The sequence below is a fragment of the Gorilla gorilla genome, chromosome Y (genome assembly GCF_029281585.2).
Source record: "Gorilla gorilla gorilla isolate KB3781 chromosome Y, NHGRI_mGorGor1-v2.1_pri, whole genome shotgun sequence".
Taxonomy (NCBI): Eukaryota; Metazoa; Chordata; class Mammalia; order Primates; family Hominidae; genus Gorilla; species Gorilla gorilla.
This window is the reverse complement of record NC_073248.2, coordinates 43,007,389-43,079,477: the sequence shown is the minus strand read 5'-3', so window position 1 is coordinate 43,079,477 and position 72,089 is coordinate 43,007,389. Positions and strand designations below refer to the sequence as shown.

The following is a 72,089-nucleotide window of genomic DNA, read 5'->3' as shown; positions in this document are numbered from 1 at the left end:
GGTTCTCATCTTTTTGCTGTTTTTTTTTTTTTTCACTTTTGTTTTTTGTTTTTGTTTGTTTCCACATAATGGATTGTTTCATATTGCTGAGTCCAGAACTCAGTTAACATGACTCTAATTCCTATATGCTACCTAGAGAGGGCACTGTGGCATGTTGCTTGGCACAACACCTAAGTGATGTTACCCTCGGGCCTACTTGTTTTGCTCACAAATGGGACTATGACTTCAGTTCACAGGCATGATGGTCAAATGTATACTGAGATTCAGCCAATAGGAGATATTTTACCTTTCATTGCTAGGCTTTGGGCAATATATAAAGTCTGGGTTGCATATTTGTACCAAGCTCACAGAGCTTTACAACACTAACTCATAATGTATGAACTTCTTTGTTGGTATAGAGAGTTTGGTGATAGGGACCAGTGAAGAGTTCAGTTTGAGATTCTTGATTACACACCCAGGTAAAAGCAAGTGTTGTCATCATTCTACATGTCCAAAGGCCATTGTTAAGAACCTGAGTTTTACAAATGAATGCAGTGCAAAGTTGGAATTGTGACTTTCGTATGTGGATCTGGCCACAGGTGGGATTGTGACTTATTTCTAGATCCAGCTCACAGGCATAAAAGTGAGTCTCATTTCTAACCCAGCCTATAGAGGAGATGCTGACTATTATACCTGGGTTTAGGGGAATATGTAAGGTCATGAATTCATGTGAATATGTAGGCCTTAGAGTGGTTTGAAACTCTCATGCGTGATGTGTAAAGCTTTTGAAAATTGTTGAGAGTCATGCAATGGCCCAGGATACTAGCAAAATTGTTACTCTCATATACACACCCAGCTCAGAGTTTATAGTGTCACTCTCAAAGACAAGGGGATTTGGCCTATTAATAGGCATAGTGCTTAGGTGTTGAGACTATTTGGCTTAAATTCCTTTCCTTGGGTGGATTGTAACATATCACTGTGTTAAAATCATAATGTGACTCTTCTGTCTGGACCCTGCCAAAAGGGGATATTAACACATATCTATGGGTCTATAAGCTAGAGGATTTGTCTCTTCTGACAGTGTCCTGCACCCAGAAGACATTGTGAAATATTGTTTGGCTTAACATCTAGGTAATGTGACTCTCACCTCCTGCCTGAACCTTGCTCAGCAAACAAATTGTGACATACCGCTGATTGAAAAACCTACATGATGTGACTCTCCTTCATATTCTAGACTCTACCAAGAGAGACGGTTGTTACATATTGCAGAGTCCAGCACATAAGTGGACTGACTGTCCTCTCTTTTTTCTTCCCCGTCCATAGTGGGCTTGCTGACATATTATGTGAAACTGTACCCGGGTGAAGTGACTCTGCTGACTAGGCCCAGCATACAAATGAGATTATGCTGTATCACTGGTTCAGTGTCGAGGTGAGTTGACTCCCTTTCCTTGTCCCTGCTTACAGGTGAAATTTTGACACATACCTGGGTTAAGCACGCATGGACAAAAATAACTCTCATACCTGGACCCAGCCTGTAGGAATATTTTGACTCTCATAGCCAGTCTCATGGCCATGGGTAAAGCCCTGTGTTTTTCACTTGTATAAAAGTCACAAAGGATTATAATACTCAGGTATATCATATAAAGCGTTAATGGTGCAAAGAGTGTCATAACAGAGACCAGCAACCAGGTAAGAATATGACTCTTGTATGCACACTTCACTGAAATCATTGTCATTCTCGCATATTAACAGGGTGTAGGAATGAGGTACTAAATCTCACACATAAAAAGCAGTTGATGTTTGAAATAATTACTCACATACATGGACCTGATCCACAGGTGGTTTGTTAACATTTGAACCAGGATTCAGCACACCTGTGGTGCCGTGACTCCCCTCCTGGACCACAATGTTCAAGGGGGATTGCGGCTCTTATACATGGATCTTGCCCATTGTTGAGATTTTGACTCCTCCATTTTGATCCAACTTACAGAAAGAATTGACTCACATACACAAAACCAGGACTTGTGTGGGATGTGAAACTTATTTCCGAACATATATGAGAGTGTGATTGGGAAAGGTCACTTTGTCCGGCAAATGAATAATTTGACTCATTTTCTGGGCCCAGATCACAGAAGTAATTGTGCCATATGTGGAACAAGCAGCTAAGCAATAGATAACATCCATCGTGGCTCTGCCTTCAAAGGGAAATTTTACATATGTCACTGGGACCATCACCCAGATGATGTGAGTTATCTGCCTGAAACCTTTCTACAAAAGGAATTTTGTTATGTATCTAGGTCCATCATGTAAGTGATGTGACTCTCTTCTACTTCCTTGGCCATGCACTTACAGGGCGTTGTGACAAAGAACTGGGTACTGCATTCAAGTGATGTGATTCTTCTTTTTGGGTTCTTCCAACAGGAAGCATTGAACATATCACTTGGCTCAGTACCTAGGTGATGTTTCTTCACTCTTGCCTTGGCCCAGACCACAGGCAGATTGTGACATATTTCCTGGGACAAACACCTATGTGAGGCCACTCTACAGTTTGGTTACTGCACAGAATAGACATTGTGGCAAACATCTAGGCCAACTGCCTTTGTGAAGTGAGTCTCCTCTCTTGCCAAAGCCCTGCCCAGAGAGAGGGTTTTGATATGTCACTGAAATCCAGGTCCTGTGACTCTTCCACCAGGTTCCTACCCACAAGGTGAATAGTGATGTCTCAGTGGCCCAGACCCACATAGGTGATGGGACTTTCTTGTGTTCTCTCTGGCCACAGGTGATATTCTGCCATGTACCAGAGACCAAAACAAAAGCCTAGTAACAACTCATATGACTAGAGCCTACGACTTGTGCAGGATGGTGACTCTTAGACTTAAGCCTTTCCACAAGTCTAATTGTGACATATATCTTTGCTCAACTCCTGAGTGATTTAATAATTCTGCCTAGGTATAGCAAATGAGATTTTGACAGATACATTGGTCAAGCACCTTGGTGATCTGGCTGATGTATCTTGAAATGTCCTCAGGGGCTCTTGTAACATATTTCTGTGCCCTTCATCTAGGTTACATGACTCTTCTCTCCTGCCTGTACCCTGCTTCTTTTGGTGGATTGTAGTATTTATAATCCCTGCATCCAAATGATATGACACTCTTGCCTGGGATCTGTCAAAAGGAAGAATTGTGACAAAATTTTGGGCCCATCATTTAGGTGATATTACTCTCCTCTCCTGCCTAGACACTGTCCACAAAGGATATTGAGCCACAGAGCTGGACATAGCACATAAGTTATGTGATATTTCTGAGAGGGCCCTGACTACAAAAAGAATATTGGAATATTTCTGACCCAGCATTTATGTGATAGGGCTGTTAGGCCTCCTTCTTAACCACAGAGTGAATTGTAACATATACCTACGCATGGCTCACAGCCATGATAATGACTCTCATGTGTGGACTCAGCCAATAGAGGATATTTTGCATCTTATAACTCAGTTTAGGGACATGCATGATGTCCTGGATCTCCTTCTTGTACAAAGGTCACAAAATATTACAACACTCGTACATATTTTACAAAGTCTTTGGGTCATACACACAAAGTCAAAGCAGGGCTCAGCACACAGATGAAATCATGAGTCTTGTTTGCACACCCAGCTGAAAGTAAGAACTCATTATCTCACATGGATTAAGGTAACTGTCACACATGAAACAGGGCATGTGTGGTAAGATGGTAAATCTCATCTTTGGAATTTTCTGACAGTGTGAGTATGATATAAATTTTTGCTAAGCACTTGTGTAATTTGAGGCTCCGGACTTGTTCCAGCTCATAGGTGGGGTTATGAAATCTACCTAGGCCAACCTCGAGGTGACATGACTTTCCTGCCTTGTCCTATCTCTCAGTAAATATTGTGACATATCACTGGATCTAGCTCCCAGGTAATGTTACATCCTTACTTGCACCCTGCCCACCAAAATTATTGTGACATATTTCTGTGTTTACCTCATAGTTGATGTGAGTCTCCTCTCTGGAATGGGCACTGCACAACAGAAGGATAGTGACATAACGCAAGGACCGGTGCACAGGCAAGGATCCTCCTTATCGTGTGGATGCCTGGAGGAGGGCAATGTGACATATCTCTGGGTCTATCACCTACATTATGTGGCTCTCCTGCTAGGGTCCTTCCAACCTCGAAAGTGACACTCTTCTAGGCCAGGCACACAGGTGATGGTACCCTTTTCCAGGGCTATGCTTCACACAGTACATTGTGACATATCTCTGGGCCTATCACCTAAATGAAGTGACTCTCTCCCTGGGTCCTAACCAGATAAAGCATTGTGTCATAAGCAGAGAACCTTCACCTAGTATGATGTATCTCTCCTGGCTAGGTGCTGTGTTAAGAGCACTTTGTGACATATCACAGGACCCAGCACCCAAGTGATGTGGCTCTTCTGCATAGTTTCTGCCCCCATGTTAAATTGTGACATATTTTGATGGAAGCACATAGGTGATATGGCTGTCCTCATCTGCCTGAGCTCTGCCTCGTTGGAATATTAGGACATATCTCTGAGCCCATGACCTAAGTGATGTGACTCTCCTTTTCTTCCTGGGCCTTCATAAAAGGAGGATTTTGTCACATTGCTGAGCCCAGGACTCAGGATATGTGACTCTCGGCTGTCCTCACCTGCCTGAGCTCTGCCTAGTTGGAATATTAGGACATGTCTCTGAGCCCATGACCTAAGTGATGTGACTCTGTTTTTCTTCCTGGGCCTTCATAAAAGGAGGATTTTGTTGCATTGCTGAGACCAGGACTCAGGATCTGTTACTCTTCTCTTTCTCCTGAACCATGCCTACAAAAAAGAAATTTGACACATATTATTGCCCAGCATGCAGATCATGTTACTCTTCTGCATGGGATCTGCATAAAGAGATAATTATGGCATATTGTATATTGCTGGGCCCAGCACCCTTAAGATGTGATGCTCCTGCCTGTGCTGCTGATACCGAATGTATTTTGACATATATTATGCCCATTATGTAGGTGTTTTGGCTCTCATAACTGGGCTGGGTTTCTTACACATGTGAAATTGTGTCATATTTCTGGGTCCAGCACCCAGTTAATGTGACCCAATTTCCTACACCCTGCATACAGAAGGCATTGTGACATATTGCTGGGCACAGCATCTGAGTGATGTTACCCTTCTGCGTAGTGTTTTGCCCACATATGTCATTATAACATATACCCAGTTAAAGCTCACAGCCACGATGATCAAACTTATACTGGGATTCAGCCAATAGAAAATATTTGCCTTTCATTGTTAGGCTTGGGGCAATAGATAAGGTCCTGGGCTGCATATTTGTACCAAGCTCACAGAAACTTACACAACTAACTTACATTTTATAAACTCCTTTGTGGTAGAAATTTTTATGGCAGGGGCCAGCAAAAAGTTCAAATTGGGACTCTCGATTACACACCCAGGTGGAATTAAAAGTTGCCACCATCCCACATTTACAAAGCCCACAGTTGAGTCCTATACCTAAACCTTTCCACAAGTGTAATTGTGACATATATTGTATTTCAGTTCCTGAGTGATTTAATAATGCTGCCTAGATATAGCCTACAAAAGCGATTTAGACAAATATCTTCATCAAGCACCTTGGTGATTTGACTGTGCTATCTAAAAAGTGTCCTCAGGCAAAATAGTCACATATTTCTGGACCCATTATTTAGGGTATATCACTCTCCTCTTTGACCTTTACCCTGCTTCCTATAGTAATTGTACCTTTTCTAAACACTGCATTCAAATGACATGGCTCTCTTTTTTGGAGAAACTCTCCTGTTGAGAGGCATTTTGACACATGCTTGAGCCCAGCTTTCAGGTCATATGACTCTCCTCTCCTGCCTAGACACAGCCCAAAATGAACGTTGTGCAACAGAGTTGGATTTAGCACACAAGTTATGTGATATTTTGGACAGGACCCCTCCTGCATAAAGAATACTGGAATATTTCTGGCCCAGCATTTAGGTGATGTGGCTGTTAGGCCTGATTCATAACCACAGAGCAAATTGTAACAAATACCTAGGCAGGGATTGCAGGAATAATAATGACTCTTATATGTGGACTCATCCAACAGAGAATATTTTTACTCTTATAACTCACTTTAGGGACATGAGTGATGTCCTGAATCACTTTCTTGTACAAACATCACAAAAGATTACAACACACACACATATTTTACAGAGTCTTTGGTTTATACAGAAAGAGTCAAAGCAGGGTTCAACTCAGGTGAAATTGTGAGTCTTGTATGCACACCCACCTGACAGTAAGGACTGTCATCATCTCTCATGGATGAAGTCAACTGTCACACATGAAAACAGGACATGTGTGGTATTGTAAATCACATCTTTGGAATTTTCTGACAGTGTGATTGGTGATATAAATCTTTGCTAAGCACCAGTGTAATTTGACTCTCCAGACTTGTTCCAGCCCATATATGGGATTGTGATATCTACCTAGGCCAGCCTCAAGGAGATGTGACTCTCCTGCCTGGGCCCTTCTCTCAGTAAGGATTGTACATATCACTGGATCTAGCATCCAGTTGATGTTCACATTCTTGCCTGTGCCATGCCAACCAAAATTATTGTGAACATATTTGTGTGTGCACCTCATAGGTGATGAAACTCTGATCTCTGGAATGGGCCTTGCACAAAGGAAGGATGGTGACATATTGTGAAGCCAGGCATACAGCTGTGGGTACTTTTTGCCAGAGCCATGCCCAAAGTAGGGCATTGTGACATATCTCTGCACCTATTACCTAGGTTAAGCGGCTCTCCTGCTTGGGCCCTGACAACCTGGAGAATGACATATTTCTAGGCCAGGCACACAGCTGATGATACTCTTTTGCCAAGACTATGCTTCACAGAGGACTTTGTGACCTATCTCTTGGGCCAATAAACTAGTTGATGGGACTAAATGCTTTGGCCTCACACACATAGAGCATTGTGACGTGAAAGTGAAACCTGAACCAAGGTGATGTAATTCTTTCACCTTGGTTCTGAACTAATCGGGACTTGCAACATACCTTAGGACCCAGCACCCGGGTTATATGGCTCTTCTGTCTGGTTCTGCCCATGTGTTAGATTGAGACATACACCTAAAGAAGCACCAATGAGACACCACTCTCCTCTTCTGCCTGACTTCTGCCTACTGGGGACATTGGGACATGTTTCTAAGCCTATGACCTAAGTGATATGACTCTCTTCCCTTGCCTCAGCCTTTAAAATGCTGAAATTGTGATGTATTTCTGAGACCAGTATTTAGGTTATGTGACTATTTCCTTTTTTCTGAACCATGCCAACAAAGGGAAAATTTCACCTATTGCACTCAGATGATGTTACTCTTCTGCTGCAGTCCTGAATAATGAGGGAGTGATTGCATAATGGTAGGCCCAACACTCTAATGATGCTTCAGTCCTGCCAGTGCCAGAGCCACAGAGGGCATTTTGACGTATCTTCAGCCAAATCTGTAAGTGTTTTGGCTTTCATCCCTTGGTTGAGTTTCTTTTTTTTTTAACAAGTAAAATTGTGTCATATTGCGAGGTCCAGCATCCAGATAACGTGACCCTGCTTTCTGTATTCTGCCTAGAGACAGCACTGTGACATGCTGCGTGCCACAGCACCTAAGTGATGTTACTCTTTTTTGTAATTTTTTGCCCACAAATGGGGTTATAAAATATACCTTGCTTCAGTTTACAGGTATGATGGTCAAACTTACATTGTGATTCAGCAAATAGAAGATATTTTGCCTCTCATCGCAAGGCTTAGGGCAATAGGTAAAATCCTGGGTTGCGTATTTGAGGAAAGCTCACAGAACAATAATTAATATTGTATAAACTCCTTGGGTGGTACAGAGTTTCCTAACAAGGCCCAGCAAAACATTAAGATTGTGATTCTGAATTACACACACAATTGAAAGTAAAACTTGTCACCACCCCTCAATAAGAAAGCCCGTTGCTGAGATACTGAGTCTAACAAGTAAAACAGTACAAAGATGGAATTGTGACTCTCATTTGTGGATTTTGCCACAGGTACAACCATCACTCATTTTTAGACCCAGCTCACAGGCATAAAAATAAGTCTCATTCCTGAACTAAGCATAAATGAGAGATATTGACTCTCATATCTGGGTTTAAGGCAATATATAATATTCAGAGTCAAAATGAGCATGTGGACCTCAGAGTAGTTTGTGAATCTCATGCATGTTGTATAAAACTCTCAGATGTTCTAGAGGATGTCATACAATTGCCCAGCACACATGCGACAATGTGACTTACATACATATGAGTTAACAGTTAAAGGTGTCACCCTAAAAGATGAGGAGATATTGTCGTATCATTGGGCCTAGTACCCAGGTGTAAAAACTGCTTTAATTGTTTCCCATGTGTACATTGTGGCATATCGTTGGGTCAGAATCACAATAATGTGACTCTTTACTACTTGATCCTGCCAAGTAGGGATATTGTCACATATATCTGAGCCTATTGCTTGGGTGATTTGTCTATTTTGCTTCTGCTTTTTCACCAAAGAACATTGTGACATCACCGGGGATAACATCTAGGAAATGTGACTCTTCTCTCCTGCCTAGGTCCTGCCCACTAAAAGAATTGCGACATAACGCTGACTGCAAAAACTGGGTAATGCAACTCTCCTCTTTATTCTGGAGTCTGCCAAAACAAGGGATTATCACATATTGCTGAGTCCAGCACCTAGGTGATGTGAGTCTTCTCTGTTTCTCTAAGATTATAATGTATCCTGAGCTCACCATCCAGGTGATGAGACTCTCCTGCTCTGTTTCTGCCCACAGGTAAAATTTTGTCATATACCCAGCTTCAGATACCATGCAATAATATAACTATCATACCTGGACCCAAAAAGGAGAGATATTTTGATTCTCATTGCCATTCTTATGGCCATAAGCAAAGCAATGGTTCTCGTAGTGGTATAAAGTTCACACAGTGTTATGACACTCCAACGTATCATAGAAAATGTGAGTAGTACAATGAGTGTTATAACAGGGAACAGCAAACCAATGCTATTGTGATTATTGGATTCACACCCAGCTGACGCGACTACCATTCTCTCACAAGAGCAGAACCTGCAAATAAAGTACTAAATCTCACCAAAAGAGCAGTAAAAGATTGAAATTGTTCCTCTCATATGTGGATCTCACTCACAGGTGGTTTGGGGATGCATGGTTCAGCACATCTGTGAGGCTGGGACTCTCCCCCTGGAACACAGTTATCAAGTGGGATTGCCATCTTCTACATGGATTATGCCCATTGTTTAGATTGTGTCTCCTCTGTTTCGACCCAACTCACAGAAGGTGTTTACTTTCGTACATAAAGCCAGGACTTGTGTGGGGCTGTGAAACTTACTTCAGAATATTTCCTGGTGTATGATTAGGACTTAAAAGTTAGCCCAGGTCCTGAGTAATTTGACTCTCCTTTTTAGGCCATAACCCGAGATGAAATTGTGACATATGTGGACCAAAAACCTAAGCAAAGGTGCCTGGGCCTGCCTACAAATGGCACTTTTACATATCACTGGGATGAGCAGCCAGGAGATGTGTATTATTTGCTTGATTCCTGCCTATATAAAGCATTGTGGCTTTTATCTAGGTCCATCATGTAAGTGACGTGACTCACTTCCACTGCCTTTGCCCTGTAATTATGGTGCATTGTGACACATAACTGGATACTATACTCAGAAAATGCGACACTCCATTCTGGGTTCTACAAACAGAAAGCTTTGTAACATATCACTTGGCTTAGCACTTAGGTGATGTTTCTACTCTCCTACCTCACCCTGACCACAGGGGAGATTGTGACATATTGATAAACCCACCTCCAAGGTGAGGTCATTTTCATACTTTGGTTTTGCACCTAGTGGCCATTGTGACATATATCTAGGCCAATTGCCTAGATGTAGGTAAAGTGATTCTCCTCACCTTCTTAAGCCCTGCCTAACAGAAGAAATTTTGACATATCACTGAAACTAGCTTCCAGGTGATATGCCTCTTCTTCCAGGGTCCTGGCCACAAGAAAGATTGTGACATCTCACTGGACCAGCACCCTCACAAGTGATGTGACATTTCTGCTTGCTCTCTGTCCATAGATGATATCATGCCATATACTTGAGAGCAAACGAGAGGACTAATCATGACTGTTAGACCTGAAGCCAGGTCACATCAAAGATGGTGACTCCCATTGCTGAAACTTTCCACCAGTGTTATTGTGACATAGTCTATTTCCCATCTCTTGAGTGACTTAATCATCTTGCCTAAATGTTGCCCACAAATGAGATTTGGACATATTACCCAGCTGAGCACCTTGGCAATTTGACTCTCCTGTCTTAAGAATATCCTCAGGAAGGATTGTAACATGGCTTTGGACCCCTCGTCTAGTTGTCTTACTCTCCTCTGCTGTCTGAACCCTCCTTCCACTGGGGATTCCAGCATCTCTAATCATGCCATCCAAATGATATGACTCTATTTCCTGGTCCCTTCAACATGAGACATTGTGGCATATCTCTGGGCCTAGCATTTAGGTGATATGAGTCTCTTCTTCTGTCTGGAAACTGCCCACAGGAGCATTGTGCCATATATCTGGGTGTAACCCCCAGTTTATGCAACTTTACTGCCAGGACTATGCCTACAAGGAGAATATTGGAACATTTCTGGCTCAGCATTTAGTGTACTTGGCTGTCGTGCCTATTTCATAATCCACAATGTAAATTGTCACATATACGTAGGTACAACTTAGAGACATGATAATGACCCTCATATGTGGACCCCATAAATACGGTTAATTCTGAGTCTCATAACTTGCTTCAGAAACATGAGTGATTAAATCACTTTCTGGTTAAAAAAGAAGACAAGGAAGGTTATAACAGCCTCAGATGTTTTATAAACACCTTGGCCCATACAGAGAGTTTTATAACAGAACCCAAGAGAAAGGTGAAACTGTGAGTCTTATATGTGCACTCAGCTGACAGCAAGTACTGTCACCATCTCACATATATGATGCCAACTGTCAATCATGAAAACAGGACATGTGTGGTATTATAAATCTCATCCTCAGAATTTTCTGCCAGTGTGAGTGATATAAATCTTCGCCAAGCACCTGTGTGATTTTGTTCTCCAGACTTGTTCCAGTCCACATATGTTATTGTGATACCTACCTGGGCCAAACTTTAGGTGATGTGATGCTCCTGCCTCGGCCCTGCTGTCATTAAGAATCATGACATATCACTAGATCCGGCACCCAGGTCATGTTACATTTTTGCCTAAGCCATGCATAGAGAAACCACTGGGCCATACCACTGTGTCAACAACCTAGGCAACACAACTCTCCTTATTAGAATGGGCACAGCACTCAGTGGGTGATAGTGACATGTGGCTGGGCCAGGCACAGAGGTGACAGGACTTTTTTGCTAGTGCCATGTCCTAAAGAGGGCATTGTGACAAATCTCTTGGCCTATCCTAGGTGATACTGCGCTCCTGCTTGGGTACTGCTTACCTGGATAACAACATAATGCACAGAGGTGATGGTACTTTCTTGCTAGGGCCATGTCCTAAAGAAGACACTGTGACAAATCTCTGGGCCTATCAGCTAGATGATGTTGCTCTCCTGCTTGGGTCCTGCTTACCTGGATAGTGGACATATTGCTAGGCTACGCACATGGGTGATGGCACTCTTTCACCAGGGCCATGACTCAAGGAGGACATTGTGACATATCTCTGGGCCAGTCCCCTAGGTGATGTGACTCCCTGCTTCTGCCTTGCCCACATGGAGCATTGTGATATTTTTTGTACTTATTTTTTGTAACTCTCTTGTCTGTGTCCTGTCTTAAGGAAGTCTTGTGACATATCTTAGGACCCAGCATCAAGGTGATGTGACTCTTCTGCCTGGCTTCACCTCATATGTTAGATTGTGTCATATACCTAGGAAGCACCTAGGTGATATGACTCTTCTCTTCTGCATGAGTCCTGCCTACCTGGGACATTGGGCCATATATCTGAGCCTGTGTCTTAAGTGATGTGAATCTTTTTTTCTGCCAGAGCCTTTAGAATGGGGTGATGTGACATATTGCTAAGCCCAATACTTAGGTAAATTGACTCCTTTTATCCTGAACTATGGCATGAAAAGGAACTTTGATGTATCACTGATCCCAGCATGAAGATGACAATTCTCTTCTTACTAGGCCAAGCATAAAGAGAGAATTAGGGCATATTGCTGGGGCCCCCACCATGATGATGTAACTCTTTTGCCTGTGCTAGAATAACAAAGTATTTTTACATACCATGGGCCTATTCTGTAGGTAATCTTGTTGTCATCATTAGTATGCATTTCTTTTTCCTACATATTCTACATTTGGGTTTGTGTCTTATTGCTGAGTCCAGAACTCAGTTATCATAACCCCAATTTCTAGACCTGCATTGAGAGGGCCTTGTGATATATTGCTCGGCACAGCACCTAAGTACGCTACCTTTCTGCGAAGTTTTTTTTTTTCTACAAATGGTATGAAATTTACATTCCTTCAATTCAGACGCATTATAATCAAGCTGAAATTGAAATTTCACCAATAGTAGATGTTTTGCCTTTCATGGCTACACTTAGAACAATAGGCAAGGTTATGAGTTGCAAATTTGTACAAAGTTCACAGAAGGTTACAACAGTAACACATAATCTATAAACTCCTTGGCTGGTACACAGAGTTTTATAACAGGGCCCGGCAAAAGTTAAGGTTTTGACTCTTGGTTACACATGCAGGTGAGAGAAAAAGTTGTCAAAATCCCACATTTACAAAGCCCACTGTTGAAGTCCTGAGTCTAACAAGTAACAGTACAAAGATGGAATTGTGACTTTCATATATGGATCTTGCTACGGGTGAGATGGTAACTCACTTCTGGACCCACATCAGGGGCATAATAATGTGTCTTCTGTCTGAATCTAGCCTATAAGAGGAATGTTGCCTATCATAACTGAGTTGAAAGCAGTATGTAAGATTGTGAGTCAGTAGGAGCATGTAGGCCTCAGAATGGATTGCAACTCTCATGCATGTTGCTCAAAGCCTTTGTATGTTGTAGATTGTGTCATAGGATCACCCAGAATACACATGAGATTGTGACTCTTATATACTCACCAAACAAACAGTCAAAGTTGTCACCCTAATAGATGAAGAGATTGTGCCATATCACGAGGCCCAGTACCTCTAGGTGTTGAGAATTTTAGGCTAAAATTCTTTTCCATGGTTGCATTGTAAAACATCCCTTGCTTAGAATCATAATAGTTTAACCCTCTGCTTGGACCCTGACAACAGGGGATATGATCACATGTCTTTAGGCCTATCAGCTAAGTGGTGTGTCTCTCCTGCCAGTGCCCTGCCCACAAAGGACACTGTGACATATCACTAGATAAAGCATCTAGGTAATGTGAATCTCCTCTCCTGCTGAATCCTGCCCACTGAAGAAATTGTGACATACCACTGAATGAAAAACCTAGGTGACATGACTCTCCCCTTTGTCCTGGGCTCTGCCAAGAGAGTCCCAGAAGATGTGCTGAGCCCAGTCCTTAGAGAATTTGACTATCCACTTTTTTTAATCCCTGTATTCAGTAGGCATGATGACATATTATTTGAGAGTGTACCCAGGTGATATGATTCTTCTGACTGAGTCCTGCCTACAGTGCAGAATAAAATGTATCCCTGGATCAGAAGCCAGATGATGAGACTCTTCTGTCTTGTCTCTGTCCAAAGGTGAATTTGGGACATATACCTGGATTCAGCTCACATGCACAATAATAACTCTATGGCCATGGGTAGAGTTCTATATTACCCACCTGTAAGAATACACAGAAAAGTATCCCACTCAGGCATATCGTATAAAGCCTGAGTGGTACAAAGAGTGTCATAACAGGCACCCGAAACCAGGTGGTATTGTGACTCTTGAATGCACACCAAGCTGACACAATTGTTATTCTCACACATGAACAGAGCCTACCAATGCAGTGCTAAATCTCACACACATAAGACATTGAAGCTTGAAACTGTTACACTTGTACGTGAATCTGATCCACAGGTGTTTGATGGCATTGGAACCATGATTAAGTAGAACTGTGGTGCTGTGTCTCTCTTATTAGAACACAGTCTTCAGGTGGGATTGGGGCTCTTACACATGGATCTTCCCATTGCTGAGATTGTGACTCCTGTACTACGACCCAGCTCGTAGAATGTGTTGATTTGCATACTCAAAGCTCGGACTTGAGTGAACTGAAAATTATTTCTGAACCTTCCTGAAAATATGATTGGGTCATGTAACTCTTCCCAGCACATGAGTAATTTGATGCACATTTCTAGGCCCAGACCACAGATGAAATTTTGCCATATGCAGAACAAGCCCCTAATCAATATATAACATCATCCTTGTCTCTGCCTATAAGGGGCACTTTTATATATCACTGGGACCGTCACCCAGGTGATGTGATTTACCTGCCTGAAAACTGCCTAAAAAGAGAATTGTGTCTTACATTTAGGTCCATCACATAAGTGATGTCACTCTCTTCTACTGTCTTGGCCCTGCAGTTACAGAGCACTGTGACACATAACAGGCTACTGCACCCAGGAGATGTGATTTTTTGGGGGGTTCTGCCAACATAGTAACATACCACTTGGCTCAGCACCTGGGTGATGTTTCTTCACTTTTCATTGTGTCCTGACCACAGGGAGCTTGGGACATATTCCTGGGCACAGCACCAAGGTGAGGGCACTCTTTAGCCTTCTTACTGCAGTTAATGGTCATTGTGACATAATCTAGGCCAATTTCCTAGATGAAGTGAGTCTTCTCTCATGCCAAAGTCCTTCCCACAGAGGGCTTTTTTTAAATATATCACTGAAACCAGCATCCAAGTGATCTGACAATTCTGCAAGGGTTTTGCCCACCAGGTGGATTGCGACATCTCACTGGACCTGCACCCATGTAGGTGATGTGAGTTTCTTGCCTTCTTTCTGGCCACAGGTGATATTGTGTCATATACCTGAGACCAAAACAAAAGCCTAATAACAACTCATATGTTTGGAGCCAGGACATGTGCAGGATGGTGACTGTAATTCCTAAATCTTTCCAGAAGTGAAATTGTGACACATACCTTTGTCCAGCTCCAGAGAGATTTAATAATTCTTCCTAGGTATAGCCCACAAATCAGATTTTGACAAATACCTGGCCAACTAACTTGATGATTTTACTGTGCTATTTTAACAATGGCCTCAGGAGCGATTGTATCACATTTCTGAACACATCATCTAGGTTACATGATTCTCCTCTCCTGCCTGTACCCTGCTTGCTTTGGTAATTGTAGCATTTCTAAACACTGCATCTAAATGATACGACTCTCTTTCCTGGGCCCTGTCAACAGGAGGCATTTTGACATACTTTGGGGCCTATCATTTAGGTGATATTACTCTCCTCTTCTTCCTGGACACTGCCCACAAGGGACATTGTGCCACAGAGCTGGACCCAGCACACAAGTCACGTGGCATTTCTGACAGGACCCTGCCTACAAAGATAATATTGAAATATTTCAGGCCCAGAATTTAGGTGATGAGGCTGTTTTGCCTGCTTCATAACCACTCATGGAATTGTAACATATACCTAGGCAAGGCTCGCAGGAATGATAATGACTCTTAGATGTGAACTCAGCAAATAGAGAATATTTAGGCTCTTATAACTAGGTGTAGGGACATGTGTGATATCATGGATCACATTCTTGTACAAACATCACAAAAGATTACAACATTGACACATACTTTATAGAGTCTTTGGGTTATACAAGCAGAACCAATGTAGCACTCAGCACACAGGTGAAATTGTGAGTCCTGTATGCAAACCCAGCTGACAGAAATAACTGTCATCATGCCACATGGTTGCAGCCAACTGTCACATGTAAAAACAGGACATGTGTGGTATCATAAAACTCACCTTTGACATTTTCTGACAGTGTGATTGTGATATACATATTTGCCAAGCACCTGTGTAGTTTGACTTTCCAGAATGGTCCCAGTTTATATATGAAATTGTGATATCTAGCTGGGTCAACCTCAAGGGGATATGACTGTCGTGCCTGGGCTCTTCTCTCAGTAAGTGTTGTGACAGGTCACTGGATCTAGCAGCCAGGTGATGTTACATTCTTGCCTGTGCCATGTCCACAAAAATTACTGTGACATATTCCTGTGTCCACCTCATAGGTGATGTAACTCTCTTCTTCGGAATGGGCCCTGCCCAAAGGAAGGATAGTGACATATTGCAATGCCAATCACACAGGTGAGGGTATTCTTTTGCCAGAGCCATGCTGAAAGTAGGGCACTGTGACATATCTCTAGGCCTGTCACCTAAGTTATGTGGCTCTCCGGCTTGGGCCCTGCCAACCTGGAGAGTGACGTATTTCTAGGCCAGGCACACAGGTGAGGGTACTCTTTAGCCAGGGCTGTGCTTCATAGAGGACACTGTGACACGTCTCTTCAGCTATCACCTGGTTGAAGTGACTCCCTCTCTGGGATCTACTCACACGGAGCATTGTGGAATAAGCAGAGAATTTGTACCTCATTTATATAACTCCCTTTCCTGGATGATATCCTAAGACAGCCTTGTGACATATCTCAGAACCCAGCACCCAAGGGATGTGGCTCCTCTACCTTGTTTCTGCTTACATGTTACATTATGCATATTTGAAGGGAAGCACCCAGGTGATATGACTTTCCTTGTCTCAATGAGCCCTGCCTACTGGAAACATTTGGACATATTTCTGAGCCCATGATCTAAAAATGTGACTCTATTTTTCTGCCTGGGGCTTCACATTAAGAGGATTTTGGCACATTGCTGATCCCAGCACTCAGAATATGTGACTCTCCTCTTGTTCCCGAGCCATGCCCACAAAAAAAGAATTTGGACCTATTGCAGGGCCCAGCATCCTGATGATGTTACTCACCTGCCTGGGTTTTGCACAAAGAAGAAACTATGGCATATTGCATATTGATAAGCCCAGCATCCTTATGATGTGACTCTCCGGCCTGTGTTGGAGCCACTGAAGGTATTTTGACATATCTTCAGCCCATAATGCAGATGTTTTGGCTCTCCTAACTTGGCTGGGTATTTTCTACATGTGAGATGTTGTCATATTGCTGGCTCCAGCACCCGGTTATTGTGACCTAATATCCTATACTCTGCCGGAAGAAGGCAATTTGACATATTGCCTGGCACACCATATAAGTGATGTTTCCCTCCTGCATACTTATTTGGCCACATATGGGATTATGACATATATCTTGCTTTTAGTTCACAGGCATGATGATCAAACTTATTTTGGGATTCAGCCAATAGGAGATATTTTACCTCTCATCATTAGGCTTAGGGCAATAGGTAAGTTCCTGGGTTACATATTTCTACCAAGGTCATAGAAGCTTACAACACTGAGTTATATTTTTTCAAACCCTTTGGTGGTAGAATGTTTCATGACCGGGCCCAGCAAAAAGTTCAGATTGAGACTCCTTTTTACACACCCAGGTGAAATCAAAAGTTGTCATCATCCAACATTTACAATGTCCAAGGTTGAGGTCCTGAGTCTAACAAGGGAATACAGCACAAAGTTGGAGGTTTGACTTTTATATGTTAATCTGACAAAAGTTGGGATGGTGACTCATGTCTGGACCCAGCCCACTGGCATAATAATGGGTCTTGCTCCCTAACCCTGCCTATAGGGAGATGATGACTATCAAACCTGAGTTTACGGCCATATGTAAGATTGTGAGTCCATAGGAGCATGTAGTCCTCAGAGAGCTTTGCAATTCTTATGCAGGTGTATAAAACCCTCAGCTCCTGTAGACAGTGTTATATATTGGCCCAGCACACATGTGAAATTGTGACGCTAATATACACATTCAGGTAAAAGTTAAAACTGTCACTCTCAAAGATGAGGAGATTGTGTCATATGACTGGACGTAGTATGCAGGTATTGAGACTTTTTGGCTCATATTCCTTTCCATGGGTTTATTGTTGTTACATGTCAATGGGACAGAATCATAATAACTTGACTCTTCTGCCTGGGCCCTGTCAATAGGGGATATTATTACATATTTCTGGTCTTTTCGGCTAGGTGATGTGTCTCTCCAGCCTGTGTCCCGCACCCAGAGGACATTTTGAAATATCACTCTGCTCTCCTGCCTGGGTCTTGCTTATTGAAATGTAACTCCGCTCTCCTGCCTGGGTCTTGCTTATTGAAGGAATTGCAACATATGGCTGAATGCAAAACCTAGGTGATGTCTCTCCTGTCTATTCAAGAGTTTATATCTGTGCTGAATTTTGTTTCATGACTTTGGTGTTCTACCATTATACCGGCAGCACAATCCTTTGATTAATGTAGGTTTGCTTTGTGTTTGGAAATTGTTATGTGTAATGCTTCCTATATATATTTTTAAGATTGTCAGGCTTTTCACGGTTCATTGGAATCTTAAGTAATTTTGTGGAGTTTTGTCTATTTTTGGAAAAGTAAAATTAAAAATTGAAAAGGAGTGTGTTGCCGGTGTGGTTCACTTTAAGCAGTATGGACATCTTCATAATATTTTATCTTCCAACCCTTGAAAAACAGCATGCTTAAAAGTGCGTTGTTTTCTGGGCATGGTGGCTCATACCTCTAATCCCAGAACTTTTGGAGGCCAAGTAGGGCTTGAACCAAGGAGGTGGAGATTGCAGTGGAGCTGAGATTGTGCCACTGGACTCCAACCTAGCTCCAGAGTGCCAGAGTGAGAGTCCATCTCAAAAGAAAAAAAAAACAACTGTGTTGCTTAATTTTCATATTTTTGGAGTTTTTCTGCTTTTCTTTTGTTACTAAATTCTAGTTCCATTCCGTCTGGGCTATAAATAGTTTTCTGTAAAATTTCAACTGAAAAATAATTAAGACTCTTTTTGTGGTGTCGCATGTGGTCCATCTACGAAAATGTTTTATGCGCTATTGAAAAGAAAGTCTATTCTGTTGTCTCTATACATTTCTTAGGTGTAATTGTTGTACAGTACATTCAAGTTTTTGTTCCCTTATTGATATTCTGTCTTGCTTTATTTGTTACTGAAAGTGGGGTATTGATGTATACTTCCATTATCTCATTGCTGCCTGCCTATTTTTGATTCAATTCTGTCAATGTTTGATTTATGTGTTTGGAATAACTGTCCTGCCTTTATAGGTTCGCAGTGAATGAACCCTCTTACTGCATTTGAATGTCCTACTTTGTCCCTTGTGAATTTTAACATAAAATAAATTATATAAATATAACAGTTTTCAACTTAATAAATTGTTACCTCTTCTCCTCTCATTTGATTAACACTTGCATGGAATGCATTTTTATACTGCCAATTTCAGTCTAATTTTTATTAGATCTGAAATGAGTCTCTTAAAGGTATGACATAGTTACATCCTGATATAGACTACAATATAGCCACATTTTTTTTTTCATTTGGAAGGATAATTTTGCAGGCTATAGTATTCTTTATTAGGCTATTTATTTCAGTGTTTTAACTATGTCATCTTATTCCCTTCATGCCCAAAAGATTGACATTCATAAATTTACTGGTAATCTTGCGGAAGCATACATATGAATAACACATCCATTTTTTATTTCTGAATTCCAGATTCTCTTCTTTTCTCTGACTTTCAAAACATTGCTTATGTTTTGTCTTGTTAGAAATCTGTTTGTGTTAGCCTTAGTTGAAATTGTCTGAGCTTCTTGATTTTCTTAAAATTTTTTACTAATGTTGAACTGCATATTAGTCTTTTTTTGTGCTTCTACTGCACAATTTTCATTCCTTTTTGTGACTTTTATCTTTTGTTGGTTTCATTTATTTATTTTTATGTTTTTTTCCTTATTTCTATTTTACTGATTAAGCATCATTGAGACGGTGATTTTCATTTTTTAGCACTTTTTTTTTTTCTTTTTAAAAATAGATCTAAACTAACCCAAATGGCCTCTGGTAATTTTTATATCTCCATTTTTTATAACTGATTTCTGGATATTCATTTTTATCTTTGATTGAGCCATATTATCTTGATGTTTTGTATATGTTGTAATCTTAAGTTGCAATTTGTATAATAAAAAGCAACATTTCAAAATCTCTATTAAGTGACTTTGGGGGGAATATGATACCAATTTCTTAGTCTAGAGATTCTTGGAGTCTCTCAAGCCTGTTCTTTGGATGTTTTTTCTGATCTTGTGTGTTTTTTAGTTAAAAAAGATTCCCCATGTTTTTTTTTTCTTTTTCCTTTTTATTACTTATTTATTTATTTGAGTTGGAGATTCACTCTCATTGCCCAGGCTAGAGTGCAATGGCATGATCTTGACTGACTGCAACATCCACCTCCCAGGTTCAAACAATTCTCCTGCCTCTGCCTACTTAAGAGCATGGCTAACTTTTGTATTTTCAGTAGAGACAGGGTTTCACCATGTTGACCTGGCTGGTCTTGAACTTCTTACCTCAGGTGATCCACCCACCTCAGCCTCCCAAATAGCTAGAATTACAGGTGTGATCCAATACTCTCACCCGTTCCCCATATTTCTCATTGAGATCCTGCAGTCAGCTGGATACCCATGGTCTGCCTAGGATACTGAAGTCTTTCTTTTTTTGTAACAGTTATTTGTCTTTAGTCTCAGTCAAAGTATACCATCTTTCCTTTCAACACTGTCTTGGAATATAGGAATTTGTCTTTGGTAAAAACTCAGAAAGCCAGAAGCATGGACATGTCACTGTTTTATTTATTTTTGAAGGGGTAAGACAGGAGCTGTCAGTCTCTACACTTTTCATAGGATAAAATATGTCTGTAGTGGGTAAATATGAAATACTTTTATTACACTTCTATGTGGTTCTTGGCATTTTGCTCATTTGGTGCTACAAATGCTTAACTGAGTCTTGGACTTCTCACAAAGGCATTTTGGTAAGTATATTATGTTAATCTTATGTGTTTATGAAGGAATTAGGCCCTGTTGTATTTTATTGTCACCTTGTTAATGTGCTTTGTATAATTACACATTTGTCAAGTGTATTCACCTGAGTCTAATGAGGGAGAAATTTTGTCTTTTTTTGTTTGTTTGTTTCAGCTGGCTGTTTTCATTTTACTACAGAGATATTGATGGAGCACAAAATAAAAGATTCATTCCAAAAAGTGACTCTGATAAAATATGAAAGCTGTGACTTTAATAACTTACTTTTAAAGAAACACTACCAAAGTGTGGGTTATTGCAAGGGCAGAAAAGCAGTTTTAATGGCTTTCCTCAATGTCTGTCATCCACTCATAGCAAAACAAATGCGGCAAAGCTTTTGAGTTGTGCTCAAACTTCAGTGAACATAAAAAAAATTAGCGGGAGAAATGCTACAAATATGAAGAACGTGGCAAAGACTGTACATTGTTCTCAGATTTTACTATAAAAAAGGAAATTCCTATTGCAGAGAGATGATACAAATGTGAAGAATGTGGCAAAGCCTTTAAAAAGTTATCAAGCCTTACTGAACATAAGAAAGTTTATACTGGAGAGAAATCTTACAAATATAAAGAATGTGGCAAACCTTCACCTGCTCCTAAGACTTTATTAAACACAAGAGAAATCATGCTGGAGACACATCCTAAAAACGCATGGAACGTGGCAAAGTCTTTAAGTGCTTCTCAGACCTTACTAATCATAAGAGAATTCACACTGGAGAGAAACCCTACAAATGTGAAAAATGCGGCCAAACATTGAGCTCATTCTCACACCTCATTAGACATAAGAAAATTCATACTACAGAGAAAGTCCACAAGTGATAAAAATGTGGAAAAGCCTTTAACAAGTTCTCATATTGTGTTCAACATCAGAGATTTAATACTGAATGAATGCAATGTAAGGGTAACGACTGATGAAGTCCATTTACTTAACATCTTGGAGGGTCTCTAAGAACTTGGTTTATCATCTGTATGGTTCTGTATTGGGTGCATATATAGCACGTTACTCTTATGTAATGTTCTTTTTTGTCTTTTTAAAAAATCTATGTTGACTTAGAAGTCTGTTTTGCAAGAAACTATAATCTCAACCGCTGCTTTTTTTCTGTTTTCTATTTGCTTGGTAGATTTTTCTCTTTCAATTTATTGTTATCTTGTTTTAGATGGGTGTCTCAGTTACAGCATACCCTTAGATATGAACTCTGCATTCAATTTGCCACTCTGTTTTTTAATTGGGATATTTAGCCCATTTACATTTAAAGTTAGCATTTTTATGTGTGGATTTGACTCTGTCCCTGTGATCTTAGCTGGCTCATTTACACATTTATGTAGTTGCTTTATAGTGCCAGGTGTTTATGTACTTTAGTGGGTTTTTTTGTTTTTTTTTGTTTTGTTTTGTTTTTGTTTTGTTTTTATTTTGTTTGTAGTGACTTGTAATAGTCTCTTATTTAATGCTTTCTTCAGAAGCTCTTGTAAGGCCGGTCTTGTGGTAACAGAGTTCCTCAGCGTTGGCTTATCTGAATAGGATTATATTCATTTTTTACTTCTGTAGCTTACTTTGGTAAGATATAGAATTCTTGTTGTGAGAAGTCAGGGACTCTGAATGAAGGCACCTGCTGAAGCCATGGCAGAAGAACATAAATCGTGAAGATTTCATGGACATTTGTCAGTTCTCCAAATGAATACTTTTATAATTTCTTATGCCTGTCTTTACTGCAATCTCTGAACATAAATTGGGAAGATTTCATGGACATTTATCACTTCCTCAATCAATACTCTCGTAATTTCCAATGCCTGTCTTTACTTTAATCTCTTAATCCTTTCATCTTCATAAGCTGAGGATGTATGTCCCCTCAGGACCCTGTGATGATTGGGTTATCTGCACAAATTGTTTGTAAAGCATGTGTGTTTGAACAATATGACATCTGGGCACCCTGAAAAAGAACAGGATAACAGTGATGTTCAGGGAACAAGGGACACAGCCATGAGGTCTGACTGCCTACGGGGCCAGGCAGAACAGAATCATACTTCTCTTCTTGCAGGAAGTGAATAGGAGAAATATCCTTGAATTCTTTTCTCAGCAAGGAATAGCCCTGGGAAAAAAAGGCATTCCCAGGGGGAGGTCTCTAACATGGCTGCTCTGGGAGTGTCTGTCTTATGCAGTTGAAGATAAGGGATGAAATACTGCCTGGTCTCCTGCAGTGCCCTCAGGCTTGCTAGGATTAGGAAATTCCAGCCTGGCAAATTCTAGTCAGATCCGTTGTCTGCTCTCAAACCCTGTTTCCTGTTAAGATGTTTATCAATGACAGTGCATGCCCATTGGGACATGGACCTTCATCAGTAATTCTAATTTCACCTTTGCCTTGTGATCTTGCTCTGCCCCCTTGCCTTGTGATCTTTTATTGCCCTATGAAGCATGTGAACCCTGTGACCCACTCCCTATTCATACACCCCTCCCTTTTTGAGATACCTAAGAAAAACTTCCTGGTTTTGTGGCTCAGGTGGACATCACAGAACCTGCTGACATGTGATGTCACTCCGAGAGGCCCAGCTGTAAAATTTCCTTTTTTTTTTTTTTTTTTTTTACTCTTTCCCTTTATTTCTCAGACCAGCCGACACTTAGGGAAAATAGAAAAGGACCTATGTTGAAATATTCGGGGCTGGTTCCTCTGATAATTCTTGTTTGGAATTCTTTTTATTTAAAGAATGTAGAATATTGGCCCCTAGTCTCTTTTGAGCTGTAGGATTTCAGCTGAAAGGTTTGTTGTTTGTCTGATGGTCTTCTTTTACAGGTGGCCTGGCCTTTCACTCTAACTGCCTTTAACACATTTTTTTCTTTCATTTTGACCTTGGAGAATCTCACGATTTTGTGTCTTGAGGATGACCTTCTTGTAGGGTATCTTACTGGGATTCTCCACATTTCCTTCATTTGAATGTTGACCTCTCTGTCTAGGCTGGAAAAATTCTCATGGATGATATCTGGAAATAGGTATTTCAAGTTGTTTTCATTCTTCCCATCAATTTCAGATGTTCTTTTTGATCATAGATTTGGTTTCATTACATAATCCTGTATTTCTTAGAGACTTTGGTTCATTTCTCTTTATTCTTTTTTCACTATTCTTGTCTGTCTTATTTCAGCAAGCCAGTCTTGAAGTTCTGAGATTCTTTCCTCTGCTTGGCCTATTCTGTTGTTAATACTTTTGATTACATTATAAAGTTTTGTATTGTGTTTTTCAGCTCTATCAGGTTGACCACATTTTCCTCCTGATTGGCCGTTTTTTCCATTAATTCCTGCAATTTTTTCCCTTTATTGCATTGGGTTGCAACTTACATTTGTAGTTCAATGAAGTTTATTTCTATCCATATTCTGAATTCTACTTCTCTCATCTTAGGCCTTGCTGAAATGACCACATTACATAATTTGGTCATTTGGATGAAAGAAGTCACTGTGGTTTTTTGTGTTTTCAACATTTTTGCACAGATTTTATCAAATCTTTGTGGGCATATCTTTGAGGTTGCTGACATTTGAATGGAGCTTTTTTTTTTTAATCCTATTCAATGGCCTGTAATATCCAATTGTGGTATAAAGTGGATTCAGCCTACAGGCTTTGTTCCTGGGCATTTTTGTTTTGTTTTGTTTTGTTTTTGGTGGCAGGGAGACAATGCTCAGCTCACAACTCAGAGGCTGCATACTCTGGGGCAGTTGTATTTATTTCCAACTGTCTTCTCTGGCTCCTTGATATTTCAAGTCCATCACTCTGTAGGACTAGCATGCCACAGCTGCAGCAAAGCGGTAGTGGATGTGGGTTTTCTGCCTGCCTTTGGGCATTTACCTTAGTGGCAGGAGCAAAGAAGTTGGGAGGTGAGTGAGGAGGTAACTGCTGGACACTGTGTGTGCTGTTGCACTAATAATGGTTGGTTGTGTTAGCTTGGTGCGGGAAGCTGGCCAGTGAATGTTTGATGCCTTCTTTGTGCCCCACCAATAAAGAAGTGATTGTTCAGAGTGTGGGAGAATACAAGTTCTCTGCACAGTGTTAACACAAAGGCAGAGTTGTGCCTTTCTGGCTCTCTGCCCACCAAAGCTTCATCTACAGTGGAAGCTGCTGTGGGTGGCAGGGGAATACTGCATTCTTATTTGCTGATGGGTCAAGCAAAGTCCAACCCAGCTTTGCAGACATGTGCCACCAAAGTAACATCAGGAGTTGCCACGGTCTCTGGAGAAGCTGCAGTATGGGGAACATACATGGGTGCTGGTGCAGCCACAGGGGCTGCTTTGCTGGAGCAGTTAGGGCTCAGGCATCGTCCACCAATGCAGATGCTATGGTATGGTAAACTACTCTTCCAGAGGAGCTGAGACTGCCCTGTAAGTGGCTGCAGCCAGACTGGGACCCTGGGAGAGACCAGCAGACCAAGGAGTGCTCAGCTGGAGCCGCTTCTTCTCATTTGCAAGACTATCCTGCAGAAATTAGGTCCAACAGGTTCTCTAGGGCTAAAGTCTCTTATGAGAGAAAGTTTAGCCTAGAGAAATGGCCATCATTGGCCACACTTTCCTACAGATGCTTTTGTGCCAAACCCACTGGACACCACATAAGCTGGCTTGCTGGCCCACCTCTTTGCTTCTCTTCTGGGGGGCTGCATCTCAGAGAGATGTAGGTCAGCAATCCCTCAGTACAGTCAGCCCAGGATGGAGGAGCTCTGCTTTGGCCAAGTAGAGGTTCACTGTCTGGTGAGGAGCAGTGAGGAGTGTGTGAAACCCAAGGAGGATGGACTGGCCTCTTCTCCTTGGGTAAACCGCAGCTTGTTTAAGGTGTGAATAACGCACTTAAGTTTTTGGACTGTTCATTAGCCTGAGGGAAGCAAGGACAGTTCTACTGCAGGGGCAGTGGCAGAAGTATTTTCAATTGCTGCTGGAGTCTCTGTCCAGGGAATTGCTAACTTGCTACTGGCTCAATGACTCTGGGAATGATTGGCTAGTGGGCCAGTCCTGGAGAACCTTCCCAGTGAGAATATAGGAGAGCAGGCCCTTACGTAACAATCTGGCCACTTTCTGAAGGGCTGTTGGATTATCCTGAGTGTCCATTGCAGTTTCTAGTCATCTCCAATTTTCCAGTATCTGAAGTTATCACCAGTAAATGCTGCAAAACAACAACAATGGCAACATGCCCTTTTCTCTGGGAGCCCTATCCCAGGGAGGTTAGACCTGTTTCCAGCACAAAAGCACATATAGGAGGTAGCTAAAAATCTCAGTTGAAAGATCTTACCCAGTGAGGGTGACATAATTGGGGACCCACTTGAAAAGCAATCTAGCCACATTTCTGTAGGACAGCTCTGCTGGGCAGAGGTACCACTTCCACCCTCAGTTTATTTGGATTCTCAAAAGCCAGAAGGCTGGAACAGCTAAGTCACACAAACAGCAGAAAGGGCAGCTCACTCTTCCCTCCAGGAACTGTATCCCAAAGACATTTCAAAATTCCATCGATCAAATAGCACCAGTGGTGGTAGATGGACACCCTGGTTGGAAAGTATTTCCCAGCGAGGAGGAATGAGATTGCAGACCTGCTTTAACAGGCAATGTGGACATGTGTTTTTACAGCACCTGTACTGTGCTAGGAGATTCTTTCTGTCCCCAGTCGGCTTGAGCTCTTCAAAGCCTGAAGGCTGGAATGGCTAACTTGCCAAAGCAGCGAAGAGGGTGGCCCACCCCTCTTTCTGGTAGCTCCATCACATGGAGGTGAAATGCTGTTATCAATGGTTGGCTGGAATTGTAAGCCAGTAGATCTTACCCTGTGAGGAATTGTGGAAATGAGTCCTACAGACCATCGCTGCTCAGGCCCCTGGATTCTGCCTGTTTCCTATGGGAGCGTACAAGGATGTAACCTCCTGCTTTGCTGGAGTTGCAGCTAATTTTTCTTGGAAGCCTGGAGAGCCAGATTATCTAAGGCTCTTGAATCTCTGCACTGGCCTGGGTGACTGCTCTGCTGTGACCCCATGTAGCTCTGTTTGTTAAACGGAAGGCCATAATGAAGTGGGTTAACGAGGATATCTCCTTACCTGAGGGTTGCAAAATCAGTGACAGAATTGTGGGTTGCCAGGGTCACACATGCAATTACTGATTTACTGGGTGGAAAGTTTCCCTTGGCTTCTTGTTTTTCCCGGATGGCCCATTATTCTACCTTCCTTTACTCCATTCTCCATTAGATAAGTCATTTCTTTGGTTGTTCCCAATGCTAGTACCTCGATGTTTCAGTTTAAGGTGCTGTATTTATGCATATTTTGCATTTCTCTCTGAGAACTACGCAGTCCAGCAGATTCTAGCTGGCAATCTTCACTACTTTCCTCTAAAAGAAACCTACTTTTTTATTTTAAAAGAAATTAGGCCAGGCCAGTGTCTCAAGCCTGTGATCCCAGTGCTTTGGGACACTGAGGGGATCAGATCAAGAGGTCAAGGGATCAAGACCATCTTCTCCAACATGGCAAAACCCCATCTCTACTAAAAATACAAAAAAAAAAAAATTAGCTGGCTGTAGTGGTGAGCGCCTGTGGTCTCAGCTACATATGAGGCTGAGGAAGGAAGATGGCTTGAACCCGGGAGGTGAAGGTTGCAGTTAGCTGAGATCGCACCACTGCACTCTAGCCTGGCAACAGAGTGAGACTCCATCCCAAACAAAAACAAAAAATAAAATGTAATATTGTTTTCAAAAGCAAATATTGATGTAATTTAACTCTTACATTTGATGCTCTCTTCATTTCTAGTGTTTATGTGAAAGAACATGGTCAATTGTTGCTGTACCAGAGTTATGAGAGGTTCTTCTATATTAGACAGATTTATATTCTTTTTCATGGAAGGTTAAGAAAACTGAAATCTAATGTAAATGAAGAATATCTAAGTAGAAAGGCCACTTAATGGTTGGTTTACAGCAGTATTTTTGTTTTGTTTTGTTTTGTTTTTGTTTTTGTTTTTGTTTTGTTTTTTTGGAGTTGGAGTTTCACTCTTGTTGCCCAGGCTGGAGTGCAATGGCCCAATCTCTGCTCATTGCAACCTCCAACTCCCAGGTTCAACCAGGTTCAAGTACTTCTCCTGCCTCAGCCTCTCGAGTATCTGGGATTACAGGCATGCACCACCATGCCTGGCTAATTTTGTATTTTTACGAGACACGGGGTTTCTCCACGTTGGTCAGGCTGGTCTCAAACTCCCGACCTCAGGTGATCTGCCTGCCTCAGCCTCCCAAAGTGCTGGGATTACAGGCATGAGCCACTGCATCTGGCCATGTTAACAGCAGTATTATATGTGACAGGATGATAGGGGTGTTTTAAGTGATCAGGATAGTATTCTGCACAGTAAGAGAAACCATATGAATTTTAGAAGAAAATTCCTTTACCATTTGCAAATTAATGTAATTAAAATACAGTGAATTTAAAAATGCCTTTTTAATGACAATGTGTAAACTTAATTTGTTTTAATAAACCAAAATTGTTGTTTTTGTGTTATGGCTATTTTACATTGAATGTGTATTTTGCCACTGATGTTAACTTTTCCCATCTTACTCAAGGTTGTAGGTAACAGATGGTAACAATATACTATCTGGTGACAGTGAAATAACATCTCTAGTGGTTACTTTGTTAGTGGTCTTTAACTGAAAATAATTTTGAGAATATGGTTTCTAGCACTTACATTTTTGTTTTTCTTGTAACTACAGATTATTATGATGGTTGCAATGAAGACTTTGAGTATAACGGAACTACATGTTTCAGAATTCTGAACGACTATTTAAAACATTTTATCCTACTTTTTTTTAAATATGACTTCTCTGGTCTGCTAAACATATACAGACTTTCAGTTTTGGTTTACATGGTTTTAAATATACAGATATACCACTGTAAAATAAACTTTAGGTGTAACAGATTTATAGAGAATAATCGTATTTGTTTACGGTCATGTACCTACTTTGAGAAGAAAAGAAAAATATTAGAATGAAATAGGTAATTATACAAGCATTGATAAGTCACCAGCAAACCAGAATCTTCAAAGAATTTGAAAGCAAATTTATTTTCTCTGCTTTGTATTAAACGTATTTATCTAATATGTCATTGCTCCTGGCTTTGAAATATCTTATGCAAATTACTTTTTTTATATCTGTTCATTTGTGGCTAACTGTAAACCTAATACACAATTTTGTTTTTGTCCAATTTTGTAAAACATTATTTGTATAATTTCCTCACAGATTATGAAAGTGGCTTTGGTAAAATATAATGGTGTTCACAAAATAACTTTCACATGTGAGTAATTTCACAGTGTGTGCATTATTGAATGTTATGTATTTAGTATATTTTATATTTTGTTTCAATTAGAAAATGCGATTAATCCAATTTTTGTTTAGTTATTGTTCATTTTGCTTCATAAAATTGATATAATTGAGCTGATTAAATGTATAGGGCCAATTTATTCAAGTAAATAGTTGAATGTTTAATAAGTTATGAGGTCTTTTTGGCATATACACGAAGTAAAAAAGACAAAACTAGCTATGTAATGGAAGCTACATGATTAAAAAATATTCTTTTTAAAATTAGCCTATTGTCTCTAGTGAAAAATTGAAAACATCTATAATAAATAAGTGACATTAATTGTTCTCAAAAAGAGATCATAATTGCATGAAAACCTTGTAAAATTATTGGATTATGGTGCTACATTTAAGCATCTATGGAGGAAGGCAGAGCGCTAGTCTATGCAGTCAAACCTGGAATGGCTGACACATGTTAAGGGTATTCACCACAGGTATTGAAACCTAAAATGCCCTGAACTCTTTTCATTTAGATTAACAAAATATGGTTTTAGTCTTCCTCCTCTATATTCTGGCATAGACAGAATTATCATGCCTTTTTTTACATTCGATTTTAGGTATTTTTTCTTTCTTTGAGATGGAATCTCACCTTGTTGTCCAGGCTGTAGTGTAGTTGCACAATCTCGGCTCACTGCTACCTCTGTCTCCTGGGTTAAATCTATTCTTTTGCCTCAGTATACCCAGTAGCTGAGAATACAGGTGCCCTCCACCAAGCCTGGCTAATTTGTTGTATTTTTAGCAGAGACAGTGTTTCACCATGTTAGGCTGGGTGGTCTTGATCTCCTGACCTCGTGATCCACCCACCTGGGCATGCCAAAATGCCAGGATTACAGGCATGAGCCACCACACCCGGCCTTATTTCTAGGTTTTGAAACAGCTCATCCTCAACTTAATGTCTCTGAGGATAGAAATACTGTGTGATATGGAAAAACAGAACAAAATAAAACATTTATTATAACCTAAGTAGTCTTCCTTTCTGCCCTGCTGTCCTGGACTTTCAGAAGTGTAGTTCTGGCAGACATTACTGAAAGGTTGATGTGGGAAACAAGCTTAAATGAAACTGGGGTGTGTGTGAAAACTGTCTTTTTAGGAACTGGCAGGATTAGCCTTCAGTTCTGGGTAGATTTTGGGCAATCAGATGATATATAAAGAGTGGTTATGTTGTATCAGGTCATAAGAAACGCTGGATTCTGCCAGTAGTAAACCTCTGTAAGAGTGGTATTTTTTGGACTACGAATTGGGTAAATTTTTAAATATAATTGATAGGTTTGTTCTGTATATTTTCAATAATTCTTTCACAAGAGCTGTTTGCTTTATTTCTATACTGATGCAGATTCTGAGCATCTTTAATTCTGTTCATTATCAGATACTGAAAGATAGAGAATAAGTAAGTGAATCTGTTTCAGTTTTTGTCGTTAATTTAGCCAGTAAATATAGTCTCATTTCTATCATCTTTAAGTTTTACTAATGAAGGCCAGAATAGATTTTTTTCTCCTAAAATTTTAGCAACTATAAAAGCATGTTTATAAAGTCACTTTTATAGATACTATAAATATCAGTTGTCAAGTGTGTTGATTTCTAAGATAAAATATGTGAGAATTGTACTACCCAACATGACCAATAAAATGTTTTTAAGTTGTCTATATAAAACATCTATCAATTTTGAATTGCATACCTAGCTAAATTTTTTTAAGATTGAGGATAAGATGAAAAATAATTTATACAAGTAACACAAACTAAGTTTACTGAAATTGTTCACTCATTTAAGAAATCTAATTGCATTTTAAATAAACTGCTGTCACTTGTTAGTAATTGTGTATCACATTTTTTAAATATTTTTCTCTAAAACAGGTAACAGTTGGAACAAAGAAGAAAACAAAAATTCAATGATTGTCATAAAAATAAGTTTGAAGAAAATAAAAGGTTTATTTGATGACCTAATTAAAATAATGTAAAGGATTAACAACTTTGTTTTTTACACACTTTTTTTTGGCAAAGGAAACCCTGACATAGCAGTAATCTGCAGAAAATACTATTAATTATATTCTTGAGACACTCTTACTGAATTTGGCAGTTTGAGAATCTCCAGCACAGTCCCAGGATTCCCTAGGAATTTCTTCTAGGAGAACATCCCATGGAAATGAAGCAGAAGGCCATGTACACACACACACACCACACACACACACACCACACACTCACACACACACACACACAATTGGATGCTCACCCCTTAGAATCCAGTGGTTGCAAGTTGCAGAAAAAGTAGGCTGTCCTCGGAGGTCCAGGGAGGGGCTATGGTCACCATCCTAGAAAAGGGGCCTGGACTTGCAGTGAGCCCTCCTTCCTGCCTGCAAGGGCCTCAGAGGGCCCTGTGCAGGCCAGCCTGGGTGCTGTGTTCTGTTCCTGGACCTTGAATCCTGCCTCACCTGCTAGCTTTTTTCACAACGAAATCAGGATGGCAATGCCCAGTGCAGTCCCACCTGAGGAAAGAAATCAAGAGTATCAAGTCCCACACCCATCTTGTAACATTAAGTGACTTATTGATTTATTAGTCAATAAGTTAGAGCAGATTAATTAGTCAATGAGTTAGTGCTCTCTAACTCCCTAAGATTACAATCTAAAAGGACAGCTGGGTGGCATCTGCATGAGGCTGTGCACTGGAGAAAGGATAGGTCACCTGGGCTTCAGTGAGCATGTTCCCCTAGCCAATCAGTGGAAGCACAGGATGTAACTGGAGGTGGTGGGTGGGCACTGCGCAGTGGCCAGGCAAATGTGGGGTGAGCAGCCAGTCACTGAGGGGATTTCATTGCCCATTTTTTGATGAGCAAATTGAATCCCCAAAGCCACAAGGCAGGAGGGGCAAAAGCACTGGCCTGAGGCATTACCATTTTTCTTCACTGGCACCCATAAGTTTCAGACTTCCCTGGGCTTGCCTTGAGGAAGAAGATGTCTCTTCCTTGAGAGTCTAGGCACAAAAGCAGCCAGTCATGTGTGGCAAAGCCACCCACAGCCCATTTTATGGGCTCATGTGGGCCTCCTTAATCCACTGGCCTATGAAACCCAACTGGAATTCCAGAGTCCAGAGTTCACATTTGGTTCTAGAACCAAAATTTTAGTACTCAGGCCGGAGCCAAACTGGACCTGTTAATTCCAAGACACAAGGCTCAAATCAGAGAACAGACTTGACTGTTCAGCTGCACCTACGCAGTGTGTATACTCTTCCAAGCAGATCCCATTCTCTTCCTGCCTCCAATTATTTCACCTGCAAGTTGTTATTTGTACCAACTCTTTCTCTACCCCGCATATCCTACGATTTTTTGAAATTTCTGTGAAGACCGCATGAGCTAAGCATGAAGGGTCACAGTGCTCTAGCCTACTCAGGCTGTGCCAGGAAGGAGATCTCTCAACCTTTCTTGACACTTAAGAGAGTCATGAATAAATAGTACCAACTCTATGAGGAGGGCTGTCACATATTCAGACCCTTTTCTGGTCTCCATACTGAAATACTCTTTTCTGGTCTCCTTATCAAAAGATGGATTAGAATGACAAGGAAAATAAGGCACCAAGCTGGCAGTTCTGCCTTTTGAAGCGCAGCCTCAGCCTGGTCACAGTGAACCACAATTTCAGGGTCTTGTTCAGCATGTCATACTTTGGAAAATAGTGGAACTGGGGCCCCAGATTGTCGTGGTCCAGTGAATATGGAGACAGTCACCTCAGCAGCCTGTATATACCCAGTCACACCCATAACAAAAACAGACTCTACCAACTAAGAAGCCATCACATTAACTTATACAACTGTACCTGCAATGTGCACACACATCAGGACTTTCAGATAAACTCCTGCCAACACAACAATTCAAGTAAAGCAATAACTATTTTGAATCTAAAATCTCAGGAAGAAGAAACTCCACTGCCTAAACCAGCCTGTATGGTGGATGAAACTGACGGTGTTATCTTGACTTGGGCATACCTGGTTACTGACCCTCTATAAATAGATGCTTCTGAGTGCTCAGAGTTCCAAATCTAAAAAACCTTGTCATGGTCAACCTGGAGCTTACTCTTTATCTATGAGTAATCTGAGATACTGTTCTGAGTTCTATCTGAGAACAGTATCTCAGAGAGATCTATCTAAGACGGTGAAACCCCGTCTTAGCCAGGATGGTCTCGACCTCCTGACCTCGTGATCCGCCCGCCTCGGCCTCCCAAAGTGCTGAGATTACAGGCATAAGCCACCGCGCCAATAATGTCTGAGCCCCTGTTCTGTCCCATCATGTGGCGTAGGAATACAGGTCACACAAGGAAGTGAGGCTATTCCATTTTTGTTAAATGAGGGCTGAAAGGTGAAAGCTTGTTCAGAAAAAAAAGTGCCAAATAAAAAGGCCATACAAACTGCATGTTTTTTGCAAGCGGGCATGGTTATTCAGCTAGGCCCACTGACACTGTACTTTCTGCTCTCTGTGGAAGTTGCCACTAAAAGTCCATATCTCATTTACTGGTTCTGAGTCTCTTCTTTGACATCTTGATCCTTGTGCCATTTCAATGGGTGTCGAGTTTGACACAACTTACCCCATAGTGAGGAAGGATTTCAGACTCTGCTCAGTGTGCTTCAAAGCTCACCAAGGCATCAGCTGTAGAAGGATGAATTTATTCTTTTTACCACGCTCATCCAGGCCTCTTTTTTTAAATGCACAATCAGTGGAATACAAAGAAAGACCAGTAAGAAACATATCGTGGTCAGAAGCAAGATTAATGCCAAAATGAGCTGTGACTGCTTTGGTAGTAAAAAGTAGCATTTTTTCTTTATCCTCTGGGCAGCCCTCAACTTCTTTCACCACTTTTTGGCTTCAGCAATGGTTTTTAAGCTCCATTCTGCCTCTGGAGGAACCATAAGCCATGGTTGGCAAGCGTCTTTACTTAATCCTGCTGCAAGAAAGCTTTCTCCTGACAAACATGACCTCTGTGATTATGAGCTTATAAGAAATCTAAAACAATGCCCAATCTTAAAACTTATGAAACGGAGATGAGTAGGTCTGAGGGAAACAATTTCCCTCAATTTCCTTTGGCGAGTTCAAAAAATTGTGATGGTAGACAAGTGTATAGAAGAGGACAGCATAGTATAATTCCTCATCATGTGAGTTTACAGCCAAGAGTTTTTAATCCTAGCTGTGAGAGCTCCAAATAAACACCAGAAGTTAGCTCACTGCATCTGTCAATGACTAATTGAACATTTTGTCTATCACAGTGAGGAGTCTTCATTGAGGATTTTCCCATTGAATATATAGAGATAAAGACTGGAAAAAGTAAAATAGCAACTCCATGAAATCCTTAGATAAAATGTAGAAACGTTCATCTCCTTGTATCATTAGCATTTTTTGCACATATTTGCATGTATATCTACCCATAAAGCTGATATTTTCTTTTTTTTTTTTGAGATGGAATCTCGCTCTGTCGCCCAGGATGGAGCGCAGTGGTGCGATCTCAGCTCACTACAAGCTCCGCCTACAGGCGACCGCCACCGTGACCGGCTAATTTTTTGTATTTTTAGTAGAGACGGGGTTTCACCGTGTTAGCCAGGATGGTCTCGATCTCCTGACCTCGTGATCCGCCCACCTCGGCTTCCCAAAGTGCTGGGATTGCAGGCATAAGCCACCGCGCCAATAAATCAGTTATATGTCAAGTTAATATAAAAAAAACTTTCAACCAGGCGTGGTGGTTCACACCTGTAATCCCAGCACTTTTGGAGGCCGAGGAGGCTGGATCTCTTCAGGTCAAGAGTTCGAAACTAGCCTGGCAAATATGGTGAAACACCATCTCTACTAAAAATACAAAAAAAAAAAAAATGACAGGCACTTGTAATCTCAGCTACTTGGGAGGCTGAGGCAGGAGAATCACTTGAATCCACGAGGCAGAGGTTGCACTGAGCAGAGATCACGTCCCTGCACTCCAGCATGAGTGTCAGAGCAAGCTTGTGTCTCAAAAAATAAAATAAAATAAAATGTAGAGACACACATATGATCTAGACATGTCCTGGTGGAGTAAAGTATGTATGATCCTGTTCTGGGAAAGGAGAAGAACAGTCAGGACCTTGGATTATGTTTGGGGGATCCATTGGGACACTAATGAAGAGGCAGTCAGGTCTCGACCTAGCAACACTGAGGCTTGCAGGGGGCTTCTGAAAGCAGCAAAACCGGCCTGTGACACTGAATGCTAGATGGGCCTGTAACAATGAAAGATCTGCCCAGAGATCTTAGCAATCTTACTAGGATGCCATGACTATAATTTGGATTGAAGACTCCGGGGCAGAGTAGCTGAGAGAGAACCTCAGCAAACACGAGCCTTGATGACTATGGCTGGGGCAATCTAAAATATCTTACCTCTTCTGTTTTATGAAGCAGAACACAGAAAGGTAAATTTAAAAAAAAAATCAAGAGAAATAAAATGTAAAAATAAATTTAAAGCAAGTGAAAAATAGTAAGGACAAATAAAATAAACCGAAATAGAGAAAAATAGAGAAATGTAATTAAGATAAGTGAAAATAAAATGAAGATAAACAATAAATACAAAAAATAAAAGAAATAAACAGAAATGAAATAATTTGCAATAAAAAATTTCAGAATAAGGAGAAAAAATAAAAAAGAAATGGATAAAAATAAGATAATATGAAGGAATATGACTGGAAATAAATAACAGAAAAAATATAAAATTAAATAAACTGCTAAAAACAAGATACAAGTTGAAGTATATTTGAAATGAAGAGAATGTAATGAGAAAAAAGAAAAATAGAAATAAAATTAAATTAAATTAATAGATAAAATAAAAAATAAAGAGAAACAAAATAAAGATAAAGAGAATGCACAAAAATAAAAAGTTAAATAGAGAAATAAGACGTCAGGTGAATCTACAAAACATTTCACCCAACAACAGCATAATACATAATACTTCTAATTGCATATGACACATTTTCTAAGATAGGCAAACTTGTGAGGTAGCATGCTAGTTTTAGCATATTTAAACTGATGGTAATCACAAAAAGTATTATTTCTGACTACAATAAAATACAACTGGAAGTTAAAACAAAACCATCATGTTTGCATATATTTGAAAACTGGACATATTCTTGAGCATACTATTTTTCAAGTGTTAGAACGTGCAAGTTTTTTAGATGTTAATGGTATACCAGGTGATCTATGGATCAATGAGATGTTTAAAAATGGTGATAGTTTTTGCAGAAGTACTAAATTATTCTAAAATGTTTGAGTCAATATTTACCTGTGTAACTCAGGCTACAGTATAATATCATAATCATGACTTACTGCATCTTTGACCTCCAAAGCTCAGTTGATCCTCCTACCTCAGCCTCACAAGTGCTGAAACTGCAGGTGCATGTTGGCATGCTCAGAAAGTTTTTGTATTTTTTTTTTTTTTAGAGACAGGGTTTCACCATATTTCCCAGGCTGGTCTCAGACTCCTAGGCTCAAGCAACCCACCTACCTTGTCTTGGCTCCCCAAAGTTCTAGGATTACAGGAGTGAGGCAACACATATTGCCCTATGATTTCTATAAACACTCAAAAACCACAAGTAACCAAACAACCTGTAAAAAAATAAATAAACTCAGAGGAATAATTGTTTTGTATTTCAAAACATATTGCAAAGTTACATTAATCAAAACAGTGTGGTGCTGGCATAAAGACAGAAAAATAAATGTTGAAACCGATGAGAGAAGGCAAAAATAAATCCACATGCATATACTCAGCTTATCATAAATGAGGGTTCCCAATCCTCATGTTGCAGAACTTTCTCCTTACTTCAGCAAAATTGGGTTCTTCCCACATGACTAGGAAAGATTAGGCCCAGGGATACTCTGAAGGATGAAGGGTAGAGTTGACTGGGTAAAAAGAAGAAAAGAAAAACTGTCAACAGAGTGAGTGGGAGTCCTGTTTATAAGCCCCACCTCCTGGGTAGATTAACACTAAACCATCACATAAGAACTGCAGAGGCCAGTCTCCTTCTCCCTGCACAAGGAGTGAAGTTTCCGTGGCTCCAATCACTTCCCCCAGTGTGGACATGGACGCTATTCAGAGAGAATCAGTTGGAAAAAGGCAGGCTTCATCTGGGAGAAGCAGTCTGATTTTTCAGTCTTTATGCTGTTTTAGGCTTGAAGATGGGGTTTCACCCAGGACCACTGGCTGTTTTCTAACTCTGTTATTTCCCCATATAAAGAAGTACATCTAACTGCCATTAGAAGAAGGAGAAGGATCAGGACCAACACCACTTTTAAGAGCTTCCTGTTGACAGGGGGCACTGTTTTGGAAAACCAGCAGTCACATTTTCCTAAGAGGCCTACCTAAGTGTCTCCAGTGAAAGGGCCTTGTCTGAGGCTCTGGTGGCATGAATTTGGTAACCTAAATGAGAGAAGAATCAAACTGGGTTATTAAAAATCATGTATTAAAATAAAGTAAAATAAAACAAGGGGAAGGTGGCAAGGACAGCTCAAAAATTCCAAGGTATTTTTCCAGTTTGCATAGGAAGGAGGAGGACAAAAGCACAACTTGAAAATTTTCTTTCACCCTTTTGCCAGCATGTCTGGCTTCTGTGTTCTTTTGCCCTGAGTCCAATCCTAAGCTAAGCCAACCAGTCTAAGGTTGGAGAATGCATCTGAGGTGACTGTCCCATAGTATGAAGACATGATTACCTGTCTGTAAAAAGAAGACAGAGGAGAAAACAAGGTAAAAAGTAAGCATTTTTTCAAAGGAGGCCCAAAATTTCAGGATGCGTTTAAAAGGAATATAGACTGATAATGAATGGCTACTCATCTAGAAGGAGAGTGAAGACCATGTATCCCTGATTCCTTTATCTTTCTAGGAAATATCCAGTGTATGTTGAGGGATAGAAGAAAGAATGTTGTCTTTCCCCCTTGCATCCTTGTATCCCCGAGTCCCAGGGATTGTGATAGGTTGCAACCCATGGATGTCAAAGCAGCTTTCACTCATGTTAACAGGGAGGCCTGTTGTGGGTGGAAATATCTGCTCTTACCTACATATGTCCTATCTTCCCTGCTCTCAGTAGTTCTGGAGTTCATTAGACTTCATTTATGCAACAGATACTATCATGACCTTTATCCGTGAAATGTGAGGCTTGGCTTAATCCACTGGAATTAGTCATGTTCACTTCCACGGTGAATTTTAACCACCATAATCATCTGCCTCTGGATTTCTCAGATCCAGTATTCTTTCTTAGGGCTTCAACCTGAGGCTTGGAATTGAGGTTGGGATAAAAATGTTTCTCAGGGGATTGCATGGACTCCTCATTAGTAGCTAAATGCTAAGATAAAGCTGTGGAATTGAGTCCTCTTTCCACAAGGAAGAGAAAAAAATGCTTGTGACAAACCCAGATAACTAGTGGCAATAGTTAACTTTGCTAAGATTTGGGGGGGCACCCTATTTATTTTCATCACTGAAAAATTTGCAGGATAATTGCCCAGAACTAGAATATTAAACCAGATTTTTCATCACTCATCCCTTTTTGTCTCTTCTGAGCTGCGGTTGAAGACTGCAAGTTTTTTCATAGGAATAAGAATGGTTGGTCTAAAATGTAGGCAAAAATTCAAACTTCATGGTTTTAAAATTTAATGACAAATGTATAAGTTTTGATACATGATCTTTCTCTATCCAGTCCTTTAATTTAAAAAAAAAATCATGAAGACCTGCCGGTAACAATATTTAATTTGTTTATTGATTTGTCATATTTTGCCTTAGCTGTGTTGAAGTACATATCATCTATACCTAATTTGTTCAGTTGTTTTTAATTACAAAGTCATGTAAAATTTTCCAAATACTTTTTGTTTATCTAGAATAAAAAATAAAGATGTGTAGCAGTACACTTAATTAAAAAGAGAAACACTCTCTACACTATAAATTATAAAACATTGATGAAAAAAGTAAAAAAAAAAAGATATTTTTGCTCATGAGTTATAAAAAATATTGCTAAAATGGCTATGCTACACAGGGAAATCTACAGATTCAGTGCAAACTCTATAAAAATACCAAGAACATTTTTGAACAAAAATGAAATTAAGAGGCATAAAATTTATGGGGAACCAAAAAAACACTCCCCAAATAGCTGTGAAAAAAGAACAAATCTGAAAATATCAAACTACCTGACTCCAAAACATACTGCAAAGCTATAACGAGCAAAACAGCATGATACTGGCATAGAAAACAGACACATAGACCAAAGTATCCAACGATCCCAGTAACAAAATTCATAAACCTAGAGCCAAGTAATTTTTAAGTTGCTTAGAACATGCATTGAAGAAAAGACAGTCTTTTCAATGAATGGTGCTAAGAAAATTGACTATTTAAATACAGAGGAATACAACTAGTTGCCTACCTGTTACCATATTAAAACAATTTAAATAAAAATAAATAGAAGATTGAAATGTAAACTCAAACTTATAAAACTATTTGAATAAGACGTAGAGAAATTCTCTACTAAACAGGACAGGAAAAAAAATTTAAATAAGATCTCAAAACCACAGGCAAGAAAAGCAAAAGCAGACAAATAAAATTAACAGAATCTAAAAAAAATTTACATAGCAAAAATAAATTAACAGAGTGAAAGGACAACTTACAGTGTGGGAGAATATATTTGCAAAATATGCATATCACAATGGAAAAACATAAAGATATATAAGAAACGTAACAGCAAAACTAACTCACAATTTAGCAATAGGCAAGATACACTATGTGACAGTTCTCCAAAGAAGACATGCAAATGGCCAAGTACATGTAAAGATGCTCAACATTATCGTTAGAAAAATGCAAATTAAAGCTACCATAAGATACCAAATGACTCCAGTTAAAACGGCTACAATTATAAATAATAGGTGCCTGGCCCTTTCAACAGGAGGCATTGTGACATATCTCTGGGCCTATCATTTAAGTGATATACTCTCCTCTTCTGCCTGGACACTACCCATAAGGGGCATTGTGCCATACAGTTGGGCACAGCCCCAAAGTTATGTGATTTTTCTGCCAGGAGCCTGCCTACAAGGAGAATATGGGAACATTTCTGCCTCAGCATTTAGGTTATGTGGCTGTCATGCCTGTTTCATTACTGCAGAGTAAATTTTGACAAATAATTAGGCACAGCTCAATATTCTGACAAATCACTAGGCATGATAATGACTCATATGTGGACCTCCCAAATAGGAGTAAGTTTGACTCTTGTAACTCGCTTTAGCAATGCAAGTGATGTCTTAGATCTCTTTCTGGTAAAAGGGTCACCGAAGATCATAACACCCTCAGATATTTTACAGCCCTTGGCTTGTACAGATAATGCCATAACAAAACCCAAATGAAAGATGAAATCGTGAGTCTCATATGCACACCCAGCTGACAGGAAGTACTGTCAGCATCTCACGTATATGAAGCCTACTGTGAAACATGAAAACAGGACATGTATGTTATTGTAAATCTCATCTCTGCAATATTCTCCCAGTGTGAATGTCATACACATCTTTGCCAAGCATCTATCTGTGTGATTTGACTCTCCAGACAGGTTCCAGCATGTATATGGGACTGTGATCTCTACCTGAGCCAATGTCTAGGTGATGTGATTCTCCTGCCTGGACCCTTTTTCTTCAGTAAGGATTGTGACATATCACTGGATCTAGCATTCAGGTGATGTTACATTGTTGCCTGGACCATATTCACAGGCATCATTGTGACATATTACTGTGTCCACCACTTAGGTGATGTAACTCCCCTCTCTGGAATGGACCCTGAACACAGAGAATGGTAGTGCCATATTGGCAGGCCAGGGCATACAGGTGATGATACTCTTTTGCCAGGGATATATTTCAAGGAGGTCGTTGTGACATATCTCTGGGCCTGTCACCTAAGTGATGTGATCGAACGCTTGGGCCTCACCCACATAGATCGTTGCAACGTAAAAGTTAGACCTGCATCAAGATGATGTAACTCTTTCAATCTAGTGCTGTCCTAGGGAAACTTGTGACATATCTCAGCACCCAGCACCCAGGTGATGTGGCTTTTCTGCCACATCACGGGTTCTCCCCGTGTGTTATATTGTGATGTACACATAAAGAAGCACCTACGTGATATGACCCACATTTTCTGCCTGAGTCCTGCCTACTGGGGACACTGGGACATATCTCTGAGCCCATGACCTAAGTGATATGACTCTCATCCTCTGCCTGGGCTTTTAAAATAGTGGGATTATGACATATTGCTGAGCCCAGCATTTAGGTTGTGTGACTCTACTCTTTTTTTTGAACCATGCCCACAAAGGGAAATTTTGACCTATTGCACCCAGATGATGTTACTCTTCTGCCAGAATCCTGAATAAAGAGATAATTATTGCATAGTGGTAAGTCCAGCACCCTGATGACGCTACTGTCCTGTCTGTGCCAGAGCCTCAGAGGGTGTTTTGACACATCTTTGGCTTATTCTGTCAGTGTTTTGGCTCTCATCTCTTCATTAGGTTTTTCCACATGTGGAATCGTGTCATATTGCTGGGTCCAGTATCCAGTTAATGTGGCCCTCTTTCCTAGACTCTGTGTGGAGAGAATATTGTGACATGTTAATTGCCACATCGCCTAAGTAATGTTACACTTTTTTTTCTAATTTTTTGCCCAAAAATGGGATTATGGTTTATATCTTGCTTCAGTTCACAGGCATGATGAGCAAACTTATACTGGGATTCAGTCAGTGGAAGATATTTTGCCTCTCATCACTAGGCTTATGGCAATAGAAAAAATTCTTGGTTGAATATTTCTACAAAGCTCACAGAAGTTTATGACACGAACTCCTGTGGTATAAACTTTATGGGTGGTACAGAGCATTTTATAACAAGGCCCAGCAAAAAGTTAAAATTGTGACTCTCAGTTTCACACCCAGGTGAAAGTAAAAGTTGTCACCATCCCACATTTACAAAGTACACTATGGAGTTACTGAGTCTAACACGAGAAAACAGTACAAAAATGGAGTTGTGGGCCGGGCGCGGTGGCTCACGCCTGTAATCCCAGCACTTTGGGAGGCCGAGGTGGGCGGATCACGAGGTCAGGAGATCGAGACCACGGTGAAACCCCATCTCTACTAAAAATACAAAAAATTAGCCGGGCGCAGTGGCGGGCGCCTGTAGTCCCAGCTACTCGGGAGGCTGAGGCAGGAGAATGGCGTGAACCCGGGAGGCGGAGCTTGCAGTGAGCCGAGATTGCACCACTGCACTCCAGCCTGGGCGACAGAGCGAGACTCCGTCTCAAAAAAAAAAAAAAAAAAAAAAAAAAAATGGAGTTGTGACTCTCACCTGTGGGTCTGGCCACAGGTGTAATCGTGACTCATTTTTGGGCCCAGCTCACAGGCATAAAAATGGTTCTCATTCCTGAATGTGGCCTAAATTAGAGATGTTGACTATCATACCTGAATTTAAGACAATATATAAGATTGTGAGTCCATATGAGCCTATGGGCCTCAGAGAAGTTTGCAAATATAATGGATGCCGTTTGAAGCCCTTGGATGTTGTAGAGGGTGTCATTCGGTGGTCCAACACACACAGGACAATGTGACTTTGTTACAGACGCCAAGCTGACAGTTAAAGGTGTCACCCTCCAACATGAGGAGATTGTGTCATATCACTGTGCCGAGTACCCAGGTGTTAAAACTTTTGCTTTAATTGTTTCCCATGCGTGTATTTTGACATATCATTGCATAAGAATCATAACAGTGTGACTCTTTTGCCTGGACCCTGACAGCAAGGGATATTATCACATTTCTCTGAGCCTATCAGCTAGGTGATTTGCCTATTTTTCCTGTACTTTTGCCCCAAGGCACACTGTGACATCAGTGGTCATAACATCTAGGAAATGTGACTCTCGTCTCTTGCCTAGGTTCTGCCCACAAAAGGAATTGTGACATACTACTGAGCGCAAAACCTAGGTAATGTAACCATCCTCTTTATTCTGGAGGCAGCCAATAGAGGAAATTATTACGTATTGCTGAGCTAAGCACCTAGGAGGTGTGACTCTCCTCTTTTTCTTCAACCTTGTCTACAGTCGACATGGTGTCATATTCATTGAGGCTGTTCTCAGTTGACATGACTCTTCTGACTTGGCCTGCCTGTGAAGGAGATTATAGTGAATTCTGTGCTCAGAATCCAAGTAAGGCAATTATGCTGCCTTGTTTCTGCCCACAGGTGAAATTTTAACATATACCTGAGTTCAGCTTACATACACAAATATAACTATCATACCTTTACCCAGAAGGGAGACATATTTTTACTCTCATGGTCAGTCTCATGGCCATAAGTAAAGAAATGAGTCCCCTAATTGCATAAAGTTCACGAAGGATTATGACACTCAAGCATATCATATAAAGCCTGAGTGGTACACAAACTGTCATAACAGGGAACAGTAACCAGGTGCGATTGTGACTCTTGGATGCATGCCTAGCTGACACAATTGTCATTCCCTCACAAAAATATGATCTACAAATAAGGTACTAAATTGTTACAAAAAAGATCAGTTGAAGGTTGAAATTGTTTCTCTCATACACAGATCTGACCCACAGGTGGTTTGGTGATACATGATTCAGCATAACTGTGAAGCCGTGACTCCCCTACTGGAACACAATCTTCAAGTGGGACTGGGCATCTTATACATGGATCTTGCCCATTGTTGAGATTGGGACTCCTCTGCTTCGACACAACTCACAGGAGGTGTTGACTCCTCCTGTACGTATACGTGAAGGCAGGACTTCTGTGACTGTGAAACATTTCTGAATATTTCCTACTGTGTGATTAGGACATAAAAGTTAGCCCAGCTCCTGAATAATTTGACTCTCTTCTTTAGGCCCATGACCACAGATGAAATTGTGATATACATGGACCATACACCTAAGCATAGGTGCCTGGGCCTGTATACAAAGGGCACTTTGACATGTCACTGGGAACAGCTCCCAGATAACGTGGATTATTTGCCTAATGCCTGCCTATGGAAAGCACTGTGGCTTATATCTGGGTTCATCATGTAGTGATGTTACTCAATTCTACTGCCTTGGCCCTGCACTAACGGTGCATTGTGACACATAAGTGGGTACTGCTCCCAAGTGATGGGACTCTCCATTTTGGTTTCTGCCATCAGAAAGCTTTGTAACATGTAACTTGGCTCAGCACCTAGATGATGTTTCTCCTCTCTTGCCCTGGGCCCTGACCACAGGGGAGATTGTGACACATTGCTAAATCCAGCGCCAAGTTAAGGTCGCTTTCAAACTTTGGTCCTGCACATAGTGGCCATTGTGACATTTATCTATACCAATTGCCTAGGTGAAGTGAGTCTGCTCTCCTTTCTAAGCCAAGCCCAAAAGGGAAATTTTGATACATCATTTAAACCAGCATTCAGGTGATGTGATGCTTCTTCCAGAAGTCTGCCCACAATAAAGATTGTGACAGCTCAGTGGACCAGTACCCACCCAGGTGATGTGACCTTTTTGCTTGCTGTCTGCCCATGGGGATATTGTGCCATACAACTGAGACCAGATAAGAGGACTAACCATGACTCTTAAACCTGGAGCCAGGTTATATGCATGATGGTGGCTCCCACTCCTGGAACTTTCTACCAGTGTTATTGTGACATATACTTCTGCCCAGTTCCTGAGTAATTTAGTAATCTTGCCTAGGTATAGCGCACAATTGAGATTTGGACATATATCTCCGCTGAGCACTTTGGTGATTTGATTCTCCTGTCTTAACGTTATCCTCAGGCACGTTTGTAGCATGTCTCTGGATCCATCATCTAGGTTACTTCAGTCCCCTCTCCTGCCTGAATTCTGCTTCCACTGGGTATTGTAGCATTTTTAAACACTGCATTCAAATTATATGAATTTCTTGCCTGGTCCTTTCAACAAGAGACATTATGACTGACCTCTAGACCTATCATTTACATGATATGACTCTCCTCTTTTCTGGACCACTGCCCACAAGGGGTGTTGTGCCATACAGTTGGGCATAGCCCCAAAGTTATGTGATTTTTCTTCTAGGAATTTGCCAAAAAGAATAATGTTGGAAGATTTCTGCCTCAGCATTTAGATTATATGGCTCTCATGCCTGTTTCATTACCATGGTGTAAATTGTGACATATATCTAAGCACAGCTCACAGGCATGATAAGGACTCCCGTATGTAGAACCCTCAAATAGGAGTAATTTTTAATCTCATAACTTGCTTTAGAGTTATTTAAGTGATAAGTTTCTTTATGGTAAAAAGATTGCAGAAGATTGTAACAGCATAAGTGATTTTAAAAAGCCTTCATCTTGTACAGAGGGTGTCATAACAGGACCTATCAGTGAGGTGAAATTGTGAGTCTCATATGAACACCCAGCTGACAGTTAAAGACTGTAACCGTCTCATATATATAAAGCCAACTGTCACTGACAAAAATGGGACATATGTGGTATTGTTAGTCTCATCCTGGGAATTTTCTGCCAGTCTGACTGTGATATAAATCTTTTCTGAGCATCTGTGTGATTTGACTCTCCAGACTGGTTCCAGCCCAGTGATGTTATTTTGAAATCTATGAGGGCCAATCTCTAGGTGGTTTGACCCTTCTGCCTGGGCCCCACTGTCAGTAAGAATCAGCTGAGCCATGCCCACGTAAATTATTGTGACACATCACTGTGTCAACCACTTAGGCGATATAACTCTCCTCAGAATGGGCCCTGAACACAGTTGGGGATAGTGACATATGGTTGAGCCATAAGTCACTATCCCCAGCAACCAGACAAGAATGTGACTCTCTATGCACACCTAGTTGATACAATTGTGATTCTCATGCATAAACAGGGCCTAGTAATGAGGTACTAAATCTCACACATAAAAGTCACCAAAGATTGAAATCATTACTCTCATACGGGGATTAAATTCACAGGTGTTTTGACAACATTTTAACCATGATTCAGCATGCCTGCGGTGCTGTGACTCCCCTACTGGAACACAATCTTCCAATGGGACTGGAGCTCCTATACATGGATCTTGACCACTGTTGAGATTTTGACTCCTCTACTTCCACCAAACTCATAGAAAGAGTTGACGACTTACATACGGGAAACCAGAACTTATGTGGAATGCGAAACTTATTTGCAAACTTTTCTGAGAGTGTGATTGGGTCAGGTAACTTTTCCCAGCACATGAATGATTTGACTCTTTTTCCAGGCCCAGACCACAGATAAAATTGTGCCATAAGTATAACAAACGCCTTTGCAATATATAACATCTACCATGTTTCTCCTGCAAAGGGCACTTTTATTTATCACTCGTATCGTCACCCAGGTGATGTGAATTATCTGCCTAAAACATGGCTGCGAAAGGAATTGTGTTTTATAACTAGGTCCATCACATAAGTGATGTGACTCCCTTCTACTCCTTTAGCCCTGCACTTACAATGCATTGTGACACATAGCTGCATCCAGGTGATGTGATTCTTTTTGGGGGATTCTGCCAACAGAAAGCATTGAAACATAACACTTGGCTGCACACCTAGGTGACGTTGGTTCACTTTTCCTGTACCGTAACCACATGGAGATTGTGACATATTGCTGGTCCCAGAACCAACGTGAGGTCACTCTCCAGCTTTTGTACTGCACAGAACAGACATTGTGACATAAATCTAGGCCAGTTGCCTAGGTGAAGTAAGTCTCTTTCTTGCCAAAGTCTTGCCTACACACAAGGTTTTCATATGTCACTGAAATCAGCATTCAGGTGATGTGACCCTTCAGCCAGTGTCCTGTCCACAAAGTAAGTTGTGATATCACACTGGAGCCACACCCTCATAGGTTATGTGAATATCTTGCTTTCCTTCTGGCCAGGTAATATTGTGCCATATACCACAAACCATAGCAAAAGTCTAATAACGACTCATATGAGTGGAGCCCCGACATATGCAGGATGGTGACCCTTATACTTAAGCCTTTCCACAAGTGTAATTGTGTCTTATACCTTTGTCCAGCTCCTAAGCGATTTAATAATTCTGCATAGGTATAGCCCAAAAACAATAGTTTCATGAGTACCTGAGCCAAGTAACTTGGTGATTTGACTGTGCTATCTTAACAATGTCCTCAAGGGGATTTGTAACATATTTCTGGACCCGTCATCTAGGCTGCATAAGTCTCCTCTCCTGCCTGTACCTGGCTTCCTTTAGTAATTGTAGCATTTCCAAACACTGCATCCAAATGATATAAATCTCTTGCCTGGGCTCTGTCACAGGAAGCACTGTGACATATTTTTGGGCCCATCATTTTGGTGATATGACTCTCCTCTCCTGCCTGGAGACTGCCCACAAGAAACATTGTGACACAGAGCTGAACTGAGCACACAAATATGTGATATTTGTGACAGAACCCTGCCTACAAGAAGAATATTGGAATATTTCTGGCCCAGCATTTAGGTGATGTGCCTGTTCTGCCTGTTTCATAACCGCAGAGGGAATTAAATCCTATATCTAGGCATGGCTAACAGGAATGATAATGACTGTCATATGTGGACTCAGGCAATAGAGGCTATTTTGACTTTTATAACTAGTTTTAGGGACATGACTGATACCGTGGACCATCTTTTATACAAAGGTTGCAAAAGATTACAACACTCACACATATTTTACAAAGTCTTTGGGTTATACAGAGGGAGTCAAAGCCGGGCTCAGCACACAGGTAAAATTGTGAGTCTTGTACTCACACCCAGCTGACAGTAAGAATTATCATTACCTCACATGGATGAAGTCAATTGTCAAAGATGAAAATAAGAAATGATTGGTATTTAAAATCTCACCTTTGGAATTTTCTGACAGTGTGATTGTGATGTAAATTATTGCCAAGCACTTGTGTAATCTGACTCTCTAGACTTGTTTCAGCGCATATATGGGATTGTGATATCTACTTACGCCAGCCTCAAGGTGGTGTGACTCTCCTGCCAGGGCCCTTCTCTCTGTAAGGATTGTCTTATCACTGGATCTAGCACCCAGGTGATGTTACATTTTTGCCTGTGCCATGCCCACCAAAATTATTAGGACATATCCCTGTATTCGCCTCATAGGTTATATAACTCTCCTGTCTGGAATGGGCCCTGCACAAAGGAAATATAGAGACATATTGCAAGGCCAGGTACACAGTCAAGAGAACCATTTTGCCACAGCCATGCCCAAAGAAGGGAATCATGACATATCTCTGGGCCTGCTACCTAGGCTAGGTGGGACTCTTGTTGGGGTCCTGTCAACCTGGAGTGTGACATATTTCTAGGCAAGGCACACAGGTGATGGTACTCTTTTGCCAGGGCTATGTTCCATAGAGGATATTGTGACACATCTCTGGGCCTATCACCTAGGAGATGTGAGTCCCTCCTTGGACCCTACCCACATGGAGCATTGTGACATGAGCAGAGGACCTTCAATTAGTTGATGTAACTCTCCTTGCTGGGCACTATGTGAAGAGATCCTTATGAAATACCTCAGAACCCAGCACTCAAGTGATGTGGACCTTCTGCCTGCATGCTGCTCTCATGTTCCCTTGTGACATATTCCTAGGGCAGCATCTAGGTGATATGACTCTCCACATCTGCCTGAGCCCTGACTTCCTGGGACACCTTGTAATATCTCTGAGCCCTTGACCTAAGTGATGTGGCCCTTTTGTTGCCTGGGCCTTCACAATAGGTGGATTTTGGCATATTGCTAAGCCCAGCGCTCGAAACATGTAACTCTCCTATTTTTCCTGAATTATACCCACAAAGAAGAAATTTTGACCTACCGAATGGCTCAACACCAAGGTGATTTTTCGCTTCTTCCTGGATTATGCATAAAGAGGAAATTATGGCATATTGCATATTGCTAGGCCCAGCACCCTTATGACTGTGACTCTCCTGCCCATGCTGGAGCCACCGAATATACCTTGACATATCTTGGGCCCATTATGTAGGCGTTTTGGCTCTCATAACTTGGTTTGGTATTTTCCACATGTGAAATGTTGTCCAATGCTTGGTCCACCACCAGGTTAATGTGACCCAAATTTTTATACCCTGCCTAGAGAAGGCATTGCGACATATTGCTTGGTACATGATCTATGTAATGTTACCCTCCTGTCTTGTTTTTTGCCCACATATGGAATTATGACATATACCTTGCTTTAGTTCACAGGCACAATGATCAAACTTATATTGGGATACAGCCAATAGGAGATATTTTTCCTCTCATTGTTTGGCTTAAGGCAATATTTAAGGTCCTGGGTTGCATATTTGTACTAACACACATAAGCTTACAACACTAACTTATATTGTATAAACTCTTTGGTGGTAAAGAGTTTCATAACAGGGACCAGCAAAAGGTTCAGAATGGGACTCTTGGTTGCACACCCAGGTGCAATTAAGAGTTGTCACCATTCCATATTTATAATTCCCACTATTGAGGTCCTGAGTCTAACAAAAGAATACAGTACACAGTTAAAATTGTGACATTTATATGTGGCTTTGGCCACAGGGGAGATGGTGATTCATTTCTGGACCCAGCCCACAGGCATAATAATGAGTCTTCTCCCTTAACCCTGCCTATAGATGTTGACTATCAAACGTGGTTTACAGCAATATGCAAGATTGTGAGTCCATAGGAGCACGCAGGCCACAGAGAGGTTTGCAACTCTCATACAGGTTTCATAAAGCCCTCGAATATTGTAGAGAAAGTTATATATTGTCTGGCATACATGTGAGATTGTGATTCTAATATACATGCTCAGCTAAACATTAAAAATGTCATCCTCAAAGATGATGGGATTGTGTCATATCACTGGGCCTAGTATCCTGGTGTTGAGACTTTTTGTCTCAAATCCCTTTCTGTGGGTGCATTATTACATATCGATGGGTTAGAATCATAATAATTTGACTCCTCTGCCTGGGCCCTGTAAACAGGGAATATTATCACATATCTCTGGGTCTATCAGCTAGGTGATGTGTCTCTCCAGCCTGTGCTTTGCTCCCAGAGGACAGTTTTAAATATCACTGAAACTAGCATCTATGTAATGTAACTCTTCTCTCCTGCCTGGGTCCTGCTTACCAAAGGAATTGTGACATATGGCTGAATGTAAAACCTAGGTGGTATGCCTCTACTCTCTCTTCAACAGTTTATATCTGTGCTGCATTCTGTTTTATTACTTTGGTGCTCTATTTTTATACCAGTACCAGAGTGCTTTGATTACTATAGGTTTGTTTTTTATTTTTTATTTTTATTTTTATTTTTATTTTTTTATTATACTTTAAGTTTTAGGGTACATGTGCACATTGTGCAGGTTAGTTACATATGTATACATGTGCCATGCTGGTGGTATATCTCCCAATGCTATCCCTCCCCCCTCCCCCCACCCCACAACAGTCCCCAGAGTGTGATATTCCCCTTCCTGTGTCCATGTGATCTCATTGTTCAATTCCCACCTATGAGTGAGAATATGCGGTGTTTGGTTGTTTGTTCTTGCGATAGTTTACTGAGAATGATGGTTTCCAATTTCATCCATGTCCCTACAAAGGACATGAACTCATCATTTTTTATGGCTGCATAGTATTCCATGGTGTATATGTGCCACATTTTCTTAATCCAGTCTATCATTGTTGGACATTTGGGTTGGTTCCAAGTCTTTGCTATTGTGAATAATGTTTTGTGTTTGGAAATTGTTAAGTATAATGCTTCCAATATTTTAATTCTTTTTAAAGATGGCCAGGCTTCTCATGGTGCCTTGAGATCTTACATCACTTTGTGGGTTTTTTTTTTCTATTTTTGCAAAAGTATAATTGAAAAGTGAAACAGGCTGTGTTGAATGTGTTGGTCACTTTAAACAGCATGGGTATCTTCACAATATTAGGTCTTCCAACCATTGAAAAAGAGCATAATAAAAAGTGTGTCGTAGCTGGGGGTAGTGGCTCATGCCTCTAACCCAGAACTTTGAGAGGCCAGGAGGATGCATGGCTAGCTCAGGAGATCGAGATCATCCTAGCCAACATGGTGAAGCCCTGTCTCTGCTAAAATACGTAAAATTAGCTGGGTGAGGTGGTGCATGCCTGTAATCCCAGCTACTCAGAGACTGAGGCAGAAGAATCGCTTGAACCCGGAGGTGGAGGTTGCAGTGAGGTGATATTGCACGACTGCGCTTCAGCCTAGTGAAAGAGATACTCCATCTCAAAACAAAACAAAACAGGAAATTGTGTTGCTTAATCTTTATAAGTTTTGAATTTTTCAGCTTTTCTTCTGTTACTGATTCCTAGTTTCATTCCATTTGGGCTGTAAATAATTGTAAAATTTTAGTTAAAAAATTATTAAGGCTTCTTTTGTGGTGTCACATGTGGTCCATCTAGAAAAGTGTTTTCTGAGGTATTGAAAAGAATGTGATTCTGTTGTCTGCATACATTTGTTAGGTGTAACTATTGTGTAATGCATTCAGGTTTTTTGTTCCCTCGTTGATAGTCTCTCGTTATTTATTTACTACTGAAAGTGAAATATTGATGTATTTCCATTATTATATGGTTGTCTAGTCTATTTTTTCTTCAATTCTGTCAATGTTTGCTTTATGTGTTTGGGAAAATTGTCATATATTTATAAGTTCTTAGTGAATAAACCCTCTTGCTATAATTGAATGTCCTACTTTGTCTCTTGTTAATTTTCACATAAAGTAAATTATATGAAATATGGCAGTTTTCATCTTAAGGAATTGTTGCCTCTTCTCCTCTCATTTGGTTAACACTGGCATGAAATGTATTTTTTTCCTACGATTTTCAGTCTTTTAAAATTAGATATGAAATGAGTCTTTTGAAGACATGACATAGTTAGATGTTCTTATAGGTAGTGATAGAGGTCTTTTTTTTTCATTTTGAAGGATATTTTTGCAAAATATAGTATTCTTGTTTAGAACTTTTTTTTTTCAGGGTTTTACCAATGTCATCCTACCCGCTTCTTGCTTCAAAGATTTATGTTCATAAATTTACTGGCAATTTTGCAGAAGCATGAATATAAATAATACATTTGGTTTTTTTCTTTCTGCATTCTTCATTCTCTTTTATGTGACTTCCAAAACGTTGCTTAACTTGTGTCTTGTTGTAAATCTCTTAATGTTAATTTTATTTGAAATTTGCTGAGCTTATTGATTTTCTCATTTTTTTTTTACTAATGTTGAAGTACATATTAGTCTTTTTCTGTATTTCCACTCCACAATTTTTATTTCTTTTTGTGCTTTTAATTTTTTGTTGGTTTAATTTTTGTTATTTCGTTTATTTCCTTTTTCTTAATTTCTTAATTTCTGTTTTACTCACGGAGCATCACTAAATCAGCAACGCTAATTTTTAAGGGTAATTAATTTTTTTAAGAATATATCTAGACTATAACTCATATTGTCTCTGGTAATTTTTACATCCCCATTTTTTAATAATTTATTTCTGGATATTTATTTTTATCTTTGATCGAGCCATATTATCTTGATGTTTCATATATGTTGTAATCTTAGGTTGCAATTTGTATCATAAAATGTGACATGTCAAAATCTTTATTAAGTTTCTTTTGTCTGGGGGAATAAAATACACATTTTTTAGGCTAGAGATTCTTGGGTCTCCAAAGCTTATTCTGTAAATGTTTTCTCTGGGCTTGTGTGTTTTTTAGTTTAAAAGGTTTTCCCATATTTTTCTTTTTTCTTTTCTTTTCTTCTTTTCTTTTCCTTCCTTCCTTCCTTCTTCTCTCTTTCTCTCTGTTTCTTTCTTTCCTTCTTTTCCTTCCTTCCTTCCTTCTTTCCTTCTTTCTCTTTCTTTCTGTTGTTTTTATTATTATTATTATTATTATTATTATTATTATTATTATTATTATACTTTAAGTTTTAGGGTACCTGTGCACAACGTGCAGGTTTGTTACATATGTATACATGTGCCATGTTTGTGTGCTGCACCCATTAACTCGTCATTTAGCATTAGGTATATCTCCTAATGCTATCCCTCCCCCTCCCCTCACCCCACAACCGTCCCCGGTGTGTGATGATCCCCTTCCTGTGTCCAAGTGTTCTCGTTGTTAAATTCCCACCAGTGATTGAGAACGTGGGGTGTTTGGTTTTTTGTCCTTGCGATAGTTTGCTGAGAATGATGGTTTCCAGTTTCATCCATGTCCCTACAAAGGACATGGACTTACCATTTTTTATGGCTGCATAGTATTCCATGGTGTATATGTGCCACATTTTCCTAATCCAGTCTATCGTTGTTGGACATTTAGGTTGGTTCCAAGTCTTTGCTATTGTGAATAGTGCCGCTATAAACATACATGTGCATGTGTCTTTATAGCAGCATGATTTATAATCCTTTGGGTATATACCCAGCAATGGGATGGCTGGGTCAAATGGTATTTCTTTCTGTTTTGAGTGGGAGCTTCACTGTTCTTACCCAGGCTGGAGTACAATGGCACAATCTTGGCTCACTGCAACCTCCAGCTCCTGGGTTCAAGCAATTCGCCATCCTCAGCCTCCTGAATAACAGGAATTACAGGAGCCTGCCACCACACCCAGCTAATTTTTGTATTTTTAGTAGAGACAAGGTTTCACCATGTTGACCTGGCTTGTCTTGAACTTCTCACCTCTGGTGATATGCCTGTTTCAGGCTCCCAAATTGCTGATATTACAGGTGCGAGCAACCGCTCCCGGCATTCTCCATGTTTCTTATTGAGATCCTATAGTCAGTTGCTATACCCCTTTTCTGCCTTCACTTGTAACAGTCATTTACCTTTGGTCTCAGCTATCCAAAACTGTCAGTTACCAACTTTCCTTTCAACACTGCCATGGAATATAGAAATTAGTTTATTGTAAGGTCTCAAAAACCCAGAAGCATGGACACAGGTGTCACTATTTTATTTATGATTGGACGGTGGAGACAGGAGTTGGGAGTCGATATTTAAAGTCATCATAGGATGAAGAATGGCTTTCGTGAGTAAACACAAAATACTTTTGTTAAATCACTATGTGGTTTTTTGCATTTTGCTCCCTTCGGGTGCTGCAAATTTTTACCTGGTTATTAGACTTCTCACAAAGGCATTTTGATCGGTATATTTCTGTTAAGTTTAAATTTCTATTAAGGAATTAGAGCCTGTGATATTTTATTGTCACCTTGTTAATGTGCTTTGTTTAATTATATATTTGTAAGGTGTATTCACCTGAGTCTAATGAGGGAGAGATTTAGAGTCCTTTTTTTTTTCTTAGCTTTCTCTTTTTGTTTTACTGTAGAGCTATTGCTGGAGTATGACATAAAAGAATCATTTCAAAAAGTGATCCTGAGAAAATATGGTAGCTGTGACCTTAATGGTTTATATTTAAAGAAAGACTACCAAAGTGTGGGTAATTCCAATGTGCAGAAAGCAGTTATGATGGGCTTTATCAATGTTTGTTAATTACCCTTAGCAAAACCTGTCAACCTAATAAATAAGGCAAAGCTTTTGAGCTGTGCTCAAACTTCACTGAACATAAAAAAAGTTTTAGTGGAGACAAGTGCTGAAAATGTGAAGAATGTGGCGAAGGCTGTAGGTTGTTCTCAGATTTTACTATAAAAAAGAGAATGCATACGGCAGAGAGATGGTACAAATGTGAGGAATGTGTCAAAGCCTTCAATATTTCTCAAACCTTGCTGAACATAAATTTGAGTATAAAATGGAGAGAAACCCTACAATTGTAAAGAATGAGACAAAACTTTTTCCTGATGCTCAACCCTTATTAAACACAAGAGAAATTATACTGGAGACAGACCCTACAGATGTGAAGAATGTGGCAAATCCCTTAAGTGCTTCTCAGACCTTACTAATTATAAGAGAATTCATACTGCTGAGAAATCCTACAAATGTGAAGAATGTAACAAAGCCTATAGGTAGTTCTCAGACCTTCATAAACATAAGATAATTCATACTGTAGAGAAAACCTACAAAGGTGAAGAATGTAATAAACCCTATAGGTGGTTCTCAGACCTTAGTAAACATAAGACAATTCATACTAGAGAGTCATACTCTACAAATGTAATGTACATGGAAGAGCTATTATGTAGTTCTTTGTCCTTAGTAAACATAAAATAGTTCATACTGGAGAGAAACCCCACATCCATGAAGAATGTGGCAAAGCCTTTAACCGCTCCTCAACCCTTATTAACCACAAGAGAATTCGTATGGAAGAGAGACCTTACAAATACAAAGAATGTGGCAAAACCTTTAAGTGCTTCTCAGACCTTACTAATCATAGGATAATTCACACTGGCGAGAAACCCCACAAATGTGAAGAATGTGGCAAAGCATTGAGCTCATTCTCACACCTCATTAGACATAAGATAATTCATATAGAGAGAAGCTCCACAAGTGTTCAAAATGTGGAAAAGCCTTCAATAAGTCCTCATTTTGGGTTCAACATCAGAGACTTTATACTGAACCAATGCGGTATAAAGTTAATGACTGTTTAAGAACATTTAACTTTTGGTCTTGGAGAGTCTCTAGGAAGTTGCTTCATAATCTGAGCGCTTTTTTGTTGGGTACATATATAAGTGTTTACTATTATGTAATGCCATTCTTTGTCTTTTTTAAAACCTATGTTGACATAAAGTCTGTTTTGCCAGAAACTAGGATTGCAGCCCCTACTTTTTTTCTGTTTTCTATTTGCTTGGTAGATTTTTCTTTTTCCCTTTCTTTTGAGCTTATTTGAGATGGGTGTCTTGATTATAGCACATCATTAGATATTGATATTTTATTCAGCTTGCCACTCTGTTTTGTAATTGGGGAACTTAGCCCATTTTCATTTGAGGTTAGTATTCATATGTATGGATTTGATTCTGTCACTATGATCTTAGCTGGCTATTTTGCACATTTATGTGGTTGCTTTATAGTGTCATCAATTTATGATTTTTAGTGTGTTTTTGTAGTGACTGTTATAGTCTTTTTCTTATTTAATGTTTTCTTTAGAAGCTCTTGTAAAGCAGGTCTGTGCTAAAAGATTTCCTCAGCATTTGCATATCCGAATAGGATCACATTTATTTTTCACTTCTGAAGCTTACTTTGGTTGGATATAAATTCTTGATTTGGAATTCTTTTTTAAGAATGTTGAATATTGGCCCCTAATCTCTTTTGATGTGTAGCATTTCAACTGAAAGGTTTGTTGTTTACCTGATGGCCTTCTTTTAGAGGTGACCTGGCTTTTTAGTCTAGCTGCCTTTAATACATTTTTTTCTTTCATTTTGACCTTGGAGAATCTCATGATTACGTGTCTTGAAAATGACCTTCTTGTGAGGTATCTTACTGGGATTTTCCCCATTTCCTGCATGTGAATGTTTGCCTCTCTATATAGGCTGGGAAAGCTCTCTTGAATGATATCTGAAAATAAGTATTTCAAGTTGTTTTCATACTCCCCATCACTTTCAGGCACTCTTTTTAATCATAGATTTGGTTTCATTACATAATTCCATATTTCTTAGAGGTTTTGTTTGTTCCTCTTTTTTTTTTTCACTCGTCTTGTCTGTCTTATTTAAGAAAGCCAGTATTGAAGCTCTGAGATTCTTTCCTCTGCTTGGCCTATTCTGCTTGTGATTACATTACAAAGTTTTCATATTGTGTTTTTTCAGCTCTATCAGATTGGTCACATTTTCCTCCTGATTGGCAGTTTTTTCTATCCATTCCTGCAATTTTTTTCCCTTCATTGCATTGGGTTGCAACTCCATTTGTAGCTCAATGAAGTTTATTCATTTCCGTATTCTGAATTATACTTCTGTCATCTTAGGCCTCGGTGGAAATGTAATTTTTTCATTTGGATGAGAGACGTCACTGTGGCTTTTTGTGTTTTCAACATTTTTGCACTGATTTTGTCTAATCTTTGTGCATGTATCTTTGAGATTGCTGACCTTTGAATGGGGTTTTGTTTTTGTTTTGTTTTTTTTTTTTTTGATCCTATTTAATGGTCTTGAGTATTTGATGTGCAATAAGGTGTTTGCAACTAACAGGCTTTGTTCCCGGGAGATTTTTTTTTTTTTTTTTTTGGTGGTGGAGCGGCTATGCTCAGCTCACTGCTTGGAGGCTTCCTACTCTTAGGAACTTGTATTGAGCTCCAGCTGTCTTCTCTGGCTCCTTGATATTTAGAGTCCACCACTCTTTGTGACTAATGTGTCGCAGCTTCAGAAGAGTGTTAGTGGATATGGGGTTTCTGCCTGTCTTTGGGCATTCACCTCAGTGGCAGGAACAAAGCAGCTAAGAGGTGAGTAGGCTGTATCTGCTGGAGACTGTGTGTGCTGCTGCACTAAAGTTGGTGTTGGGTTGGGCAGGATGCTGGCCAGTGAATGTTTTGATGCCTTATTTGTGCCCCCTCATGAAGTTCTAATTGTTCAGAGTGTGGGAGGATACACTGCTCGCCACACAGTGTTAGCAGAAAAGCAGGGGTGAGGCTTTCTGGTTCTCTACCCACCAAAGCTTTATCTACAGTAGAAGTTGCTGAGGGTGGCAGAGGCATACTGCATTCCCACTTGCTGGTGGGGCAAGCAAAGCCAAACCCACCTTTGCAGACATATGCCAGGAAAGTAATATGGAGAGTTGCCATGGTATCAGGGGAAGCTGCAGTATGAGGAAGATACATGTGGGCTGCAGAATGGGGAAGATACATGTAAGCTGCAGTGATAGGGTCTGCCATGCTGTAGTTCTTCAGGGGTCAGGCATGGATTACCATTGCCGATGCTGTGGTATTATCTTCCAGGGTAACTGAGACTGCCCTGTAAGCAACTGTAGCTAGACTGGGACCCTGGGAGAGGCCCGAAGACCAAGGAGTGCTCGGTTGGACCACCCCTTCTGATTTGCAACATTATCCTGTAGAAATTAGTTCCCCTCAGGCTAAAGTCTCTTATGGGAGCAAGTTTAGTCTATAGAAATGGCCATCACTGGCCTTATTTTACTATGGATGCTCTTGCACCAAACCCTCTGGAAACTGTATGAGCTGGCTTACTGCCCCACCTCTTTGCTGGTCTTCTAGGGGGCTGCACTTGAGAGAGATGTAGGTCATCAATCTCTCGGTGCAGTCAGCCCTGGATGGAAAATATGTGCTTTCGGCCAAGTTAGGGGCTCACTGTCTGGTGAGGAGCACTGGGGAGTTTGTGAGCCCCATGGAGGATGGTCTAACCTCCTCTCCTTGGGTATAATGCAGCTCGTTTGAGGTGTGAATAAGGCAGTTAGGGTTTGGGATATTTCATTAGTCTGAGGGTAGCAGGGACAGCTCTTCTGCACAGGCAGTGATGAAATATATTCAGTTGCCCCTGGAAGCTGTGTCCATGGAGTTCCTAAGTTTTTGCTGGCTCAATAGCTCTGGCAATGATTGGCTAGTGGCCCAGGCCTGGAGGACCTGCCCAGTGAGAATATATAAGAACAGGAACACATGTAACAGTCTGACCCCTTTTGTGAAAAGCTGCTGCATCTGCAATACACTGGGTGTCCACTACAGTCCGGTACCTGAAGTTATCCCCAGTGAATGTGCAAAAAAAGCAACAATGGCACATGCCCTTTTCTCTGGGAGCTCCATCCCAGGGAGGTATAGACCTGTTTTCAGCCCAAAAGCACCTGTAGGAAGTAGCCGGAAATGCCTGTGGAAAGGTCTTCCCCAGTGAAAAGAAAATGATTGGGGATCCACTTAAGAAAGCAGCCTACTGGGTGCAGCAGCTCTTGCCTGTAGTCTCAGCACTTTGGGAGGCTGAGGTGGGCGGATCAACCTGAGGTCTGGAGTTGGAGACCAGACTGAACCAACATGGTGAAACCCCATCTCTACTAAAAATACAAAATTAGCCAGGTGTGTTTGTGTATGCCTGTAATCCCAGCTAGTCTGGAGGCCAAGGCAGGAGAATCATTTGGACCCAAGAGGCAAAGGTTGTGGTGATCTGAGATTGCTTTATTGCATTCCAGCCTGGGCAACAAAAGTGACACTCTGTCTCAAGAAAGAAGAAAGGAAGGAAGGAAGGAAGGAAGGAAGGAAGGAAGGAAGGAAGGAAGGAAGGAAGGAAGGAAGGAGAGAAAGAAAGAAAGACAAAGAAAGAAAGAAAGAGAAAGAAAGAAAGAAAGAAGGAAAGAAAGAAAGAAAGAAAGAAAGAAAGAAAGAAAGAAAGAAAGAAAGAAAGAAAGAAAGAAAGGAAGGAAGGAAGCACTGTAACCATCTTTTGTAGAACAGGTCTGCTATGCAGAGGTACCACTTCCATCCAGTTTATTTGGATTCTCCAAAGCCAGAAGGATGGAACAGGTAAGTGACACAAACAGGAAAAATGGCAGCTCACTCTTTGCTCTAGGAACTATAGCCCAAAAAATTTTCAAAATTCCATCAACCAAAGAGTACCAGTGGTGTTAGCTGGAGAAACTCATCAGGAAGTACTTTCCAGTGAGGAAGAAGGAGATTGGGGACCTGCTTTAACAGGCAGTCTGGCCATGTCTTTCTAGAGCACCTGTGCTATGCTTTGTGATTCTAGTCAGCTTGGGCTCTTCAAAGCCTGAAGGCTGAAATGGCTAAGTTTCCCAGGCAGCAAAGATGACGGCCCACTCCTCTTTCTGGTAGTTCCATCCCAGGGAGATGCAGTGCTGCTACCAACGGTTGGCTGGAATTTTAGCCAGTACATCTTACCCTGTGAGGCCCTGAGAAAATGCGTCCTACAGACCATCAATGCTAAGCACCCTGAATTCTGCCTTTTTCCTACGGATATGTTCAAGATTGTAACCTCCTGCTTTGCTGGAGTTCCAGCGAATTTTTCTGGGAAGCCTGGAAAGTCAGCGAATCTAAGGCTCTTGAATCACTGCAGTCTTGAGTGGCTGCTCTGCTGAGACTCCCTGTAGCTATGTGCATTATACAAAAGGCACCGGTGAAGTGGGTTTATTAGGGGATCACCTTACCTGAGGTTTGCAAAGATCTGTGGAAGAATCGTGGGTTCCCAGGATCATGCATTCACTTACTGCCTTACTGGCTGTGAAGGTGTCCCTGGCTCCATGTTGCTTTCAGGTGTCCCAGTGTCCTGCCTTGCTTTACTCCATTCTCCTTATGTTACGTTGCTTCTTTGATTAGTCTCAATGCAATTACCTGGTGTTTCAGCTGAAGGTCATGTATTTATGCACACCTTGCATTCCTGTCTATGAGAACTACAGAGTCTAGCTGCCTCTTTCTAGTCAGCAAACTTGATCACCTTCCTCTAAAAGGAATTTACTTTTTATATTAAAAGAATTTAATATTTTTTGAGAACATATATTTTCAAAAGCAAATATTGTTGTAATTCATCTCTTACCTTTGGTGATATATCTTTATTTCTAGAATTTATGTGAAAGAACATGGTCAATAGCTGCTGCACCAGAGTTATGAGAGGTTCTTCTATATTACAAGGACAGATTTATATACTTTTCCATGGAAGGTTAAGAAAACAGAAATCTAAGATACCTGAAGAATTTCTATGTACAAAGGCAACTTAGTTGTTGGTTTACGACAGTATCATAAATGACAGGATGATAGGAGTGGAGTAAGGGCGACATTCTGCATAGTAAGAGAAACAATTTGATTTTTAGTTGGAAATTGCTTTACGATTTGCAAATTAAGGTAATTGGAATAAAGTGAATTCCAAAATGCCTTTTTAATGAAAATGTGTGGACTTAATTTCTTTTAGTAGACCAATATTGTTATTTTGTTAAAGCTATTTGACATTGAATGTGTATCTTGCAACTGATGATAAGTTATCCCATCCTAACCAAGGCTGTAGGTAACTGATGGTAACAATATACTACTGAGAGATAGTGGAATAACATCTGTAGTGATTCCTTTGTCAGTGGTTTTTAAAATGAAATAATTTGGAAAGTATGGTTTTTACAACTTACATTTTTTTTTCCTTCTAACTACAGGTTATTATGATGGTTGTAATGAAGATCATATTAGTATAATGGAGCTCTATGTTTCTGAATACTGAACAACTATTTATAAAATTTGATCCTACTTTTTGTCTATTAAAGGTGTGACTGTTCTGCTCTGATAAACACACACAGACCTTTAGTTTTGATTTACATGAATTTAAATATAAGAAATATATTACTGTAAAGTAAACTCTAGGTATGTAACAAACTTATAGAAAATAATCATATTTATTTATGGTTGGTTACATTGAGAAGAAAATAAAAAATATTAAAATGAAACGAATCCTTTTACAAGTGTTGACATCTTACCAGCAAACCAGAAACTTCAAAGATTTTCAAAGCAAATCTATTTTCTCTGCTTTGTATTAAGCTCCTTGATTTAAAATGTGATTGCTAGTGGCTTAGAATCATCTTCTGCAAATTTTTCTTTTTTTGTAGGTTTGCCTGTTGCTCACCCTAGACATAATATCTAATTTTCTTTTCATCAAATTTCATAACACTTTCTTTGGACTGTGCTTGGTGGCTCATGCCTGAAATCCCAGCACTTTGAGTGGCTGAAGCAGGTGGATCTCCAGAGATTAGGAGTTTCAGACCGGCCTGGCTAACATGGTGAAATGCTGTCTTTACTAAAAATGCAAAAATTAGGTGGGCATGATGGCGGGCTCCTGTAATCCCCAGCTACTCAGGAGGCTGAGGCAGGAGAATCACTTTAACCCAGGGGATGAACATTACAGTGAGCCAAGATGGTGCCATTGCACTCCAGCCTGAGCAACAAAGCAAAACTTCATCTCAAAACAAACAAACAAAAAGACATTCTCTGTACAATCCCCTCAGAAATTATGAAAGTGACTTTGGTAAAATGTAATGCTATTCAGAAAATAATTTTTACATGTGAGTAATTTTACAGTGCATGTATGGTATGCTATTTATTTAGTACATTTTGTATTTTTTTCAATTTTAGAATTCTATTTAATCCAATTTTTGTTTACTTATTGACTATTTTACTCTATAAAGTTGACAGAATTGAGTTTATTAATTTTATTGGGTCAATATATTTAAGTAAACAATAGAACGTTTAGTAAGTCATGAGGTCTTTTTGACACACACATGAAGTAAACAAATACAATACTAGGTATGTAATGGAAGCTATGTAAATAGAAATAAATATTCCCTTTAAAATTAGCCTGTGGTCTCAAGTGAAAAATTTAAAATATCTATAGTAAATAAATGACATTAATTCTGCATACGAGGAGAGCATAATCGTAACCAATGCTGCACTAGTGAATCTCCCAATTGAAACAAGATTAAGAGATGGACATTTTAGCAAAACTAAGTGAAAACGTTGTAAAATTTTCAGATTATGTTTCTGCACTTAAACATTTAGTGAGAGAAGTAGTGCACAAGTCTATCCAGTCAAACTTGAAATGTCTGACACATGTTAACAGTATTCACCACAGGTATTGACACCTAAAATGCCCTGAACTCTTTTCGTTTAGATTAACAAAGTATTGTTTTTGTCTTCATCCTCTACATTCTGGCTTAGAAAGAATTATCAAGCCATTTCATGTAGATTTGATTCTAGATTATTTATTTATTTATTTATTTATTTATTTATTTACTTACTTACTTACTTACTTACTTTTTGAGATAGAGTCTCACTCTGTCACCCAGACTGGAGTGCAGTGGCATGATCTTGGCTCACTGCAACCTCCACATCCCAGGTTCAAGTGCTTCTCCTGCGTCAGCCTCCTTAGTAGCTGGGACTACAGGTGTGTGTCATCACGCCTGGCTAATTTTTTATGTTTAGCAGAGGCTGGGTTTTACCATGTTAGCCAGGAGGATCTAGATATTTTGACCTTACGATCTTCCCTCTTTGATCTCCCAAAGTGCTGGTAGTACAGGCATGAGCCACCATGCCCAGACTGGATTCTGGATCTTGACACAGCACATTTTCAACTTATTGTTTCTGCAGATAGAAAAGCTGTGTAATATGGAAGAACAAAACCAAACATTTATTACAATTCAAGGAGATTTTGTTTGTGCCCTGCTGTCCTGGATTCTCAGAAGTGTAGGGCTGGCAGACATTCCCGGAAGGCAGAAGTGGGAAACAAGCCTAAATGAGAATTCCGTGTGTGTCAAGTTTGTCTTCTTAGGAACTGGCAGGATCAGCCTTCAATTCTGGGTAGATTATGGGCAATTGGGGGGTATATAAAGAGTGGTTATGTTCCATCAGGTTCTAAGTCAATCCACCTTCTGCAAGTAGTAAAACCCAGTAAAATTAGTATTTGTTTGAAATATGAATTGGGTGATTTTAAAAAATAATACACATAATAGGTTTGTTCTGTATATTTTTTAATGATTCTTTCACAAGAGCTCTTTAGCCTTATTTCTTCACTCAAGCAGATTCTGAATGTCATAAAATCTGCTTATTATCAGATACTGAAAGATAAAGCAAAGAATCTGTTTCATTTTTTGTGGGAAATTTAGCCTGTAAATTTAATCTCCTTTGTATAATCTTTAAGTTTTACTGTGGAAGACTAGATTTAGGTTTGCTAAGTTTTTGGCAACTATAAAAGCATATTCATAATGTAACTTTTAAAGATACTATGAATATCAATTTTCAAGTGCGTTGATTTCTTTTTTTACTTGAGAAAGATAAGCTATTTGAGAATTATATTACCCAACATGTCCAAAAAATGTTTTTAATTTGCCTATTTAAAAAAATCTGTTGATTTAGAATTGCATACCAAGATAACCTTATTTTAAGATTGAGGATAAGATGAAAAATAATTTATGTAAATAACATAAACTAAGTTTACTGAAATTATTTACTTATTTAAGAAACTTGATTAAATTTTAAATAAATTTCTGTCACCTATTAGTATTTGTGCAGCACTTTTTTTAAGATTTGGTGTCTAAAACAGGTAACAATTTGGACAAAGAAGAAAAGAAAACTTCAATGATTGGTATAACAATAAATTTCAGAAAATAAAAGCTTTGTATGATGATCTAATTAAAATAATGTAAAGGATAAAAATTTTAATATTTGTTTTTACACATTATTTGGCAAAATCAACCCTGAGATAGCAATGTGTAGAAAATACTATTAATTATGTTTTTGAGAATCTTATGGACTTTGGCACTTTGAGAACCTTCACTGTAGGCCCAGGATTCCCTAGGCATTTCTTCCAGGAGACTATCTTATGGAAATGAAGCAGAAGGCCATGACCACAAAGATAAACGGATGCTCATCTCCTAGAGACAAGTAGGTGCAGGTTGCAGAAACAGTAGGCTTTTCTTGGTGGTCCAGGAAGGGGCTATTCCCACCATCCTAGAAAAGGGGCCTGGAACTCCATTGAGCCCTCTCTCCTGCAGGGACCTCAGAGGGCATTAGGGGAGGCCAGCCTAGGTGTTCTGTCCTGTCCCTGGCCCTTGGGTCCTGCCTCATCTGCTATCTTTTTCCACAAAGAAATCAGGATGGCAACCCACAATGCAGCCCCACTAGAGGAAGGAGATAAAGAGAGTCAAGGCTCATGCCCATCTTGGAACATTAAGTGACTTACTGATTAGCTAGTCCAAACGTTAGAGCAGAATTTGGTGGTGTGACACCCTCAGATTACATTCTAGGAGAAACCTGTATGGCACATGCCTGAGGCTGTGCATTGAAGGAGTGTTAGACACGTCACTTGGGCTTCAGTGAGCCTGTGCCCCTAGTCAATTCATGGAGACACGGGCTTGATAACAGCAGGCAACAAGGGTGCAACACAGCAGACATGCTTAGCTGTCAGTTGGGCAAGGAGGGGTAGGCATCAGAGTTCCCTGCGGGGGAGAACCCTCTTAGGGCCCTGAACTGAACCGAGAGATTCTTCAGATTTTTGAAGCACAGGCTGTACTTGGAGCTTCAGGGGTGGCACTGTCCTGTGGCATGGTAAAGGTGGGGTAAGCAGTCAGTCACTGAGGGGCTTTCATTGCTCATTTTTCTGATGAGCATGATTGAGAGCCCAAAGCCACAAGCCAGGAGGGGCAAGATCACTGGGCTGAGGCATCACCTTTTTTCTTCACTGGCTCCCATAAACCTTCCTGGCATGCCTTGAGGAAGAAGATCCCTTATCCTTGTGAGCGTAGGCACAAAAGTCATGTGAGGAAAGCCCAACAACAGCCACTTTTGTGGGTACACCTGGGCCTCCACACTCCAGTGGCCTGTGAAACCCAAATGTAATTCCAGAGATGAGAATTTAAATTTGGTTCTAGAAACAAAGAGTTCAGCTCCGAGGCCAGAGCAGAAGTGGACATGTTAATTCCATGACACAAGGGCCAAATCAGAGAAATGGATTGACTGTTAAGCTGCACCCATGCAGTGTGTGTACTGACCCAAGCAGGTCCCATTCTCTTCCTGTCTCCAATTATTTTACCTACAACTTGTCATTTGTACTACCTCTTTCTCTATCCCCCACATCCTGTGGTTTTTGAAATTCCTCTGAAGGCTGCATGACTAGAGTTAAGGGTCACAGCACTCTAGCCCACTCAGGCTGTGCCAGGAAGAGAGATCTCTCAACCTACCTTGACACTTAAGAACCATGCATAAATAGTGCCAACTCTAGGAGGAGGGCTGTCACATCCTCAGACTGTTTTCTGCTCTCCATACCAAAAGATAAATTAGAATGACAAAGAAAATAAGACACAGACCTGGCAGTTCTGCCTTTTAAGGGCCAGCCTCAGCCTAGTCACCGTGAATCACAATTTCAGGTTCTGCGTCAGCGTGTCCCACCTTGGAAAATAGTGGAACTGGGACCCCAGAATGTCATGATCCAATGACAGTCTGGAGAAGGGGCACCTCAGCAGCCTGTACAAACCCAGTCACACCTGTAACAGAAACACACCCTACCAACTAAGAAGCCATCTCATTATCTTAGACAACCATACCAGCAATGTGCACACACAATGGGCCTTTTAGTAAACTGTCAACTCAAGGATTTAAGAAAAATCAAACCATTTTGAATTTAGAGTCTCAGGAAGAAGACCCTCCACTGCCTTAACCAGCCTGTATGATGGATGAAACTGACAGTGTTAACTTGATTTGGGCACAGCTGGAGACTGACCTTGTATTAAAAAAAAAAAAAAAAAAAAAAAAAAGCTTCTGAGTTCCCAGAGATCCAAGATAAAAAACTTAGTAGTGGCTGACCTGAAAATTATTCTTTATTTATGAGGAATATCTCAGTACCAGGTCTGTTGCATCCTGTGGCATGGAATAGAGGCCACACAAGGGACTGAGGCCACTCCTTTTTTGTTAAATAAATGCTGACAGGTGAAAAGTTGTTGAAAAAAGTGCTAAATAACAATGCTATACAAACTGCATGCTTTTTGTAAGTGAGAATGGTTATCATGCTAAGCCCACTGACAGTGGACTTTTTCCCGTCTTTTTAAGTCCCCGGTAAAACTCATTATCTCATTCACTGGTTCTGAGTCTCTTCTTTGACATCTTGAACCTGGTGCCATTTCCATGGGAGTTGAATTTGATGCAACTTATCGTATATTAAGGAAGGATTTCAGACTCTGCTCAATGTGCTTCAAAGCTCACCAAGGCATCAGCTAAGAAAGATGCTGTTGTTCTCTTTACCACTCTCATTCAGGCCTCTTTTCCTTGGATGCACAATCAGTGGTGTACCAGGAAAGATGACTAAGAAAAACATCGTGGTCACAATCAAGATTAATGCCAGAATAAGCAGTGACCACTTGGAAATCAAAAGGGAGCATTTTTCAATGCCCTCAAATTCTGTCCTCAGTTCCTGGATTCAGTAATGGTTTTGAAGATCCATCCAACCTCTAGAGGAACCACGGGCCCTTAGGAGGTAAACACCTACACTTAATCCTGGCTCAACAAAGCTTTCTCTTGACAAATATGATGTCTGTGATCGTGAGCTTCTAAGCAATCTGGACAAAGCATAACCTGAAAACCTATAAAAGGGAGATGAGTAGGTATGAGGGAAATAATTTTGCACATTTTTTCTTGGGAAATTCAAAAAATTGTGATGGTGGGAAAATATGCAGAAGAAGACAGCATATTAAAAGTCCTCATCAGGTGATTTTTACCACCAAGAGTTTTTAATCCCAGCTATGAGATCTCCAAATAAAAACCAGAAGCTACTTCACTGCATCTATCCATGATTTATTGTACAATATTTTGTCTATCACAGTGAGGGGTCTTCACTGAGGATCTTCCCATTAAACACATAAAGATAAAGAAAGGAAAAGGTAAAACAGCAACTCCATGAAATCGTAAGATAAAATGTAGAAATATTCATCTTCTCACATCAATTGCATTTTTGTACATATATGAATGTGTATCTACCCATAAAGCTAATATATTCAAAATAAATCAAATATATGTCAAGTTAAAACTTAAAAAAATTTTTTTTGACTGGGTGCAGTGGCTCACACCTGTAATCCCAGCACTTTGGGGGATCGAGGAGGGTAGATCATTGAGGTCAGGTGTTTGAAAGCAGCTTGGCCAACGTGGTGAAATCCCGTCCCTACTAAAAATACAAAAAGGAAAAAAAAAATTCTTGGCATCTGTAATCCCAGCTACTTTGGAGGCTGAGGCAGGAGAATCACTTGAAACTGAAAGGCAGAGGTTGCAGTGAGCTGAGATCACGTCACTGCACTCCAGCCTGGGTGACACAGCAAGACTGTCTCAAAATTTTATTTTTTAACGGCAAAAAGATTCACATATGGTGCAGACATTACTTGTTGGAGTGGAGTGGGTGTGGCTCTGTCCTTGTAAAGTAGGAAGAGCAATCAGTGCCCTGGATTGTGTGTAGGGAACCCATTGGTACACAAATAAAGAGGCAATCAGGGCTTCAGCCTAGCAATACTGAGGCTTGCAGGGGGCTTTCGAAAGCAGTAGAAATGGCCCATAAAACTGAATGCTAGATGGGCTTGTAACAATAAAAGATCTGTCCAGGGATAACAGCAATTCTGATAGGAGCCCCTGACTATACCCTGCCTCAGCAAAATGTAGACAAATAAAGAAAAAATAATTCAAGAGAAATAAAATTTAAAAATAAATTTAAAGCGATTGGAAAATAGTAAGGGCAAATAAAATAAACTGAAACAAAATAGAGAAAAGTAAAGAAAAATATAACTAAGATTAGTGAAAATAAAATCAAGATGAAGATAAACAGTAAATACAATAAAATTGAGAAATAGAAATAAGAAAATTTTAAGAATAAGAAGAGACAAGTGAAAGTAAAAAAGAAATGCAGAGAAAAAATAAAATAACAAAGAGATATGCATGGAAATAAATAAAAGAAACAAGAAATTGAATAAAATTACAAATGACAAGAATCTAGAAAATTTGAAATTAAGAGACTATAATGAAAAAGCAAAAAATAAAAAATGAAATAAAATTAAATTAATAGAAAAAAATGAAAGTAAATAAAAATAAAGAGAAACAAGATAAAAACAAAGACAAATGTACAGAAAAATAAAAGATTAAAAAGAAAAATAAGATCTAGGGATAATCTACAAAACATTTCGTGCAACGATAGCATAATACATAATATTTCTAATTGCATATAGTTTATTTCCTAAGATAGGCAAACTTCTTAGCTAGCATGCAAGTTTTAGCATATTTAAACAAATGGTTATAAAAAAGTATTACTTCTGACTACAGTAAAATATAACTGGAGGTTCAAAACCAAAAGAAAGCTAGCATGTCTGCATGTATATGAAAAGTAGACAAATTCTTCCGCACACTATTTTAAAAGAGTTAGAACATGCACGTTTCTTTAGACGTTTATGGTATTCAAAATGATCTACAGATCAATGAGAACTCCTTCAAAAAACCAATGGTAGTTTTTCCAGAAGTACTAAAATATTCTGAAGTGTTGGCATCAATATTTGGCTGTGTCACCCAGGCTAGAGTGCACTGTCCTAATCATGGCTCACTGCATGTAGCCTTGAGCTCTGAAGTTCAATTGATCCTCCCACCTCTGCCTCACAAGTAGCTGGGCCTGCAGGTGCATGCCACCACGGTCAGCAAGATTTGGGGGTTTTTGTAGAGACAGGGTTTCACCATATTGCCAATGCTGATCTCAAACATTCTGGACTCAAGCAATCCACCTGCCTTGACTTCCCAAAATTCTGGGATCACAGGAGTGAGCCACCAAATATTGCCCTATAATTTTTATAAATGCTCAAAAACCACAAGTAGACAAACAACCTGGGAAAATATAATAAAGTCAGAGTCATATATTTTTTGTTTTAAAACACATTGCAAAGTTACAGTAATCAAACAGTGTGGTGCTGGGAAAAAGACAGAAAAATAAATGTTGAAAGAGATAAGAGAAGCCAGAAAGAAACCCACATGCATATACTCAGCTTATCTTAAACGAGGGTTGCAAATCCTCATGTTGCAGAACACTTTCCTTACATCAAAAAAATTGGGTTCTGGTCACATGACTAGAAAATATTAAGTCAGGGACACTCTGAAGGCTGAGGAGTAGAGTTGATTGGGGAAAATGGAAAAAAAAGAAGAAGAAGAAGGAGAAAACTTTTAACGAAATGAGTTGGAGTCCTGTTTACAGGCCCCCACCTCCCAAATTGATGAACACCAGACCATCACAGGAAACTGAAGAGTCCAGGCTTCTCCTCCCTGCACAAGAGGTGAACTTTCCGTGGCTCCACTCTCTTCCCTAGTTGTGCAGGTGGATATTACTGAGAGAAAATCAGTTGGAAAAAGGAAGGCTTTATCTGGGGCCAACACAGACTTCAGGCTGTTTTAAGCTTGAATGTGTGGTTTTGCCAAGGACCCTTGGCTCTTTTCTAACTCGTTATTTCCCCCCTTTAAATGAGTACATCTGACTGCCATTAGAATAAGGATAAGGATTAGGACAAAAACCACTTGTAAGTGCTTCCTGCTGAGAGGGGGCACTTTTTTTTTTGGAAAAAAATGGCAATAAGATCTCACTAAGAGGCCTATCTAATTGTCCCCAGTAAAATGGGCCACTGTTCAAGGCTCTGGTTGAGTGGCTTTTTGAACTTTGGTAGGCTAAAAATAAAAAGAATCAAACTGGGTTATTAAAAAACATGTACTGAAATGAAACAACGGGCAAATGGCAAGGTCAGCTCAAAATTTCCAAGGTCTTTTCCCTTGAAAAGGGAAGGTCTTTTCCCATTGAAAGAGGAAGGACAAAAACTCAAATAGAAAAAAAAAAATTGTTCGGCCAGCATGTCAGTCTTCTGGGTTCTTTTGCCTTGAGTTTGATCCTAAGCAAACCAGTCTAAATTTTGGGAAATTAACTCTTCCAGGCTTTGAGGACGCATCTGAGGAAAGTGTCCCATAGTATGAAGACATGATTACGTATCTGTAAATAGAGGACAGAGGAGAAAGAAAAAACAAAAAACATTATTTTCAGAGAAGTCCCAAGGGTTTAGTTTGCATTCAAAAGGCACATAGACTGAAGACAAATGGCTACTCATCTAGAAAGAGAGAAGCAGTTGTCCCTGGTTCCTTTCTCTTTCTTGCAAATTTCCAGGGTATGTTGAGGGATAGGAGGAAAAATCTTCTCTTTCCTGCTCCTATTCTTCTATCCCCAAGTCCCGTGATTGTAACAAGGTCCATCCATGGGTGTCAAAGCAGCTTTCACCCATGTTAACAGAGAAAACTAGGGTGGTTGAAATGTCTGCTCTTACCCACGTATGCCCTATCTACTCTGCTGTCAGTAGTTCTGGAGTTCACTAGACTTTATTTATGCCAAGGACACTAGCATAATCTTTATCGATGAAATGGGAGGCTTGGCTTAATTGTCTGGAATTTGTCACACTCACCTGCACTGTGCCTTTTATCCTCCATTATCATCTCCTTCTGGATTTCTCAGATCCAGTGTTATTTCCTAGGACTTCAACCTGAAGCTTGAAATTGAGGTGGGGACAAAAATGTGTCTCAGGGATTTGCATGGACTCCATATAATTAGCTGAATTTTTAGATGAAGCTGTGGGATTGAGTCCTCTTTCCACGAGGGAGAAAAATAATGTCTTGTAACACACCCAGATATCTAGTGGCTCTAGTCATGCATGCTAAGATTTGGGTGGGCACACTATTTATTCCCATAACAATGCAGGGTTTGCAGGATAATTGCCCAGAACTAGAATATTAATCCCGATTTTTACCAGTTTCTTCTCATTTCTTCTGAGCTGCAGTTGCATATCACTAATTGGCTTACAAGAATAAGCCGGTTTGTTCTAAAATGTAGGAAAAATGCAAATCTAATGAGTTTAGGATTTAATGACAACCATATAATTAGTTTTGACAAGTAATCTTTTCCATTCAGTTCTTTCGTTGTTGTTGTTAGAAACAAATAATGATAGAACTGAGTTCTTTGTGAAATCAGCTTTAGTCATATGCTTGGATTCATTATTTACATAAAGCGCAGCAAGAAAAATTATTCCTACATAGTTATTTTACATTGGCTTTAATAGAACTCTTCCACAGGAAATTTCAGAGAGGACTTTCTGAAGTCAAACCCAGCCATGGTTTTGTACCATCAGTTACTTATGAGTTGGGTGATCCTCTTCTCTTATGGTCCCAAAATAAACTTGGAGCTCCTGGGCCTGTCTGAAGTGTCATTCTTTACTTACCACAGATCTGGAGCCCTGCACAAGGACTCTGTAGATAAGGTATAAGGCCAGTTTATCCAAGGGGCTATTATTGGCTCTGCAAGTTGAGCTTGACTGCCTAAAGGGAAGCAGAACTTTTCAATCAAGGCCTTGATAAAACAACC

General features: G+C 40.0%; 1 protein-coding gene and 1 pseudogene across 1 annotated transcript in view; both read left to right on the top strand.

Annotated features, from left to right (window-relative positions):
• The window catches only part of LOC129530366 (testis-specific basic protein Y 2), a 6,224-nt gene extending 3,814 nt beyond the window's left edge, over positions 1-2,410 (top strand). Inside the window, exons 3-4 of the mRNA XM_055377156.1 lie at positions 1,303-1,408; positions 2,401-2,410. Coding sequence (XP_055233131.1) covers positions 1,303-1,408; positions 2,401-2,410 — 116 coding nt within the window. The remainder of the gene's footprint in view (positions 1-1,302; positions 1,409-2,400) is intronic.
• A 51,618-nt stretch (positions 2,411-54,028) lies between these two features.
• Positions 54,029-67,107, top strand: LOC129530365 (zinc finger protein 736-like; annotated as a pseudogene).
• Positions 67,108-72,089: the final 4,982 nt, after the last annotated feature.